Genomic DNA, 72,089 nt, shown 5'->3' with positions numbered 1-72,089 from the left:
TAGTTGGAAGACATAATGAAGTACAAAGACAGAGAGACAGAGACATGTTCTATTCACTGGTTCAATCCACAAATACCTGGAATAACCTGGGCAAAGTTACACAGAAGTCGGGAGACAAGATCTCTACCCTTGACTCCCATAAGGATGGCAGGTGACCAAATACTTGGGCCATCAGCTGTTATCTTCCCAGGTGCAGTACTGGAGAGCTGCATCAGAAGTGGAGTAGCTAGGGTTTAAATCAGCACACCGGCTAATTTAGGATGAGGTGTCCCAAGCCACAGCTTAAGCGACTATGTCACAATGCCTGTTTCTTTAGAGGTGTCTCATATAGAAGAAATTTTATAATATCAAGTATAGCCAATTGATGATTACAGAGAATCTTTAAAGTACTCAATGATGTTCAAATCCAAGGCCTGAATTCTGCAAGGGAGGAGCAATGGGTTTGAGGGAGTTTGAAGGGTTGAGAGGATCAGAGTAGAGGAACTATTGTCCTCCATCCTGGGCAAGGCCAGGGGTGGAAGGAAGACTCGAGGGTTCTCTGCAACTTCTGGTAGCAGGGAGGTCTTTAACATGAACTGTGTGATGAAGGTAGTCATATTTGAAGAAGCTTTGTGCAAGTCCAACTTGACTCAGAAGGTGTAGAAGCAGCAAATAATCCTTAAGCATAGTGTATGCGGACACAGTGCTGGGTTGTGAAAAGCAACAACATGGTGTCTATAACCCAGAGTGGTGCATGAGAACACTTCGTGATGCACTTTAGAAAGATGTTGAGGAAAACCAAGGACATTCGGTAATCTTAAAGTGGACTGTGGCGTGAACCCATGTAGATCAACATTCCACAAACAGGATGAGGAATCAGATGCCATGTAAAATAGATGAGTGAGCATCAGAACTTCTGTGTCTCCGGCTCCTGTGTACTTTCTCCTTCTACTGTTCCCTATTTAGCAGTTAAATGGAAATCTGTTAAGTTAATATTAATTTATTAATTATTTAGTTTTTATCAGTTGGTAAAATAGGATCTTATTGAAGAAATTAAGTTCTGTTGCACCAAAAAAAAAATTAAAACAAAAAACATCTTAAGTTATTAGTTCTGAGCATTTGCTTATGTGGCCTATAGTTAGGACTATCTTCCATGGCAAAGCATGCTGTTTATCTGTGGCAGAGAACTTGGCTGCTAGTGACTGTAGCCCAACCATTTATGAAATCATCCCTTACTGCTCATCTTTTGATTGGTTCAAGGATTCTTGCTCATGCCAAATGAATGGTCAAGTCTCTTATAAAAATAGTGCAATGTACACTGTTTTGAATACTTTACACTATCTCGAGATTAATTGTAATCTCTAATACAATGTGTTATATAAATAGCTATTATGTTGTATTTTTTAGGGAATCATGACAAGAAAAAAATCTGTACTGATTCAGTGTAGAAACGGGTGTTTGAATATTTGCAATAAGCATTTGAATATTTTCAATTGGCCTCCTTGAACTTGTGGATGAGAAACCAGGAGGCAGAGTGTATTTACCATTTGAGAGGAAACATGTGTTCACTCCTCTGCCTCTCACATCTGGCAGCCCCATCCCAGCTCACATTGAAAGACTGCAGGACTCACTTTGCCCATATCTTCCAGCTACAGTCAAGAGTGTGATGTATCAGCGGAGGTCCAGAAAGCTACAGCCATATTCTTGGTGGCTTCTGACACCAGGATGCCCTAAAGGCAGTCCCAATTGAGCCTTGCTTTTGGAGTCAATCAAAGAGCAGTTATACAAATGGGAAACACTTTAATTAGAGGGTGGGGAGTAGGAAAACTGCTGGTAAAACCAATTTAAATATAGTTCTCTTTCTAATACCACCTTCCTAATAAAAGGCTTCTTTAATACCGCATTGATATGATCAAACTAAGAAATTAACATAATGTACAAAATATTTTATCTTTCTTGATTCATTCATTTAGAACTTGAACTTAGCCAGTGGAAAAGAGTAACACTTGACCTTTAAATTGTAAATTCATACACTGTGCAAGAGCTTGACTATGAAAGTTGGCTTATAGGTCATTGAATAGGCCTGGTGGTTTTGCTTCAAAATCCCATTATACACCTGCAGGGAACAAAGTGCTTTGTGCAATGTGAAAATTGGTTTGCAGTATGGGTGTACACTTCATCAGAAGAATCAGAAATATTGGCCACTTTCCTTTAAGCTCCATAAGGAATTAAAGCTAAAATGTATTACAACAAAAACATCATTTAGTTGTATAATTCTAAAGTCATTTTTATTCCAGTCAGCTGTTTATTTGTAGCATGCTTTACAGCCAGTCTTTTAGCAGTGATTTCCCAAGATTTATTCTCTTAAAATTAGTTTTTAATTATATTGCTTAGGTTCAAAGAAATAATAATTTGACTTAAGTATGAAATTAGGAGAACTTTATGTACCTTTCCCCAGTTTGATGCCTACTTCTGATAAATAGACAAAATGATAAGAAATTTAAAGATGTGGTATAAGGCATTAAATCATAAACAAAAAATTCTTAGGGGTAAGTCAACTTCAAATTCATGTTCTGGTATCAATTTAACCACAATCTTGAAAATAATTTAGTTTTAGTAAGATGTAAGAAAGCAATCCAGATGACTTGCCTTTGAATTCTAACAGTGTTGTGACCACAATGTACTCAACTGCTATCTCACTGCTGTGACGTAGGTTTTTTGGCAGTCAAGATAATATTTTTCCATATTCAAGTCAGCAGCATTCCAAAGGGTCACTAAAGGTGTGCCAACAGGCCTGAGCATGTTCATAAGTCCTGGAGTAGGCCATGCATGGCCTCATGCATGGTTGTAGTTTGCAATATATTCCTAAGAACACACAGCTCTTATGTGGATATTGTCAAATTATTGCATTTTTCTTGATTATGAAAATAACATTTGATCACTGTGGGTAACTTGAAAAGGTACAATGAGTTTGTCTATTATTCTACAATCCACTGCTACCCACTGACATTGCACTGTTTTCAGGCAGTTCTCTGTCATTTCCTTCCACTGTATATACACATGACTTACTTATTTCAAAGTCAGGGAACGATACAGAGAGGGGTGAAACAGGCAGAGAGGGAAGGAGAAAGAGAGAGAGAGAGATTGATTCTGATTCTAATCACTGATTCTCTCTCTGAGTAGCTGCAGCATCCAGGTTTGGGTTAGGCTAAAGTATGGCGCCAAAGCACTCTATCCCCGTCTCCCTCAGGTGTGGTGTGGCAGGCCCTTCTTCATTACTTTCTCAGGCAAATTAGCAGAAAGCTGGATCAGAAGGAGAGTAGCTAAGTTTTGAATGGGCACTCTGATAAAAGATACTAGTGTCACGAGTGGTGGCTGAAAACGCTGTGCCATTACACCAGTACCTGCATATATATGTGTGTGTCTGCAGAACAGGATATAACATATACTCTATTCTAATACTAACAATATAATTATTATAATAAAATAAAAATATACAAAATCCTTTGAGATTATGGACATATTTAATTCCTATGATGTACTCTATGGGAATTTACAGTTCCATATGCATTCTTGACTAAAGATCTAGAAAATCTGGAACTTTTCAGTGTTTCATCTTGCAAAGAGGTTAACCATAAGTTAAGTAGATACTGATAACTGGTTCAGTGCCTATTAAAGGAAAACAAATGGTCAAAATGTAAGAACATAAAAAGTTCCAGGTATGGGTGAAGACTAAATAGAAAAATAATAAATAAACACAGTGGACTACAAGGCAACAAATACTTTTCTACAGAACAGTTACTTTTCATGACAATTCGAAGAAGTGATTACTGTCTCTATTTTATAAAAAGAAAAGAGGAGGGAAACAGAGACTGCAAGGAGTAAGGAATTTCTCCAAAATCTCACAGAAAATATGCATACAAACTCAGGCAAACAGCACCCAGCACTCGCATGCTTGACATTTCTGCTTCTGATGTGTGAAAAACAACTTCAATATGTTTTTTGTAATTGAAATTTGTAATTGTTTTATGTGCAATTATGTTCATATCTGTAAATATCTGTGTGCACTTATAACTTTTATATGCATTTATACTCCTAGTTCCATACATGTATAGATGCTTTAAATGCTTGATAATTATGCATATAAATAGTAATAATTATTTTATTTTATAAAACTTTCCAGAAACATGTGTAGTACCACAGACAGGATGAGGCATTGCTTTAACTAAACATATAATCAGTGAGACTGGTATTGTGGTGTAGTGGGTAAAACTGCTCTCTGAGATGCAAAAATCCCACATGATCACCATCTTGAGTCCCATCTACTCCATTTCTGGTCCAAGTCCTTGCTAATGTGCCTAGGAAAGCAGCAGAACATGGCCCAAATTTTTGGGCCCTTGCACCATGTGGGAGTCCCATAATTTTGGGTTTCTGGCTTTGGCCTGACAGATCCTGAGCCATTATAGCCATTTGGGGAGTAAACCTATTGATGGAAGATCATCTCTCTCTCTCTCACACACACATACACACACTCTCTCTCTCTCTCTCTCCCTCTCTGTTTGAAATTGTGACATTCAAATAAATAAATAATCTTAAAACAAGACTATTGTCAGTTCAACAATCCTTTCCGAATGTTCATTGCATTTGCATATACGTGCTTTTGAGGTCCACTTTCCCTTTAGGAAGAGGATTCTAATCTTATTTTGGAGTGCCACTTCATTCCCAGCTTTAGTTCTTTTGTTGCAGTGAGACTAACCTTCCTTTCACACCATATTCCAGAAGTAGTAAAGTGACTCATATCTGGACAGTCATCACATTCCAACTCACTGGTCACATGGTTGGTTCACGGATGGGGCACCATTGTAAGTCAACGAATGAGATGCAGACTGGTAGCTATAAACTTACAGATTGATCATTTAAAATGTTAGGGTCAAGGAAAAAATTCAGAGAGGAGAGGTAAGCTAGGAGAGAAAGGATTCATTTCTATGAATGTTTTTCAAGAGTTTGGAGAAGTAATGCACAAAACTAAACTTAATATTTGAGTAATGTTTATGTTTTTTAAACCAATAGCCAAATTTGTGTTTTTAAACTAATAAAGTAATAGTTATTAGGTTTTTTTTTTTAAAAAAACTAATAGCCAAATGCTTGGATAAAATATTTCATTCACTTATAAGTAATTCTAAATTCAGATATGATTGATTGCTTCCTGCAGGACCTGATTCTGTGTAAATAGGCATCTTATTGATTTTTTTTTTCAAAAGAAACAAGATAGGTGATCTCATTAATTTCTTTTTCACATCAAAGGTTTACTTTTAGGCATTTTTTCACCATTCAAGAAAATACTCAATGAGTCAGAGTGTCAGTCTGTTTCGCTCTAGTAAATCCCGTGTTCTTATTATAGAGATGTTTTTCAGTGTGGTAGTAATTGTCTGGCTGATTGGTGGGGATTTATTTTTATTCATGTATTCATTCCCAACTGTTTGTCAGGCATCAGACACACATCAAGCAATTGTCAGAGGAAATGAGATTCAAAGGTGGCCCCCAACCTAGAACGCAAACCAGGGCTGTAAGAAGCTTCTGACTCAGCGCTTGGTGTATAACAAGTGTTCCACGAGTGACCGCATTATCAGAACACCACACCTATGAATGTAGGATTTTTTTCTGGAACTATGGTTGTTCGTGCCAGCCCATGCTTGATCATCAATAGTACCTATGATTTTCACGAGAGTCAAGGGCTGGGGCATTTGTGCCTCTGTCCCACTGGGCAGCTACTGCTTATGCCCAAGTAAGGATATTTAATAACATCATTAATTATACTTGGTGCTAGTGCAATATTGAATAGCAGTGCTGGAAGAACAATCCGATACCACAGTGAACAATGATGCTCGTCTGTATTAATTTATTAACTGGGGTTGGTTAAATACTGCCTGCCTGTCCTCTTTCCCCACCAAATGTCTGTCTCCCTGAAGCCTGTGGAGGTGACCTTGTTTGGAGAAGGGGGTTTTGCAGATGTCATTGAATTAGGAATCTTGAGATGTGACTGTGCTGGATTCCCTGGAGGTCCTAAACCCAACGGCAGGAGTTTTTAGAATAAGCCAAAGGGAAAAGAGTACACACACATAGGAGAAAGCCTCTGAATGACGGAGGCAGAGATGGGCATCATGCAGACTCCAGCCCAGGACTCCCCGGGAGAAGCAAGGCAGGGTCTTCTCCTAGAGACATGGGAGGGACAACAGACTCGGGGCTACCGTGATGTTGGAGGTCTGGCCTGTACAGAGGGAGGTAGTAAAACTCTGTTGTCTTGAAAACCATGTTTGTGGGAACTTGTAGAACCCCTAGATAAATGTGGATAAATTGAGTATTCTTTCTGTAGTGTTTTGTTTCGTAATAATCAGGGGAAGCCAGTATGTCTATCACAACTCTCATCTTTATCCCATAGAGATATGTGTCTGGTTTTTTTTTTTTTAGGTTTGTTGAAAACCCAAAGGGTTACATTCCTGGCTACTTGTTTGCTTCACTCTAAGATGCCAATGGAAGCCTTTTTCTTTTCTTCTTCTTCTTCTTCTTCTTTTTTTTTTTTTTTTTTTGAAAGACAAATATACACAGACAAGGAGACACAAAGAGAAAGATCTTCCTTCCTGGTTCACTTCCCAAGTGGCCACAAAGGCTGGAGCTGCGCTGATCTGAAGCCAGGAGCCAGGAATTTCTTCCAGATCTCTCACTCGAGTTGCAGGGTCCCAAGGCTTTGGGCCATCCTCCACTGCTTTCCCAGGCCACAAGCAGGGAGCCGGATGGGAAGTAGAACAGCTGGGATTAGAACTGGCACCCACATGGTATCCTTGCACGTTTAAGGTGAGGATTTTAGCCACTAGGTTACTGTGCCAAGGCCTTAAAGTTTGTTTAGTGTGCAAGTAGGACACATTTTTTAAAAGTGGCTTTGAGAAATGGTTTAGAGACCCAAATATTCTTTAGAAGGTGTCACTGGTCCTTGAAGTTTATTCCTAGCTTCAGGAAGTCTCATCTGGTTCTCCCAGGGGCTCAGCTTCCTATCTGTAACAGTGAGGGCCCAGGCATCTAGGAGGACTTGTTTCTGAGTCTACTCTGGCCACTTAACTTGCTCTGTGTGGCTGTTTGCTTTTTCTATGAAACCAGTGTTCGGACGCCTTGAAAAAATAACCATCTATCAGATCTGGAATATGACCACTTCCCTTTATTCTTTCACCCTTGCCATGTGAAATTCCCATGTATCACCCAGTATGGCAGGTATTTGTATGAGTTCCTGCTTATGTGTCAGTTCTCTGACCCCTAACTCAAGGTCAACGGACACAGGAACTGCACCTAACATATTGTCTAGTACAAAGTGATCCTCAACTGAAACGCATGAAATAAACAGAGTGAATATTTTGAGTGGAGAGTAAGAACATGTGTTTTTTAATCTTAGGCTTGGTCAAATTAGACAGTCAAGGACAGATTTTTACATACGTGTTTTTTTCTTTTTAACTTGTTATGTGGAAGAGCACTACATTTCTGGAGTGCAAGATGAGTGGTCACTCAGTGCAGTCCCTTATGGTCACTTAGTGCAGTCTCTTATCCCCACCCTCTCCCCATATCCACAAATACCCTCTTTGACCCTCCTGACATGCTCAAGACGCTGGCTTGGTGTGTCCCGGTAACAGGAAACTTAGTACTTCTCCAGTTCTAATTTTTTCCATTTAGCTCCTGGTTCAGGTTCCCATTCCTCCCAATCTTTCCTATCTTTATTGCAGCCTTTTCTACAGCTGCTGCAACAGAGGTCTGCAAGTCCGCGGGTGGGAAGGCCAGGGGAACACCCCCAGGACAAGCTCAAGTCTCAGGGAGGCCAGCTCAGGGTGGGCGGCTAGAGCTGAGCGCTGGGAACTCGCCGCCTTCCTGAGGGCCCCTCACCCGCGGCCTCGTGCAGCACCCGCCCCACCGCCGCTGTCGTCCCGGGTCACCTGCGCGGCCACCCCCGCCGTCCAGGGTAGGCGGTCCCCGCCCCGGGGCCGCTGCGGAGGGCGTGGGGCCCGCGGTCAGCAGTAACGCGGGTCCCGCCTCCTCCCCACCGCAGCCACCCCTGCTCAGCCCCTCCTCTCTGCTGGTGTCTTGCGCTCTCTTGAGAGCTTCCCAGCACTGTCGACGAGGAGTTTGGAGCGGTCCAGCTGCACAGCTCGCGGCAGGCCAAGCGCGAGGGAGCCAGCAAAGGAGCAGCGCAGGTGCCAGCTAGCCGGGGCAAGCGCCATCTCCGCTTTCCACTGGGGTTGTACTCCGGGATCCAGTGGGGTAGGCTTTCCTCATCTGTGCTCCTTACCTCTACCTCTTCTCCTTAGGGGCAACTCGGGAGCAGAGTGCTGTGATGCGTACAGCTGGCGGAGAACCCGCGGGCCAGGTGGGGGGACCACCAGCATCCTAGCGAAATCGCCAGGGTAGAGAAGCCCGGCCCTGCCGGCGGTCGTGTGGGGTGGGCGCGGGATGACGCTTGGGATGAGCTAGGAGATGGGGCGCCCTATGCGCGCACCTGCCGGGAGACGGTGGAAAGAAAGTCCTAACCTGACAACTTCTTTTCCAGATCTCCTGCCAACTCTGGAAGTGAAGGGTCTGACGTGAGCCAGTAAGTCGTGGGGAACCCCAAGGGAGGATGTGTTGGTCTGAATGGCAAAAGAAAAATATAATTGTACGGTAGGGATTGTGTAGACTCCAGCTTCCGTTTCCCACTCATTCTCCCTTCCTGCGAGCCATTGCGAAACTAGAAACACCCCTATAACACAAACAAACTCTGCCTCCTCCCACTCCAGTCACCACAACAGCGCTTATGTGTATCTTTGGGAGACAGAAAGAGCCCCAGAGCAGAAGCCGTTTTCGAAACTCCACGTATGATGATGCGGTCTGCGAAAACTGGTTACTGTGGCTGTGGCTCTGAAAGTTGTGAGATGGCCTTCCTATGCCCCAGAGAGTGGTACCTTCTGAGGACTGCCTGCAGCGGCCTCCTCTGCTAAAACCTAATGGAACAGGTACTCTGAGAGCTTAGGAGTTGAAATCAGAATATCTGAATTTTGGTTCCATATCTCGTTTATCCGCTGTGATACTCTTATCAGCTTATCCTGTGGGCCTCAGTTTCCTCACGTTTTAAATTAGAGGGTTGGGCTAAGATAATCTCTGAGGGCCTTTTAATATTGTCCAAGGTATGTCTCATGCCAAAAATATGTAATTCTTTAATTCTTTTGCCTATTATATTGTTAGCGTCATAGTTTGATGAAATCAAGGGAAAAAAAGCATAGCTATATTGATCTTGGCACTGACTTATACCGTCAGGATTTGTTGTAGAGGAAAGCATTTATAAAACTCAGGAACACGTGTGCTATATATGTGAGTATCTAGTATCACCCTTGAGAATAATTTAGAATCACATTTTTCATTAGGTTACTATTTGTAACATTACAAAAATTAAGTGGAATTAGCATAGCACATATTCAGTTTCAGAATTAACACCTCTGGAGGAAATGGAAATTATTTTGGAGGAAAAGAAAAATTGTTTCCTAACAATGAGTGCTCTTGAACAGTGTTTGGTGCTTTTTAGCACAAAGTTGCGTGCAGGACATTGTCTAAGTGGTTTCGGAGCCTCTCTGAAATGAAGTCCAACAGCGGTGATGCTGGCTAGAGACATGCATTTAATTGTCTTGGAATGGATCCCGGAAAACAGCAGAGGTTAGTGTAAAGAGGCAAGCCAGAAATTAGGAGTTGACATCCACTCAGAAGCTATAGCAGGAGTGGGGACTATCAAGTGTCAGCACAGCTTTTGTCTTTTTTGATAAAAACCTGTTTGCTTGTTTACACAGGAAATGTTAGAACAGCTTTTGTCACTACTTGTAATGTTTCACAAATAGGATTTTTGAAATTATTTGAGAATTAGTCATGACTGGAGGACTTGGAAGTGCTTCTGGTTCTCTGGTGCCTTTTGCATAAAGTAATAAAGTCATTTATTCTCGCCCACATATACATCGTGTGCGGTTTGGGAGAGTGAAGTGGGTTTGAAGTACTCTAATGAACACACTGAATTTGTACAGGATGCACGTTTGACTTTGGGTTGGAAACTTGGTGAACCATTCAGACATGTTCACCTCGCCCTCAAGTACTTCATCTCCTTTAAAGCAGATGCTCAGTCAGTTAAGTAAGTTGCTTGTTGATTCAATCAGGAGTAGTATTGCTGAAACATCCTAGCTGCTGGCTGTTTGCAAAACAACGGGATGGTGGATAGATCAGGCCGCTTACGGCCCAGGGCCAACTCATTCATGGTTTCGGAGTGATATTGTGGTTGGCAGAGGCTCTGTTCCTCTTTCGTAATGTGTGGCCTTACTCTCTCACGGATTTATCGAGGAAAAACAGTCATCTTTTCACGCTTAGATCATTACTAATAGACCAAATGGTCTGTGTTTGTGAAATACCGTGTTTCTGGGAGGTCTAGAAAATAAAACCTAAAAATATTCACACCAAAATGGAACCCTCTTGGCAGATCCTCTACCCTGACTGCAGTTTTTTCATGCTGAGAGCCAAACACATATACTCCTGGGGAGTTAAAAATGAAGAAAAAGGCTTATAGTCTGTCTTAATTCTTAAGATTTTATGTGATTTACAAATTCCGACTGTAATTAAATTAGAAAGGCATAAGTGTTTACCTACTGGACAAACTTAGTACATACACACTTTTGAAGTTTCTATTCAAAATTGATCTGCTTATAACTTGGAATATCCTCCTCGTGCCTTTTTGGTGATGGCATTGATGTTATCTGTTGTGCTTTCACACACAGGATGTTACTCATCTTTACATTTTTGAACACTTTGAACTTTTACTTGTCTATATTGATGGATATGGAGAAGTTAATCTAAGGAATACACTAGCTAACAAAATAATACATTATAATTGACAATTGCAAAGCTAATTCTCCATTTTTCACTCACTACCCAAGAAAGAGAGCAGAACAGATACCCACAAGTTTCCTCACCACAAGCCCAATTTTACCTTTGGAAAAAAAAAAAACCATTGTATAGATGTTCTTTCATAGATTTACTTGTCCCCAACGACATCACCTGATACTCACATGTCAGAGCTCATCCTTCATCTGTTGGTAGCATTGTCACAGTTGTCACTCTCTACTGTTTGGGACACCATGCGATCTTGATCCTCCTTTCTGGGCCTCTCCTTTCTATCTCCTTACTGCCTCTCCTCACGGTTCAGCTGTAGCTCTTCTGTCCTTACACTGACAGCTACCTGCAGTCTCCCTGTGTGTGGAACTGACCCTGACTCCTGCAGAAGTGACAGCTCCAGTCTTGAGTCCTCCTGAACCTGTGACTTGTGTTTCCAGCTATTTACTCAACATTTTTTTTGTGTGTGGACATCTAGTGAACACCTCCATTTCAACATGCACCAATTGAAATCTTCATCCTGCCCAAATCTTTACTATCTAGAACCTTCCCTTTCTTTACAATTCAAGGCCCCAAATCTTGGAGTCATCTTTTATTCCTTCCATTTTCTCGTAGCACATATGTAATGTGCTGGGGGATTTCTCTCTGCTCTATCTTCAAAATAAATCGCAAATGTAATTATCATGTAGTTATAATTTTAAGATCTTTTTATATTTTCCTTTATCTTCTTTTCCACTCTTTTCTCCATAAAATATATACATTATTCAAAACACAGTATGGCTTCTTTTTTAAAAAGTAGTTGTTTATTTGAAAGATGGAGTTACACAGGGAGAGAGAATCTAAAAGAAAGTGAGAGAGATCTTCCGTCCACTGATTCACTACCCAAATGGCCACCCAAATGGTGGACTAGGCTAAATCCAGTAACCTGGAAATGTGTCCAGGTCTTCCATGTAGCTGCAGGGGCTCAGTTACCTCGACCATCTTTTAATTACTTTCTAGGTGCATTAGCAGGAAGTGTGTTGGAAACGGGACAGCTGGAACTTGAGCTGGCACTCACATGGGCTGCAGGCGTTGCAGATGGATGCTTAACACACTGTGCTACAATGCCATGCCTTGCAATTTTTAGTTATAATTTTTTCCCTTGTGCCATTTCCACTAGAATGTAAACTCTATTACATTTTTTTTTCTTCATTCATTTTTGCATCCCTAGTGTGAAGTAGGGCCGAGCACGTAGGAGGTGTTCAGTAATTTCTGTTGATTGAATGCTACAGCTTGTTTGATTATGTTACTGAGTTTATTCTATTTTATGAATAATACATTCATTTAAAATTGATTCTGATTATGAATTCTCCCTCCCTCTTTTTCTTCTTTTTGTTGCTACTGTAAATGAAGCTACTATGACTCATCATGCAGAGGTAGTAGTTCCTGTAGAAGATGCTACCTGCCATCAAATATGCTTTATTTTTATGAATACTGATGTAACCAGGTGCTTTCCCCCTTCCAATTATTATTGAAATTAACTATGTGAATTTTTTTAAAAAAAGATTTATTTATGGGACCAGTGCAATGACTCTACTGGCTAATCCTCCATCTTGAAGTGTGGCATTCTGCTCTTTGCTTGTGGCATGGGAGAGAAGTGGAGAATGACTGAAGTCCCTGAGAGTCTGCACCTGCGAGAGGAAGCTGCTGGCTTCTGCTTTTGGTTTGGCTCAGCTCTGGCCATTGTGGCCATTTGAGTAGTGAAGCAGCAGATAGGAGGTCTTTCTCGTTGTAAATCTGTCTTTCCACTAAAAATAAATAAATCTTTAAAAAGGTTTGTTTTAATTTGAAATGAAGATTATACAGAGATAGAAAAGTTCTTTTATGCATGGATTCACTTCCTAAACAGCAGCAGCAGCCAGAGCTGAGCTGATCTGGCTAGGAGCTAGGAGCTTCTTCCAGGTCTCCCATATGGGTGCAGGGGCTCAGGAACTTGGGCCATCTCTGCTACTTTTCCATGAGTAAAATGAGAGATTTTTTTTGGGAGTGGAGCAGTGCCATTATAGGATACTGGCATCATAAGTGGAGGATTAACTTGCTGCACCACTGGGTCAGCCCCATATTGATTTTTAAAGAGTTAAACCAAAATTATGTTAGGGTAAGTTATAGCCATATTAAATGTCTATTTTTGTGTGTGTTACATAATTTCATTTACTGATCTTACTAAAAATTAAAGATAATTATGTGAGATGCCCTGCACTTTTCCTTAGACACATTGTTCTTGTGTTTTGCATTAAGGTTGTGTTAACTATAAATGTGGATTGGCAAATGTTCATCTTATTCCAGTCTCTGTACTTTAAGTATTTTGTAAAAATACCTGATTTTTGTGCATTGAATTTCCTCCTTGTTAATAGGAACATTTGGATTTATTTTTTTATTTTCAAAATCGACTTGGTTTTAGTAAATTATGTTTTCTAGGAATTCATCCATTTCCCATAATACCCAAAATTTATTGATATAAACTTGAGTCTTAATAATTCTGTATTTATAGCTTTTTTCATTCTTGATATTGGTTATTTGCATCGCTGTTCACATTTCATCAGTTTTATTTGTCCTTTCAAAACATCAATTTTATAATTGTTGACTTTAAATCTTATGTGTATTTTATTAATTTTGTGTCTTTATTATTTCTTTATTTTTCAAAATTCAACTTTCACTGCTATAATAGCTTAAATGAATGTTGTATCAAATACTTCATTATAATACCATATAAGGGATAATAGTACATTCATTTTTCTGCCCTTTTCCATTTTCTTAAACATTTATTTTAAAGGTAGAATGCTAGAGAAAGAGGAACAGAGAAACAGAAAGGGAGAGAAAGAGAGATCTTCTATCACTGGCTCATGCTCCAGATGATCACTGCAGCCAGCACTGAGCCATCAGTTGCTGCCACATACAGTGGATATTATGGGAAGCTAGAACTGGAAGTGAACTGGGACTTGAACCCAGGCACTCTCGTATGTGATTCAGACTTCCCAACCAGCATCCTAACCACTCTGCCGGACTCCTGACCCAAGAGCACTTAGTTATTAAGATATTATAACTTCGATGTCTTTTCATTAGATAATTTCTTCAATTTACATATAAAAACTAATGATGTATTTAGACTTGTGTTTACAGTCCTGTCATTATCTTATTTTTAGTAAGTTCTCTATTTGAAGTAATTTTTGTCACTCCAAATTTTGCTTCACTGTTTTAAAAGTCAGTAACTCTATTTCTATCAATGATTATTGTAGAAGTTACCCTTTGGATACCTTTTAATAGTATGAATCAACTTTTAATGGTAATGAATTCAAGAATATACTTGAGCTCTATTTAATATCCCCTTGGCATACATTTGAATATCTTAAATTTCATTTACTCATTTAACAAATATTTTTGAGAACCAAACATGTGGACATCTTTGTTTTTGTAAAATGTAAGAGGATAAACAATTACCAAATGAAGTCAGTAAAACCTTAGAAAAGTGATAAATGTTATGGGAAGAAAGCAAAACTATAAACAAAAGGATTAGAAGTATTGAAGGGGTGAGGGAGAAAAGTAGATTGAGAGGAATGAGAATGAATAAGAAAATGAGAGCTCATGAGTGAAAGTTAAATAGTGTGGGAATATGCCTACACCTGGACCAATAATTTGTTTTAATCTTGTGTGAACATACAAGTGTTTCTTTTTTCTTTCTGTTTGTACTAGATGCTGGTTAAAGGTTTGAGCCAAGTAGAGATTCACAGGAACTTCCATAATGATATTATAATTGGTTTTAAAAATGTAAACTCACGTGTAGGAACAGCTGGTACTTAATATCTGTTTTGCAAAGGCATAGGACAAGTTGGTTTTATATTTTCTCATTTTTGCTTTAACCAGCAGCTGTTATTTGGATGTCTAAACTTATGAACATCTAGAAATCATAAATATGATATAATCAACCAATTAGATTTCTGTGTGCAATCACATAAGTTCTGAACAAAACCTATCAGTTTATAGGAAATAAAAGAATTAATCATGTAATACATAAATACACAGATATGTTCACACACGTAGAGTATGCTTATGTTTATAATGGAGAGAAAACACATTGGCACACACATTAACAACCAAAGTTGTTGCTGTTGCTGCTCTGTTAGTAAAATAGTATTTCTTTGAGTTATGGCATGTTGATCATATTATACTTGCCAAAGAGGCAGCTGAGAATTTCTGTAGTCAATAAAAAGTAGTCATTTTCTTGTAGGATGGCTGTGGCCAGGTTGTTCTCTCTGATGCAAGAAAGTATTTGAGGGTGAACTATAGGTGAAGTTGATAGAGGTATGGGTTTGTTGCTGCCAGAGTGAAAGTTTGCACTCGGAGAGGCAGTGTGTGCATGCGTGACAATGAGCTGTGTAAAATGAAATTGTGGGTTGTTCCTTTATGTCCCAGAGGAGCTGAATATTCATATGGAGTGACTTTTAGGGCAGGGTTTAACTAAATATTCATAGGGGGAACTGTATGAGGAGTTATTTGGATTCTTATAAGTTTGTTGTCTTTTGGGGGAATCTGGAGGTATCATGGCAGGCCACTCATGACAATTTTATTATAATGCCATTATAGTAATTGTTAACAGATTATTACAGGAATGCAGTCAGAAACCAATTGCATATTTTCAACTGGTTCTAGGTGATATTTTTTCAGAAAAAGTTCTCTTCAACATAAAGCAGGGGCTGGAAGGTAGTGGTTTGGGTGGAGGGTTATGGGCAAAGAGCGTTGGGCGAAGGCTGATAACACCTCTCAGCTCTCTTTGCTAGCTTCCTGGTGACATCTTCTTGTCAACCTCAGAGATTTTTCATTCCTTAATTTCTATGAAGGATTAAAGAAAGTGACTCTTAATGTAGGTGTGCAACCACATAATTTCTGAGCCAAACTTGCCAGTGTTTAGGAAATGAAAGAAAAAAATTAATCATGTACTACATAAATTTACAGATTGTTTCACACACATAGAATGTACTTATGTTTATATTGGAGAGAAAACATATTGACACACACATTAGTTTCCTAACTGTAATTTCATACTGTGTAAGGGGATTGCCTGCCTAGCTAGTGAGAGCAAATTCTTTGCTAATTATCTAAAGGCTCCACTGGGGTAACTGGAGGTTTCTCACCGAATTTTGGTAGTGTTTGGAGTTCCTGTTGATAATCATTTTGACATGAAACTCTTGAAACTATTGGACTCTGAAAGAGACAAATTTGACAACTGATAGAAAATGGAGCAAGAGTAAAACCACATCAGCACATCAGAAAAGGGGGAGCACTTTTATTTTTTAAGTTCCCGTATGGTGCAAGCTGTAAGATTTTCTTTCTGAAATCTGTGGGGCCGCTTGGTTTGATGACAACTTCTTTTGATATCTTCTTCTGCAAGCTCACTATTGTCAATATGAATTCAGCAGGTTTTGTTAATTGCTGTGCCCACATACTCTGTTGTATTTTAACAGTGAGTATTTCAGAGCTGGTTTGTTGTCCCTGAGTTAGGGAATCTAAAGAATCTTGTAGTTACCCTAGAGCCTGCTCAGTAGTCTGGTTTATGAAGATTTTATTCCTTTTGCTATTGTGGTAGAGAGTTTACCATGGAGTTTCTTTGCCCATGGAATTTCTCCAGGAAGACAGGAGAAGTAGAAAAAGCATGTCAATTGAAAAATGTAATAGCCTTAGTGCCTTTCTCTTTAGAAATAAGTTTATGGCAAAAGCAAAATAATTTGCATATATTTTAGCTTTTAAAGTTATACCTGTGTCCCTCAATTGGCTCAGAATAGTATGCAGTTATCCCCCTGGGTGTGCCGATGTAGAGTCAAGGGACAGAAGACTCATTACCAACGGATATACACAGCTAGAAATTCCTTTGAATATAGCTATGATAGGAGTGCCACGTAGCATCAGACAGTGTCCTTTCTGTTGAGGCTGTAGTTGGTTTGCAGGGTCCCAAGCTTTGAACAAAACCAGATCTTCTGCAGATATTGGTCATTTATAATTTTTGGAATCTGGCTCTGGAACAATCTTGTTCCCATATTTTGTCTGGGACTTCTCTACCTTGCTGGTTGTATGGTTTATTTGATCTGGGTGTCTGAATCAAATAGGAAGTTGAAGATGAGGAAGGTTCTCCCATATTACATTCTTTTTTTTTAAGATGTATTTTTTATTGGAAAGTCTACTAGAGATCACCTGCTCCAGCATTTCTACAGAAGAATGAATCCACTTTTCAGTATCTAAATTGCAGAAGAGTAGCTGCCCTAGAAGTTGATGTGCTTTGAGAAAGCCTGGTATTTAGTAAGGTTTTCCTTTTCGCTGTTGATTTCTTTTAATCACTATGACTCCTTGTACTTCCTGTGGAATTTGAACTTGATGATTTCCTTGATCAAACGTGGAGTATTAGTAACTTCTCTCAAGTATTCTGGCTGTTGACAGCCCACTGAGTCCAACTACTTAAAGGAGTAGAATATTAGTCATGGAAGTGGAACCAATTTTGGGCTGAGTATACATGGGGCTATTCCTTATATTTTATCTGAAAAAAGCAAAAAGAGCTTATTTAAATTAGGAATTCCCAGGGTTAGCATTGTGTAATGGATTAAGCATCCACCTACGATGCTGACATGCCTTATGTGCACCAGTTAGAGTCCTAGCTGCTCCACTTCCAATTCAGTTCCTTGCTAATGTGTCTGGGAAAACAGCAGAGAATCATCCAAATCCTTAGGCTTCTGAACCCATGTTTGAGACAGATGAGACCCCTGGCTCTTTGGCCTGGCACATCCTGACTGTTTCAGGATTTGGGAAGTCAATGAGCTTGAGTAGGTATCCCTTTCTCTTTCACTCACTTTCTTTCTATAACTCTACCTTTCAAATAAAATAAAATAAATAAAATAAATAAAATAAAATGAATATTTGAAAAAAAAATTAGGAGTCTATAGTGCAGGGTCTATTATCAACAGACTCATAAGCTTTCAAAAATCCTCATGGTATTTTCCTAATAGTTCCTCTGTAACTTTTTAAATTAATTTGTGGCAAAAGAACAGTTATATCGAGAGTTAAAATACTTGAAATTGTGTTTTCAAAGTGACCCATGCTTATGACTGTTACTTGATTTAAGTTATATAACCAGTCTTCATCCTTACAAAATGATAGAAGTAAGCATTTTCAAAATGACAAGTTACTACAAACATATGGTTGTATTTATTTTATTAAATTTTTGACACTTAGCATCTTTCGTTTCTGCAACAGAAAGAAAATGCAAAAATCAATGGCAGAAAGATGTCATTGAGCTTGTTCATCAAAGCCACAAAACTATCAGATTTTCTCTCTTTTTTTAAACTTTCCAACTTTTTAAACTGAGCACACATGCTCATATAATACTCTGCATAAGCGTACTTGTTATTGATATACAAGGAATAGACTTCATGTAGTTCATGAATAAAATTCTCAGAGTATAATGATATTTTCTCCACCTCTCCATCCCTCCTTACTTTTCTTTTTCCTGTCTTCTTTCCTTTCTCCTTTCAAGTTGAGAAGAATTCATGGGAAATCTTGTCTTTCTAGTGATTCTTAATGTTTTCATTTACTTTTAGTAAGCTTCCAGGCTTCCCATGAATTACTCTGATAACTTTTCAATGTAAATATATATACCAGTTCTGTTGCTCATCTGCAGTATAACAATAGGTTTCCAAAATAATTTTGGAAAAATTTCTTCCTTTGTTGGGAGCAAATATGCCACTATTACTTATGCTAAACTATTTATAGTATTACAATTAAAATAAAAACTTAAAAAAAATGAGGGAAAGTAAAGCAATTAGCATGAAAAAATGAAGATAGAGATACTAACTGTTGGACTAACTGTTCCATTTAATCAGAATTATGAGTACTTAAAATTATTAGACTATATGTAGTTTAAATATATACTGCATATAATATGTATCAGTAAATAAATTATAACATAATTCCAGGTAGGATGTTTTTCTGACACTGATCCAGACTATTGCAAAAGATCAAATTATAGATTTTCTTGTGATTATTTTCTTTTAATGTTTTTTTATAATGTGTATATCTTTTTTGTGTGTGCATACATGTTCTTAATTTACTGTTGTTTTTCAGGGCACATCTATGAAGTAAGATGATTTGTCGAAAACTCTGTGTGTTTTTTTTGCAGTGGGGTAAGTTTGGTATCTTAATTCAGTTACGTAAAGCAGATATTTTGCCTTTGGAGAGCTATTTCATTTGTTGATTCACATTTTCTAGCAAAGAGTTTTTGTATTCTCATAATTATAACATAAACCAGTAATATATAAATGTGAAAGTGAAAATCTTCCACATCTCCTGAAAATAAACTGCTGGTGTATCTTTTGGGAATATTAACATACACACTTTTCTTTCTGCCATCTTTCTCCATCTATAATTGCTAAAATAGAACTGGTGCCTATATTTTGTTCTGTATGTTTCATTTCCTATGTAGCGGGCTTTCAATTTATCCTAGCAGTTTTTTTTTTTTTTATCATCTTTTACCAATATACTTGTTAATTTAATGGTCACATGACAATACTGTATATGAATGTGTCTTAATTTATTTGGCTGATTTAAGATCAATAGGATTTTTTTTCTGTAGTAAATGATTGTACATTCAAAGCTAGGTCCTCGTTTATCTGAAATCATGATTCTGTACATTAATTACTGAAGAGGAATTTACGCGATGACTACTATACACATTTTGAAATTCTGTATCATTGCTCTCTCCTCCTTAGAGCATTGTATCATTTGCTTTCTGAAAATGAATATTAGTATCTAAGAGTGTTCTTTTGTGCATTTCTGCCAAATGAGCATAGTGTCATTCCTTAATATTTTTTTCTTTTAAGAAAAGCAAAATACAGCATCTTATTTAAATTTTATTTATTCAATTATTTATGATATTGAGCATTTCTTGACCATTTGTATTTCTGATATGATTTTTAAAATTTCGTATACTTTGATCATTTTTGTTGTTTTATTTATTTCAGTTGAGATCTAGAAATTTCTAAACTGTAATAAATATTTAGCCCAGTACAAAGAACTAATAAAATGTATATATGAAGAGATTTATTAGAAACAATTAAGTCATACAATTATGAAAGATACACAATCCCAAGATCTATAGTCAACAGGTGGAGACATAGGAGAGCCAATGGTGCAGTTCCAGTGCAAATTGAGAGCTGAAAGCTAGAAGAGCTGATAATCTAGATTCTGTCTGAACAAGAGGCCAGACAGAGCTCATGTTTCAGTTCTACCAAAGGCAGCTGAAGGCAGTCAGGCAAAGGCACCCCCGGTTAACTTCGTGTTACTGAATTTGTGATATCCATGCGGAATCATCCTCACAGTTTGAAGCTGGAATGACATTTGATTATATATCTCATATTCCATGGGTTTAGTCAAGTTGATGCATGCATAATATGAACCATAATGAGCCTCAACTATTTTTATTGGGCATTGTTTGATTTTTTAACTTTATTTTATTTTTACAATACTGAAATTTATGTACATTCAACAACATTAATCTGATATACGCACTTAAAACTGCTATCTGTTAACATTTAAATACTTTAATTTCTTTTAGCAAATGTGGCATTACTCAGTTACAGCCATTCTGTATTAACTGCTGATCAAATGTATAAGAGGTCTTCCAAAATTCATGGAAAATGTGTGTTATGAAACAAATTGAGTAGACTTCACATGGTTGTTTCAAACTAAAGTAAACTGATAGTAATTTGTTTAAACAGGATCTAATTTAAGGCCCTGAGAAGGATAAGAAATCAATTTGGAACGAGCCAAACTGACTTCTGTTATAATTGAGTTAGAGCAAGCTCCAGCTCTTGGTGAGGTTTGGGTAGAAAAATGTTGAAATCAATTATAGTTTCCAATAATCCAGAGAAACTTGATAAAAAAAAAAAAAGAGTGAGCGAGCGAATTCGTTTTTAGAAGGGACAAGACAAAATTGAAGGGTCCCATAGTGGCAGACCACCTAAATCAACTTGTGTGGAAAAATTTAGTGTTGTTTGTATCGTATTTGAAGAAGACTGATAATTAGCAGAAGAAATGATAATCAGCAGCATAGGTCTAAGAACGGTTCAGCTTATACGGTACTTATCAACATGTTAAAGTCAAGTGGACTTTAGGCCTGAATCAGCTGGGGACAGCTTTTGGGATGCTTTTGGAGATGTCAGGGATCTAATTTTCATCAGTGTTGGCACAATAACGTAAGTCATTCTTGGCTTAGCTTTTGTATCTACACACACCAATGCATATCTATATGTTTATGTTTACACAAATAGATGCATTCTTAATAATAATTTCCTATTTGCTATTTTAATATTTCTACATGTATGACTTTCATAATTGGTAAGTATATGAATTTTTTAAACTTCTGCTTTTTTACATTTTTAAATATAATTTTTTTTTCACATTCTCTTTTTCCTTCCTGTATCTGGGGCAAGGTGGGAAATAAAGGGAGAAGCTACACCCAGCCTCTCAACCATCTCAGGGTTACCACTGTGGGGCCTGCTTCGATGTTTCTGCTCAAGTGGTTTTGATAGTTCAACAGGTCTGAGTTGCTGCCAATCTCACTACTACAAACACAATGAAATCTTTCCAGAATCCACTGGCTGACATAGTCTACCTTAAAATCTCTGTTTGCCTAAATTTTCACTGCCAACACATGGCTGGGGTAGTTGATCAATTTGTTCTGTCCTCTGTCCTCTGTTCTCTGTTATGGTACCAGGTATCCTCTGCAAGTTCTAATGTACCATCATATTCTCCATGTGCTACGCTGTCCAATGTTTTGTCTTAGTCACTGAGGAGGCTCAGCTCTGACAAAAGTACTCCACAGTTAGACCATGGACCCTGCAATTCTCGCCATGGCTGGAGTTCTGAGTCCAGTGATTTAGTTGGGGGATCCCCAAAGAAACCTCAGCTGAGGTGATCACAGGCCTGATTCTTGTGTGTGCTTGCCAGTACAGGCTCCAGCACAGTCTGTCACCCCAAACAATTTACACTCACACTGGTGGTTGCAATTGCTGAGTTAGTTCTGTCTCTACCCTTGTCCTCTACGCAAATCAATGGGTTTTGTAGCCCAGCTCGATCCTGGCCACCAAACATTTGGCCACGTCAACCAGTGGAAGCTGCAGCCTAGTCGGGGCAACCCACAATAACCTCCATCATTCCCATCCCTACCCTGGTTCCCATGCTTGTCAATATGTACAGTAGACTGGTCCAGTCTATCCCACATCCCATTCAACTCTAATGCATGTCAGTGGACACTGATGCCTTGTGCAACCCAATCAGCCCCACTGTCCAGCCCACACATCTGTGAGTGGGTGCCACTCTGTCTAGCCATGCCTGCCACTAGTTCTAGTTTCAATGCTCACCACTGGGAGTGACAACCCAAAAGGGAGGTGCCCACATTTTGCTAATGTGCTCATTCCCACTCTAGGATCTTGCACTCTCCAGGTGGATCTGCAGTTTAACTTGATAGAATATGCTCCCCATTCCAGCATCTGCCAACTGATGCTGTGGTAAAGCCTAACCAGCCCACATCCACTCTGACTTATGCATGCACCAGTAGGAACAGTCAACCCAGCCTAGTTTTCCCCTGATCCTGCTCATAAGAGGCCAACAGGTGTTGTGACCCTGCCCAGCCTGATCTGTCCCCAATCCCAGCTTTCACGTTTACCAGTGGGAAAGATGGTCCAGCAGGGGAGCCGCATGCAGCCCCCCCTAATGTGTTTACTGCCTGCCCCCCAGGTTTCGTGTGCTGTTGAGTGTTGTGGCCCATTCTGGCATGGCCTGCCTCACCTTGGCATTTGCCAGTGGGTGCTGTAGCCTGGCCCAGTCCGATGTTGCCTCCAGTTCCAGCTCATGCTGGTGTGGGCTACAGCCTCATCCAGCTCAGCATAGCCCAGGCAGCTCCCAGTCCCATCCCTAACCTAAACTGGCTAGTATTGCAGCCTGACCCCGCCTTACCCGCACACCATTCTAGTTCTTGGATTTTTCAGTGAGTAAGTAATATTCCATTGTCTGGATATACCACAATCTGTGTCGTCATTCACCTAGTGAAGAGCATCTTGATAGCTTCTATCTTCTTACATTTTTACATTTACCCTAATTCTTCAAAATTCTCATTCCATACAAATCCATGCAAACTTCTCAGAATTCCGATTGCTCATAAGTCTGTATATATATGTGGCAATACTGTTGGTTATTTGTGTAATTTGAAAAGGGTATTATGAGAACTAATTATTATTTTATTTTCAAATAACTTGCATATTTAACTTTTGAGCATTCTGGAGAGTGAAGAATTATGAGAGTATTCCTAATTTTTATGTGTTTAAAAGTGATAATTTGATCAACACTATTCCTATAAGAGACATGTTGCACATCACTGCGTAGAGAGTGCCTTAATTAAGAGAGTATCTTATAGGATGTCTTCTATATGGAGGAACATCTAGCCATTCTCACATTGATGACAGATTCTTTGTAAGGAGTCAGTGAAAGTAAACATTTTGATGTTACTCGTTGTAATAAATGCAAAAGAATATTTTATTGTTTAGTTAGCTAATTGTACACACAGATATTTATCATTTGGCAGGATGGTAGAATTACATTAATTTGCAAAAGGAAAATAATGTAAATATCTTTTTGTTAGAATAGAAAGATAGCATGCTAGACTACTGAGGAAAACTAAAACCCGTATTTCCAAAAGGAGATGCCAGGGAGTGGAGGTACTTCAATAACTAAGTGAACATACTTAACTATTGATCATTGAAGAATAAAAGTTACTCATTAGGCAATGATTGAGCACTTAGAATATTTAGTAATCATTACTGAGTACTACATGGTCTAATGTCACATACTTCCTCTTTAAGTCTTCATCAAAATGATTTCTTGTTTTTTTTTTTGTGTGTCTTTTTAATGTTCTAACAGAGTTTGTTTGCGTGATAACTGGATTTAACTTGGCATATCCAATTACTCCCTGGAGATTTAAGTTGTCTTGCATGCCAGCAAATGCAACCCATGACTCCTTCCTCTTGCCTGCTGGACTCTCTAAGAACACTTCAAATTTGAATGGACTTTATGGAGCAGTTGTTGAAGGTGAATTTAATTCCAGTGGTACATATTTTTCTAACTTATCTCAAGCAACTTTCCACTGTTGCTTTTGGAGTGAGCAAGACACCAACTGCACTGTGCATACAGACAACACAGAAGGGAAGACAGTTGTTTCAACTGTAAATTCCTTGATTTTTCAGCAACTAGGTAAGTAGTGTAATGTTCCAAGCACTAGCTTTTTAAAAATTACATTGAACAAAATGTTTTAATTCTCTGGAATCTTGTGAAATATGTAACTTATGAATGTGACTTTAACATATTAATAAATTTGCTTTAAAGCAGAAAAAACACATCTTTATTTTGTGAAATAGATATATCAAATGATGAATAATACTATAGAATCTGTTGAATATTGAAATGTTTATGAATAATTACATTTTTTTAGACAGGGAAAATATGAAACAATATACATTTTGGAACAAGGGATTTTGCTGTTTGAAGTATAATGCATACTGAATTTTAACAAGGGTAGTTTGTCATTCATCTGGAAATAAAAGCAGCAAATTTATTTGTTTTCTGGAAAGGATAAATATAACAGTTAATTGAGTCAGCCATATTAAGAAATCTACAGAATGAAAAATCACTGCAATGTAAATTGAACAGAGATTCTCATTGATACTATTAAGTTTTGAGCCAAGTAGTTCTTACTTATAGGGAATTGTCCCATGCTATGGGATGGTGAGGAACAGCCCTGGGCTTTAACCACAGAACCAGGAACCTTTCCTGCTTGGTTATTAAGGTCTAAAGAAGGAATTCACCTAGGGCTGAGCACTGTTAAGTGGATAAAATTTTCCAGGGTGTTGAATAAAGCTAAGCATAAATACGAAGTAAACTTTTCAAAACAAGTTGGTAGTTATAGCTCCCAGTTTTGATCCATGTGTATTATGTGGAATCTATGCATGGACTTCAAATTTTTTTCTGGTTTAAAATAAGTTTCCACCTTTTTTAAAAAAATTTTTTTATATACTAAGAATGAGCCTAAATAGTTGGGTTGCTAGTGATGAGTCATGAAATAATAAAGAGTTAAAATGAAATTTAAAAAAAAACCCCAAAAAACAAAAAAAGAAATAATAAAGAGTTATCAGTGATGAAGGTGAATTATTACTGTGCTGTAGTTTTTAGTTTCACATGACAAATGAAGGTTAGCAACTAGTAATTTTTTAAATGGGTTTACATTTTGAAAGCTGAAAGAACCAGGTTAACTCAGATTGAGGATTTCATTGCATTTTTTGGCCAAGTAGGTTGCGTACTTCATAGGACTCGAAAGGGTTGCACAATTTTTCCAGCTTTAACTCCTTCTGGTTTGGGAAAATAAGCATATATCAACGTTGTCTTAAGCCAGTCTTAATGTCATAATGATTTTTACTAGTTTCCATTCTTGCTTTTTAAATTACAAATCAGTGATTGTTCATCTTCATTATTATCAGGTGAAAGTTTCAGTGTGCAGTGAAATCTCTCATCAGTTATATTTAGGCCCGTAACATTTCAGTGATGGTCATTAAGTATGAAGGCGAATCACTGTACCTGCATTTACAAAAGCAGACACATAAACATGACTCTCAAGTTGCTTGTACTTTGGTGGTGTTCCTTTTTCCTGTAAGAAAGTGAGAATAAGCTGACATATAAGTGTTTATGGATATTTTACCCTCCTTTATTGGCTTGAGATTAAGCAAATGTTTGAGAAGCAATAATTGAATTGAATTTTCGTGACATGAAAGGAAACTGAAGACCAAAGAGACTAAATGACTTGGGCGTGTACATACCGCTAGTTTAAGCCTGCTCTTTCTCTTGTAGATTGGGCAGTGGATGTCGTATCAGAACATTGCTAAATTTAATTTAGCTTTTCTGTTTCACTGAGTTGTTCAGAATGTTTTTCAGATTTATTATAGTTTATTTTTAATTTAGGTGCAAACTGGAACATACAGTGCCAGATGAAGGGGGACTTGAAATTATTCATCTGTTATATGGAGTCATTACTTAGGAATCCTTTCAAGAATTATGACCTTAAGGTTCATCTTTTATATGTTCTGTAAGTACCAAATAAATAAACTAGGACATTGTTATTGCCACAATTCTTTTAAAGGTAAGGGCTTCTATATATAGAAGTAAATGATGAAACCTCTATATTTCCTTTTATATCTCTGTCCATTTAAGGAGAGCAGTTTGTATGTTTTTTTCATACAGCATTCATTTTATTGGATTCCTGTTGACTCAGGTTGCAAGATAAAGCAGATATGGGTGAGCATATGGTCTGAAGGAGTGTGAACTCAAGTTAGGGAACATACATATATGAGTGGAAAAGGGGGAAAAGACTTTAATATTTTTACTAACTTAAAAATATTAGCATTTAATATTTACTTATCCTTGGTACAGAGCTAAGACACTGATTTTATTTATCAACTTTCAAATGGTTTGATGATTTTTATTGCATTGGAAAGAGACAGAAAGAGACAGAAATCCTACATCGTTTGGTTCACTCCCTAAAATGCCTTCAAATACCAGGGCTGGGCCAGGTTGGAACTCAGTCTGTGTCTCTATTGTCTGTAGTAAGAACCCAAATACTTGAGGCATCCCCTGCTGCCTCCTGGGGTGCATGTTAGCAGGAAGCTGGATTGGAAGTCCAGGGGCCAGGGCTGAAACCAGGCATTTTGATACAAGTTGTAGATGTTTCAAGCAGTGTCATAGCTTCTAAGCCAAACACCTGCCCCCAAGCTGGTAATTTTAGACACCCACATACCATTTGTCTTCCTATAGCTCCAGCAATAATATACACCATTTCTATGTGAATTTTAGCTTTTAAAAATTGTTTCCTTTTAAAATATTATTTATTTTTCTGAAACAGTTAAAGAGAGAGGGAAAACAGAGCCTGTAAGATCTTCCGTCTATTAATTGACTCCACCTTGATGGCAAGGGGTGAGCCTGGCCAAAGCCAGGAGCCAGAAGCTTCCTGTAGGTCTTCCACATGGGTACAGAGTGCAGACACTTGGTTCATCTTATACTGTTTTTCCCAGTCCAGTAGCAGGGAGCTGGAATAGAAGTGGAGCAGCCGAATCACAAGCTGGTGCCTCAATGGGATGTTGGTATTGCAGAAGGCAGTTTTACCTGATATACCAGCACCTAAAATTATTTTTATTTGTTCTTTAATTTGATATTTAAAAAGAAAAAGATTTACCTCTTTGAGTTGTACAGTTGTACACATAGTTTAGATACTGTGTTGTTAAAGAAGAATAAACAGAAAGTGGTGTAGTGGTTAACAGGGACTGCAGGTTGGATAGAGGAGAGTTATTGCTTAGTGGAATTGAGTTATGGAAGTTGAAGGAAAATTCTGATGTTGGATGGTGATGACAGTTGTACAGCAATGTGAATGTACCTGATGCTGATAAATCCCTACTCTTAGAAAGGTAATTTTTATGTTATGTATATCTTACTACAGTAAAAATTTAAAAAGAAAAAGCATGTTAGAATGCCACATGGCACCCTATAAATATCTAAAGTTCTTCTGTTTGTTAAATCTTTTTTGTATTCTATTTTATCTTATTTTAAAAAGATTAATTGATTTTATGATACAGTTCCATATCCTCTGGGATTTCCTCTCACCTTCTCCCTGAATCACCTCCAGCTACTGATTTTTCCTATTTTATTACAATCATAAAGTCCTTCATAAATAGTTTTAAGTCCATCATTCTGCTATTTAAATGAATCCTGACATTGTAGGCATGGACAATGGCAAAGAGTCCAGCGTCCTATTGTCAAGATAAACTTAACACTTTTATCAGGAGTTCATCTTTGACTTGGAAGTAGAGATGCATACTGCATTGTATTTTCACATCTTGATATGATAGTCTCCATTTTACAGTTCCTCTAGATGACTATTTGTACATGGATGTTTACCTGTACATCTATTCAGCTTGTGCTTTGCATGAAGGTTGCCTTCTATCAGAGAGAACATATAACAGTTGCTCAATTGTGAGTGGATTCTGTGTGCTCCAGTATACTGTGGTCCAGTATAAGCTGGACCCTTTCTTGTGTGTTCTGTTGTTTCTCAAGGACTTTGTTATTGTCATCATCCTGTCTTGCCTACAACATTAAGTTTTCTTTGCAACTAAGAGACAATGCTATAATAATTCACATTAAAAAATAAATCTTGATCAAACATTTCCATCAAGTAATCACTCAATTTCAACAATTTCTCCTTTTTTGAAGAAAACAGTTTAAACAGTGTGAGTACATAACCTCCTTAAGAAGTCAGTAAAAGTGGTCCTGGCAATCAGGAAATAAAATGGTCTTGGATTACTTCCCTAAACAGCTAGACAAGTGTGGGAAGTAATTATTTTTACACATAGAGCAAAGACAAAACCACGGTTTCTGAGAAGGAAACAAATTGAGCCCCATCATTACTGAGTCTTTCTAGACTGCAGGCAGGAGCATGCACGGGGCTGGGAGCATGCACGGGGCTGGGGGCATGCACGGGGCTGGGGGCATGCACGGGGCTGGAGGCATCAGCCAGCCCCAGCAGTCTGCACTGAGGAGACAGGGGTCTAAGTTCAGATAGTGCTAAGAGGCTGCAATCCTGGAGGGCAGAGTGCTTGGAAGAAAGAGCACACAGGAATTTTCAGTGGGAATGCTTTTACTTTTGAGCTGAACACTAATCTGGTCATGAGACTGACGTAAGGTCTAGGAAATGGACAGTTACTAGGGAGCTGCAAGTATATTTATTATTTAAGTCATTCAAGGCTCTGATTCATACAAGTTCTTATAAAGCATATTAGGTAGAACTTGTTGAGTATCAATGACATTTTGGAAACAAAACAAAACAAAACAAAACAAAACAACCCCCCCCACACCCAAATCTGTAATAGCTGCAGTTTCTAAGTGGATCCAAATTATCTCTAAAGAGAAGGCTTTTCCAACATCTTCCCCGAAAGCTTATAAGGCTTTAAGGACTCACAATAGTGCCTAAGTAACTTAATTGATTGCTGAAACAATCCAACACTCTTTAAAGCAAAATAGTATAATAACATACTCAAAAAGTGTAAAATTTACAGTGTCCGCCATGTAGTAAAAATAGTACTGGATAAATGAAAAGGAAAGTGTGACTTAACCAGGAGACCAGGCACAGAAATGACAGAGGTGAGGGAATTAGCTGCACACATTCCTAATACACAGGAAAGCGTGGCAATAGTGAAGAAGGAAAAAGAAGATACAAAAGGTCAAGTGAAATTTTCAGACAAAAACATATTCTATGACAAGGAAGAGCCTGTTATTCCTTAGGAGCATAGACAAAGGCTCTAAACAATAACTAAACTGCAGGATGTTAAATCTTGATTCTAGCAATTAAATTTCTTGCACTCTGTGTATTATCACAGATCAGGGAAAAGCCATGAATTTGCCTTTTGGGGGCTGGCTTATTTCATTTAGCATAGCGGTGTCCAGTTGGGTCAATTTAGTTGCAAAGACAAGATTTCAAAGAAATTTTTTTAATGACTGAGTAGTATTGCTCATTTTACCGAGCTGTCTCTCAGCGTTATAGGTATGTGTATATACACGTATACACACACACACACACATATATACCTTCTGATTATTTATATATCTATACTTTTTTTCTGTTCATACACATGTGAAGAAAATGAATTTATTCATATAAATGTGTCTCATTCAAGTCCGAAATCATGTGGTTCAACTAGACTTTTGTTTCCCTTCTCCCCTTTCTCTGTTCCCTTCTTTAGCAATGAGAAATGTGGAACCTTTCCCCACATTAGATTATTTATTTACTCAGTCCTAGAATTGACGTGAGATAGTTTTGGAGTTGGAACTGATAACCCATGCCACTGTGAAAAGCAAAACCACACTAACTAGATTTCAGCAGAGTACTGTTTACACTCATTTGTTTTTACTAAGGCAAGGGTTATGTCACCAAAATATTATGTTCCAAAGTAAATTGGAATAAGTCTTGTCTCTCCTTTATGTGATTATGTCATTCATTTGCTGGATGTCAAGGTCTTTTTTTTTTCATGCTTTCTTTTCTTTTTCTTTTGTCTTCCCCCACCCCCCATTTTCTCTTGTCTCATCGTTACTGATTTTAAATTTGTTGGTGGTATCTTACATCTGAAGAATATTTTCAACTTTACAGAATGTTTCTCTTGTCTTGATAGGGTTTATGTAAGTCAGTGCTTTTCACGTGGGCCTGATTCAGTAGGCTTGCAAGCAGACCAAGACTGTTCATTGAAAACAGAACTGACAGCCTTGGGCCTACTACATTTCTGGGGATAACAGTCTAGTTTAGCAGTGCTCCAGGTAATTCTTCTGATGCAATTAGTCTGGGACACTAACTCAGTCAATAAATGATTTGAGATGGAAAGATATATTTTTGGGGTAACATTTCTACATTTCTATGTATGACCTGAGGTTTAAAATAGTGACTTGATTAAATGTGATTTGCAAAGCTAAAGCTCTTTTTTGAATTTTTCTTTTTGATTTGTCAACTAAATTTGGTAATTGGTTAGGTAACAGGAACTCAGGTGGCATCCATTTGATATTGTTCTTATAAAATGTAGGGTAGTTATATAAAGTAAATGTTAACTGTGTTACAAACCTCACACTTTTGTTTTAACTATTTAGTAAATATTTTTCTTTTTACTTACATTTCGTTCTTTGTATGAAACCAGATTTTTGAATGTCTGATTTTAATTTTTCTTAAAGAAAGCCATTTTGTAACAGAAAAGAGACCAATTCACCAACTGGTAATTCCTTTAACATTTTTAAGTAATGCAGGATTCATGGCATAGTACCTTTTTTTTTAATTTTGGGATGTCTGAAAAAAGTCTTCATTTCATCTTTAGCTTGAAGGTCTTTTCACTGGACGCAGGGTTTTAGGTTTGCAGCATTTTTTCCTTTTTAACACATCACTGTGATGTTGTCCACACCTTGTTTATGTAATTTCTGATGATAAACTTGCTGTAATACTTTTTTTTTTTCTGATATGTTCTCTTACCCACCATGGCTCTAGTCCCGCCGCCGCCTGTCATCCCAATATTCTGTAAGTCTGGTGTCGGTAAAGTTGACTTCAGTTTGGACATAGTGTCTTCAGTATGAAACCTACCTAAGACTTTTACTGCTGTGTTAATATTAGTTCTTCTTTTTAAATACAGGCCTGAAGTGTTGGAAGATTTTTTTCTGGTCCCCCAGAAAGGCAGTTTTACGAAGGTTCAGTGCAACTGCAATGTTCACGAATGCTGTGAGTGTCATGTGCCTGTGCCAGCAGCCAAGCTCAACTATACTCTCCTTGCATATTTCAAAGTTACATCCGGTGGAATGTTTTTCCGGTCCCCGCTAATGTCAGTTCAGCCAATAAATGTCGGTGAGTTGAATGTGCGGTGGTAACACTTAAACACCTGCCATCCAAACAGCTTAAACATTGTTTTCAAGACTTTTCTCGAGCCTATTTCACATGGACATATTGTGAACAGTAGTTAAGTGTGGTACCAGGGCATGCTATGAGTAACTTCTGTGATTTAACGTCCCTGAAATGTCACCTAAATTCTTTTTTTTTTGAGAGCATGTTTTCTGTCTTCTTTCTTTCTCTTTTGTTACTCTCTACCTGCCTTCCTCCCACTCTCCCTCCCCCTCTCTTTTCCTTCCTTCATCCCTCTTTCTGGTGACAATGCCAGGATCTGTTGGCATTGCATGGGCTTATTTGTGTTGGGGGTTATTTCAACAGATGTGTCTTGAGTGTTGAAGTCAATGGAGAATGCTAAATTTTAATGGTTTTATATATTTTACAAATAATGTCCTTGTACCTTATAACTTACTAAAGCAAATGAAGTGGTGAGGTTGGAGGGAAACTTCAAATTAGCTTAAGAAAAACGGGTAGTTTTTTTTTTAATAGCAGGAAACCACATTTATTGAATTAATTCTGCCTGCATTTTATTCAGATGTGATTATCCTGAAAATCACTTGACTTACAGTTACTCTTTTCCCCTTAAGTGAAACCTGATCCACCCTTGGGATTGCATATGGAAATTACAGACAGGGGCAATTTAAAGATTTCTTGGTCCAGCCCAACCCAGGTACCATTTCCACTTCAGTATCAGGTGAAATATTCAGAGAATTCTACAATTATGAGACAGGTAAGTATATTTTAGTAAACATAATGATATATGAATGGTAACTGAAGAATTCTCAAGTCCTGTAGAAATTATGTTCTGCGTACCGAGTATTGGTACTCAGCAGAATGAATTTTAACTGAATGTTATGTTTTGTAGATAACCTATGTAAAGATACTTTTAAAAGTTCATGGAAAATGGAAGTAAAAGATTTACTTTTTGCCAAAAATTTTGCAAAAATTTTGGTTTTGAGAACGTTGTAGTGTGTGTTTATATAAACCTAGTTGGCATAACAGTTTTTGTAAAATTTATTTTATTTATTTTTAAGAGTATTTGAGAGAAAGTGAGACCTATGGCCTAAGTCTTAGTGTTGCCACTTGATGTAGTCAAGAGGCCTGGGAAACTCAGATGTGTGAGAGTGCATGATTTTTTTATCATATGAAATAATGAAAGTATTATAGTGTAAAAGGTATAAAATCTGTAATTCAGTCATTAATTGTTTGTTAAATATTGTCCACAATTGTATGTGATGGAAATGTCACTGCAGACCTATAATACTTTGCCTATTATGTCGCCAGGTAATAGGAAGTTTTCAGCTCTGTTATAATGTCATACATGCTGACTGTAGTTGACCAAAATTTCATTATGTAGCACGTGTGTGTGTGTGTGTGTGTGTGTGTGTGCGCATGCAGTTACAGAGTCTTGAATTAATGACTGATTTTTAAAATCTAAACATCACTGGTATTGCATTTCATTCTTATTTCTGAAAATAGTAAGATTTTCTGTTCATTAGCATCCAGTTAAAATTTCTTCTAGTTGCCATAATTTTTCTTGGCTCCATGGACATTTTATCGATTAATGCATACACATTTGCTATTTTGGTTACTGGCTTGTTTAATTCCACCGTGGCTAGGTAACTACTGTGTAAGCCTTCTATGCTGAGACTTGTGTATGATTAATCTTGTTACTTCATGCCCCAATAATTTTAAATAATTTTTAACAGGCTAATGAGACTGTCGTAGCTACGTTCCTGTTGGTGGATGGTGTGCTCCCAGGGTCTACATATGAGGTTCAGGTGAGGGGCAGGAGACTGGATGGGCCAGGCATGTGGAGCGACTGGAGCACTCCTCAGACCTTTACCACTCAAGGTATGGTATCCACTTACTGAATTTGTCTTTGATATATTATAAGCATCTTAAACCTTATGATGCTAAAGCAAAAAGGGATACAATATTAACTTTGTAGTAAAGTTTTGCACAAGCTGATTTGGACATTAAAATTATATCTGATCTAGGTTTGTGTACATATAGTAATACCGGAATTTTTTTGGTATCACATGAAAGATTAATATAAAATTTCTAATTTGATATTTGTAAAAACCACTTGTATTGATTTCCATAAATTTTATGTGAAAGCCTTGTGTAACTTGTATTTATCTGACATTCATTTCAAATTTTAAGACTTTGTATTAAAATTGAGTATTTTCTAAAAATTAATGTTTGGTCACCAATGCTTTATTTTGAGAGTTTTCAATGTTTCTTTGTCATATATTTGAAGTTACTTTTAACATTATAAGAACCTCCTCCTTATGCAGATGAGGTTTAGTGTTTTAATGAGAAGTTCAGGAGCCTTGGAATTGTGCTGAGTTGTGACTATGGAGAAATCTGCTCCTCTTGAGCTTGTCAGTGTGACAGACTTTTATTTATTCAAACTCCTTAATTACAGAAATATGGAGACAGCAAGTATCAAGTGAAGCAGGGAGCAAATATTTAACCCACTTGACCCAATAAGTTTATTTATTTTTTACTTACTGCTTATTACTTGTGGCTTAGCAGCCCTAATTTGGAGTCTAATGGAAATTTTTACAAGTCCTGGTCTCTCCACTTATTTGCAAAGTTTCTTAACCTTTCTGTATTGATCTATTTTCTATTGTTGTAACAGACTAGTTGAACTATGGGCTTGATAAAAAAAAAAAAAGATTATTTAGCACATGGTATTAAAGGCTGACAGTCCCAGATTAGGCAGTCATGTAAATTGTACCTCTTGTAGGGTTGTCACAACAATGGTAGAAAAGTAGAAAAAGAACTGGGTGCATAGAGAAGAGATCAAATATATGGGGTGACATCATTCATAACAACCCACTCTTGTGAGAACTCTCCCAGTTGGTCTTCAAGACTAGCATTAATCCCTTCAGAGTGCAGTTCTTTCATGATTTCGCTGCCCTCCGGTAGGTCCCATATCCAGAAGCAAGGTTACAACACATGCACCTTTGGGGGCAAGCCATGTTTAGATGGTAGCATTTACCACACTTTGATATTCTCATAGGTGAAATAAATATTTTTATATGGATAAAATAAAATAATGTACATAAAGGTGCATAGTAGGCACTCAATAAATACTAAATGTTGTTAATTCATACTTCATGTATTCTAAATTTCATAATGTACTAACAGATGTACAATTGATTGCTTAGCACCAAGCAATATTGTGAGAATAACTTAAAAAGTAATGGGAGCAATGGGAGAGCTAGGGATCTTGGGTTACTAAGTTTAATTTTTTACCTTTATTCCTCAAATCATTTACATCTGTTTTCCTCAAGTCATTATTGACTATGACAAATGTATGTATCTTGATGCTGAAAATTAAGCTTTTGAGACTGTTCTGAGGAAGGCTAAATCTACTTTTCTTAACTTTTTATAATTGACTAATAGAATTGGCAATAAAAAGGAATGAATTAGCAATATCGTATTTTGAAAATGTCCCAAGTAGAGGTTTGTAAATACTTGAAGTGGGTGGGGCGAGAGGACTTTTACCAGAGCAGTAGAAGGCCTTAGCCCCGACCTCTGCTGAGGGAACCGTGCCCTCCCATCTTTCTGTAACTGTCTACAGAAGTGATTACGTCTACAACGGAATGACATCATTCCTTATCACTCCGTTTCTTTTGTTTGAACTGGAAGCCTATTTTCCATGACTAAGAAATTCTGAAAAGACACTGTTGGTTTTCAAAATTTTCTATGATTCAAATTATATATTAAGGTTTCTTACCAATAATAATTCTTTTGACTGGTGCTTTGTACAGTGTGCTAATCCTCCACCTGCAGTGCCAGCATGCCATATGGGCGCCAGTTCGTTTCCCAGCTTCTTCACTTCCAATCCAGTTCCTTGCTTATGGATTGGGAAAGTAACAGAGGATGGCTCATGTCCTGGACCCTGTACTCATGTGGGAGACCTGGCGAAAGTTAATGGCTCCTGATTTTGGATCTGTTCATCTTTAGCTGTTTTGACCATTTGAGGAGTGAGCTAGGGGATGAAACACCTCTCTGTCTCCCTTTCTCTCTCTTTCTGCAAAATCTGTCTCTCAAATAAAAATAAATGCATCTAGGTCTTGGCACCATAGCTTAGATCCTAAAGTCCTCACCTTGTATGCACTAGGATCACATTTGGGCACCTGTTCATAACCCGGCTGCACTGCTTCCCATCCAGCTCCCTGCTTGTAGCCTAGGAGGCCAGTCGAGGATGACCCAAAACCTTGGGAACCTGTGCCTGCGTGGCAGACCCAGAAGAGGCTCTGGGCTCCTGGCTTCCAGTCAGCTCAGCTCTGGCTGTTGTGGCCATCTGAAGAGTGAATCAGTGGACAAAAGATCTTCCTGTCTGTCTCACCTCCTCTCTGTGTTTCTGACTTTTCAATAAAAATAAATAAATATATATATATATATATAGTTTTTAAAGATACATCTATACACTAAGCAATATTGTATCTTATAAAGATACATCTATAGATATATCTTTAAAAACTAGGAAAGAATTATAATTCTTAGCAGTATAATGTATGTAGTTGGATTAAGGTGAGAAATTCAATCCTAGATAATATAACGGATTTTGTGTTATATTTAGCTGAGATAGAAAGAGCGATTTACATAGAGCCTCTATCTACAGGTTTACTCCCAAAATGACTGCACACTTAAGGCTTAACCTAGAGCAGTGATTTTGAGGTTGTTTCTATACATCACAACTCTTTTTTTTTGAAAGATTTATTTTTGTTATTGGGAAGGCGGATATACAGAGAGGAGAGACAGAGAGGAAGATCTTCCATCCGATGATTCACTCCCCAAGTAAGCGCAACGGCCGATGCTATGCCGGTCCGAAGCCAGGAGCCTCTTCCGGGTCTCCCACGCGGGTGCAGGGTCCCAAGGCTTTGGGCCGTCCTCAACTGCTTTCCTGGGCCACAGACAGGGAGCTGGAAGGGAAGCGGGGCTGCTGGGATAGAACCAGCGCCCATATGGGATCCAGGGCGTGCAAGGTGAGGACCTTAACCACTTGCGCCACTGTGCCGGGCCCAGCTCCAGCTTCATTTTAAATATGCTGAACTTCTGTGTTACTTTTTACTATTTAGGAGTGACCTTCAAAGGGCCCCACATCACAACTCTTAAACCACAATTGAACTTTTGTACCTGGATGATGTATAACAGAAATGATGTTTCTCCAACTTGTGAACTTCCCAAACATATAGGGATTTGAATTTAGATATTTGATATCATTGTATAATGCCGACTACCAGAAAGAAGCAATATGTAATGTTGAGTCATTCTTTTGAGTGGATTCATGTATTTGCCTTATTGTTTCCAAATACTGACTGCCTTTCATTTTATGGAACTTTTGGTGGGAGTTGGGGGAGAATAGATGTTTCCTGACATATTGCTGCCATTGGAAGCAATATAAATTATCAGTACCTTTATAGTTGCAACTTTATAGTGATATAATTTTACTCACCTGGAACACAGTTAATAAAATATTAACTATGTCTAATTAAGAAATTCTTGTGAATTCTGTTGAGATTAATTGACTAGATTGTGACTATGGGGTTTTGGGTGTTTAGAGGAAAATCTAGGAGTTTTGCCAGAACTTACAAAACTCACAAATACTAGATTTAGATTGTGCCAAATACTAAAACCTTAGAAATACTGAATTTTTGTAATTTGTCATTAACCACGTTTTTGTTGCTACCAGAGAAGCGAAAAGACTGATTTTAGACAATTGTTATATTTCTTTTTGACAACTCTTATAACGGGTCAGAGAAAATATTTTCCTCTTAGAAAAGAACAGGTGCATCTGCTCCAAGAATAAACGAAGTGTGTTTTCTGGAGCTATCATGAATACATTTAAAAATAACCTATCCAAAATGTTTTGATTCATAAATAATATTTTGGGGAAATTCAAACATATTTGCCAATTGAATATTACTTTAACAGGATTTGTTTTGTAGATTTTATAAGAGGATTGTTAATGGGTCATAAGAATAAGATCAGGGCCTGGCGCAGTGGCGCAAGTGGTTAAGGTCCTCGCCTTGCACGCCCAGGATCCAGTATATGGGCGCCGGTTCTATCCTGGCAGTCCCGCTTCCCTTCCAGCTCCCTGCCTGTGGCCCGGGAAAGCAGCAGAGGACGGCCCAAGGCTTTGGGACCCTGCACTGGTGTGGGAGACCCAGAAGAGGCTCCTGGCTTCGGATCGGCATAGCATCGGCCATTGCACTCACTTGGGGAGTGAATCATTGGATGGAAGATCTTCCTCTCTGTCTCTCCTCTCTGTATATCTGTCTTTCCAATAAAAAAAAAATAATAAAAATAAATCTTTAAAAAAAAATAAGATCATTTTTGTTTTATTACTGCACAAATACTGCATAGTATTTCATTTGAGGATGGAATTTATATTATTTTATCAATTAATTATTTAACATTTGCTTTTTGTCAGTCTCAATGCATTTTTAATTTAAGTTTCATCAATTGTCAGGTTTACATTAACATGCTTAAAAAATCTAGCTAATATTTAATCATGCCTAACTACCATGGTTTTAGGCTTATTGCTCAAGTAAATTTTATTGTTTGATTTGATGTTGAAGTGAATATGTTGAAGTTTTGCCCTGTCATCTGTAGGACAAAAAGCTTCAACTTAATTTGTAAAAACTGATTTATTCTGCGTCCTTTGTGTCAGTTCAGTAATGAGGGTGTGGAGCGTACTGGAGTGGATGAATACACCCCCTGGTCTTCAGTAAGGAGTGACCAAGTGATGCTGACAGCCGTCCTGGCTTAGTTGTCCTCACCCTGGCTCCTGTGCTTAATGTAACTTCATGAGGCAGGGTTTTTCTTTTTTTCCAGTTTCTTTTTGACTACAAATACATGAAACCCAAAAGTCTTATACAATGTAAGTATAAAGCTGTTGGAACTTAGCAGGTGTCACAGAGTAAATGTGGGCAATAAAAGCAATAGGTTTTTCAAAAAATATTTTTCGGTTTGTTTTGAAGCATAATCCAAGATAGGTATAAAATCAGTTTTCACATTTTATCAGAAAAAAAAATGGATTGTTATAAATCATGTTGATGAATGCACTGTGACAGAAAAATTTTTGTCATTTAATCTTGTTCCTCATTGAAAATAATAAGCAAATTAAATAATAACACTGGAAACATAGGAAATAGTATATGACCATAAAAATTATGTTTTATATTGGTTTCTCTTAATTGACAGGATATTGGTTAACTCAAATGAGAGTTAACAGGATATTGAATAACTCAAATGAGACTCTAAACAAATAGTTTTACCTTTCCAAATTTCTTGTATTGGTGAGTCATTCATGTTACTTTTCCTAGCCAATTTTCTTATTTATACATCACTTTTCTACTTTACCTGTTCATTAAAATAGTAATGTATACAATTAAAGTGATAGCAAAAATTATTATTCAGGATTTTGTCTCATGGTGTTTTGTCTTAAGAATTCATTCTAGGTTTTACAGATTCTTCAGACAGGGTTTGATGGGGAAGCATTTATTGTGGAATTAAACTATATTTCATTTTCACCCATTTTCTACCTATCAGTTACAGGTAACAAATATTGACAAGCATTTTATGATGAATAAGCCTTTGCATTTAGATAACAGTGGAGATGTTCGTGGAATAAGTATCAGTTATAGAAAAACTAAACAATTGTACAAGAACCAGGAATCAGAGTTGTCTAGTTTCTTAGTGTGATTGTCTTATTTTTGGCTCTGGAATGTGCTGTGAATATAAATATATGTGTATATATTTATATATATTTAATATGTACATACATATATGCATTTTAGTTATACAGTGCTACAAGTTGCTCAGCGATCTTTTCTATCTGATAACCTGCTTTTCTTCCCTCTTTAGATGTCATTTACTTTCCACCTAAAATTCTGACAACTGTGGGGTCTAACGTTTCTTTTCACTGCATCTATAAAAATGAGAAGATTTTGTCCTCAAAAAAGATTATTTGGTGGATGAATTTAGCTGAGAAAATTCCTCGAAGCCAATATACTGTCGTGAATGACCATGTTAGCAAAGTCACTTTTCCCAGTGTGAATGCAACCAAGCCTCGAGGGAAGTTTACCTACGACGCAGTGTACTGCTGCAGTGAGCAGGAATGCCATCACCGCTACGCGGAATTATACGTGGTCGGTAAGAACTCAGAGGTTCCGTTTGCTTTGCTTTTCATGAGGTAGTTTTCATGTGGACCCTCTTTTAGAGTCCTATTGAAGATGTAAGAAAGGTTTTTTTTTTCATTACAATTTTTTGGTGTTTTTGCTTTGTATTAATATTTTAATGTGTTTTAAATAGATGTCAATATCAATATATCATGTGAAACTGATGGGTACTTAACTAAAATGACTTGCAGATGGTCACCCAATACAAGCCAATCACTTGCAGGAAATACATTGCAGTTGAGGTATCATAGGTATGTATTATCTTTGTTGTTTTATATTTCTTTGGGTTTGATGAGCTAAAAACGTAACTTTTTAAAGATATATTTATTTATCTGGAAGGCAGAGTTAAAAAAAAAAAGGAAAAGAGTAAGGTGAGTGACAGGTTCACTCCCCAGATTGTAGCACTGGCGAGGATGGCGCCAAAGCCTAGAGGCAGGAGCTTCATTTGGATATCTGTGTGGGTGCCGGTGCCCAACGCTTGGGCCATTTCCCCGCTACTTTCCCAGGAGCATTGCAAGGAGCTGGATCAGAAATGAGGCAGCTGAAATTCAAACTGGCACATATATGGCATGCTGGTGCTTCAGGTGTTGGCTTAACCCACTGAATTACAACAGCAGCCCTGAGCTAACAATTTTCTATACAGCTACCCCTGTGCCAGTGGTAGTCTTGTGAGTTTTCTTTCTGAAAAAGAAAGGTTGAATATGGCAAATTCAGAAGTTTCTGAGGGATTCAATTAGTAATTCTTGAGAACATTCACAACTGAAGTAAGACAATTATAATTATATAATTATAATATAAAAATATAATTATAATTATGATGTCTGTTCTGATAACCTATTGTTCATAATTGCATTTTAACTCTAATATAAGCAAAGTTAGTTTATAAGCACATTAAGTTAGTTTATATACATTTTAATTTTATGTACAGAATTTTCAAAAAGAGAATGTGGAAGATTTTAAGAGTTTAATATCATTTGGGTAAGAATCAGTGTTACAGAAAAAAAGAGATAAAAAGATTATGAGACATAAATGCCTGGTTTTAATAACTAGATGAGGTAACTTAGGAAACAAACACTAGTAGTTCTTAAAAAATAATGTGTTATGATAAATTAAAACATGAGTTTCATTTGGAGAAAGAGCTAGAGGGAAAGGGACACACACACACACACACACACACACACACACACACACAGAATTTCTTCTGTTGGATCACTCCCCAAATGCCCACAACAATCAAGGCTGGGCCAGACTGCAGCCTGGAGCCAACAACTCCAACCACTTTTGCCCCGTGAGTGACAGAGGTTCAACTTTAACTACTGGAGCCATCATTTGCTGCTTTCTAACATTAGCAAGAAGTTGTGCTTAGGCAAGGACCTGGGACTGGGCACGTGGCCTTCTGTGACAGCGCATTAACTGCCAGGACAAATGCCTGTCTGGGGCTTATTTTTACCCATTTTATTCTAAAAACAAATAAAGGCATTTTTTTTACAGTGTTTTCTTCCTTACTATAAAATATTCTGTTTGAAATGCCATCCTTAATTAGGAGAAAGGCATATTTATATTTCAAATATTCCATAGTAATTTTCAACTCTGTACTGTTCTTAAACACTATGGCTTAATCTTTAAAGAAAATTATGCTGGAAGTATACAATTGGTACATCATTTTCATTTTTTAAAAAGACTTATTAATTTATTTGGAAGTCAGAGTTACAGAAGGAAAGGGGTTGGGAGGGAGAGAGATTTTCTATCCATTGGTTCATTCCTTAAATGATGACAACAGCCTGGTCTGGTCCGAAGCTGGGAGCCAGGAACTTGTTCCGCATCTCCCAAGCACCTGGGCTGTTTTCTCTGTTCCGAACAGGTCAGTGTTAGCAGGGAAGTGGATCAAAAGTGGAACACACAGGACTCAAACTGGTGTACATGTAGGAAGGTGGTGTCACAGGCGGTCACATGCTATAACATTGCCTTCTTAATTTATTCTTAATTTTCAACTTGAAAGACAAATCATCCCCCAGTCTTATAAAATTCTGGGATTTGAAGTCCATCCCTAACACTACAGTCTATTCTCATGAAGTACTAGAAAAACCGAAATAAACTCTGCTTGTCTCAAACAGCAATAGCCGTTTCTCAGCCTAGTGGATATTTTTTTTTAACCGAGGGCAAATTCCTGGTATGCTACTTTGCTTGTAAAATCCGTCTTCAGGGTTTTCTCAGGGGTTCTTCCATGCGAAAATGTGTCAATATAGGACGATTACCTAAGTCCCTTGTCTTATTTGTTTTACTGACATGTACAGAAGTAGCCTCTCTGAAATTTGACCTAATAGGACTTGCAGGGTTTCTGTGAGAATTGAATATGCTTCATTTAATGGAAAGAAATGGTGCCATTTTTCTTCGTAAGCATTTGTACGTGTCAGGCTGTCCTGACCATAGTGGTGCCGACTTTTTCTACTCAAGAAGTTCCCTCATCCCTCTTTTTTCTCCCTCTCACTTCCACTTTCACACTTGCATGCCTGCAATTATGATTGTAATTTTGAGAACATAACCAAAAAAGTGTTATAAAATTGAAAAATGGAACATGAAGACAGATTATTTTTCCCCTCTCGCTCTTCTCTCCTTGCTCCTGTTCCCAGAGGAAGAGTATCTGCTACATTACCCATTTCAATGTCAGATTCAGGGCAGATAGTGACAGAAGAGCTTTTTAAGAGAGAAGAAGTCCTTGTATGTCCTGCGGTGGAGTGTTGATTTCGATTCATTTATAAAACTAAAAAAAAAAGTCTTACTAGATTTGGTTGTATGATTCATACACCTATCAAGGATTGGGATTATTTCAGTTACATTAATTAAGTAGAAAATAGTTGTCCATTGTCAGTTGAGCTATAACTACTGTAGGTTATGTTCTCAACGTGTGTTAAAAATGTAAGTTCTCATTTACAGTGTGAAGAATCCACCTTTCTTCCACTCCAGGAATGTGTCATTACTTTTGATCTACACATTTCAGATTGTATCATTAATGTATAATGAAAGTATAGCTTTAAAGCTATTATACGTTCTATTTTAATTAATTCATCATCTTCTTCATAGAACATTTATTTCACTTACATCCCTACTTAGTATCTAACCAAATGTTTAATAAGAGCTATTGTCTGTTTCTGTGTAAAGATATAAATTGGGACACAGCTGGGAATTCAAGAGTGCCATTCTGTCAGATCATTTGTTTTTAGATGTAGCAAAACATTTCTACTTTAATGAGCAAAAGTATTATTCAAAATTTTCTGCCTATGTTGTAAATTAATCAACTATTTTTGTTTTTCTTAAGGAGCACCCTTTATTGCTCTGATATTCCATATATTCATCCCAAATCTGAACCCAAAGAATGCCATTTGCAGAAGGATGGTTTCTATGAGTGCGTTTTCCAGCCAATCTTTCTATTATCTGGCTACACAATGTGGATTAGGGTCAACCACTCTTTAGGTTTACTGGAGTCTCCTCCAACATGCTTCCTTCCTGATTCTGTGGGTACGTGAAACTATGTTGTGTCTTTATTTTTTTCAACAAATTTGGATGCAAATAGATTCATGATTCATATATTTTGCTAGTTTTTTTTTTATCACAACAGATTTTGAAAAAAAAAGAAATATTTCTGTTTACAGTGGAAATGACAATAATTAACCTGGAAAGTTTGAGAAGGTTTTATAGTTTTGTGTCAACTTTTAATTATCTGTAATGTACCTTTTTCAGTGATAGGAGTATATTTATCATGCTGTTTAGTGTTTTAACATGAAATACTGTGAACAAAATTTAACATTTTCATAAATAAGGTACTCTTCCTTGTATTTTTTGTTTCTGGTGGACACAGGTAAAACATATGGTATTTTCAAAAGTCATCTGGCAACACCCCCAAATCTGAATTGGACATTATTTTTTTTAAAAGATTTATTTATTTGGAAGTCAGATTGAAAGAGAGGGAGAGGGAAGATAGAGAATCTTCCATCTGTCGGTTCACTCCACGGATGGATCCAATGGCCAGGGCTGGACCAGGTGAAGCTAGAAGCAGGTGAACTTCATCAGAATTTCTTTTGTAGGTGTAAAGGACACAACCACTTGGGTTATTTTCTGTTATTTTTTCAGGCCATTAGTAGGAGCTGGATTGAAAGTGGGGCAACTGGGACAGGAACCAATGTCTACACAGGACTCAGAGCAGACAATCTGAACTTGATCATGGAATTCAGTGCTGTGACACTGACACTTGGCGTCAGAATGAGCTTCAGAGCTCCAGCTTCATTTTTTTAAAAGATTTATTTTTATTATTATTATTTTTTTTATTGGAAAGGCGGATATACAGAGAGGAGAGACAGAGAGGAAGATCTTCTGTCCAATGATTCACTCCCCAAGTGAGCGCAACGGGCCGATACTATGCCGGTCCGAAGCCAGGAGCCTCTTCCGGGTCTCCCACACTGGTGCAGGGTCCCACAGCTTTGGGCCGTCCTCGACTGCTTTCCTGGGCCACAGGCAGGGAGCTGGAAGGGAAGCGGGGCCGCCGGGATTAGAACCAGCGCCCATATGGGATCCGGGGCGTGCAAGGGGAGGACCTTAACCACTTTGCGCCACCGCGCCGGGCCCAGCTCCAGCTTCATTTTAAATATGCTGAACTTCTGTGTTACTTTTTACTATTTAGGAGTGACCTTCAAAGTAAAAAATTTAAGATTAAGGATGGTTTGTGCAGTGGACATAAACCTAAACTAATGTTTTGACTTAGATTTGAGATCAATAACATCAAAAAGGGTTAGCAAAGAAGAAAGATGACTTTTTTCTTTGTATCTTGATTTTTCCATTATGCTTTTAAGTGTCTTGCCTGTTTGTGTGCATATATAATTATGTGTGTATATATGTATATATACTTACTTTTAACAAAATTACTTGCAGTTCGAATAATTTTTGCCTCTGTAGCTGCCCACTCAAAGCTTCTTCTCCCAATTATAGAAAAACAAAGGTTTATACTGAGACTGTATCTTTGATTTTGTAAATGTGCTACAGAAGCAAGCAGGTATCTTTGATTTTGATTGATCAGAAATACCCAATGATAGCAAAAGTTTGAAACTCATGCATGTGGAATTTAATGTATTTGCTTTTTTGTCTTTAATTACAGCTCTATAGAAAACATTTCCTATTTATATATATTGGGTATTTAATATATCAGCATTTGCATGTGAGAGTCAAGGGTCAATTTCCAGTCAGGAATGACTGGAAATTTGCAAAATGACATGGATAGTGTACTGATTATCTTCAATCATCATGTTTATTTGCAAAATAGATAGCCTTTTTCTTATATAGGACAGAAAATTGTAGGAGGTAAAATGAGAAAGTGAATGAGAAAGATTTGAAAAGAGATATTGCTTTATAAATAACAAGTTAAAAATGAAGCAATGTATCTAAGTATTGTTCTTGTTATATGTAATAATGTCTTTCAAATTTCTAGTGAAACCATTGCCACCGTCCAGTGTCAAAGCAGAGATCACTGTAAACGTTGGCCTATTGAAGTTATCTTGGGAAAAGCCAATCTTCCCAGAGAACAACCTTCAGTTCCAGATTCGCTATGGCTTACATGGAAAAGAAACACAATGGAAGGTACTTCCTACTTTGTGATTTCTTCAACTTGCTTCACAAAATGTGATTTTTTTATGTTTAAGAGTTTTACTGAATATTGTTACAAGGACATCCTCCTGTTTGTGTAGCTATTTTCACTAAGTAGTTTAACTCAAGTTGAACCTTTTTAAGGCACACAAATGTCACTTCCCGAAATGTATGTCCTAAAACATTGCTCCGATAAAAAGTTCCTTGAAATAAAAAGCAAATGACTGAATAACTTTAGTAAATTGTATTACTAACTGTATCGTCTAGTATAGTATCACAGAGTATTAAATATTAAATGTTGGAAAGTGTCCACATTAAAGAAATTTTTGCAACTTTATTTTACCCAAATTTTCTAAATTTTTCCAAGGAAATTTTCTTCCTCTAATGTTTTTAATAAGCATCAGTACACAAAAACTCAGTGAGATGCATTTTGGAAGAAGCTCCTTTTGTTAAATATCTGGAATCAGAATCATAATAGCTGGTGTGCATATGCTGGCTGTATGACAGCAGCCTGCAAAGACTTGGAAATGTCAAGAACCCTAACCATGCCATTAGACCACAGTGATTGTAGTTGAAATGCTTGCAGTGATGTCCCTGCTTTTGGAGGGAGACACTGCATATCAGAGATGCTCACATAGCTTCTGTGTAACTAGTAATTTAAAATTCCTAAAAGTAGATGAAGATAAGTAGTAGGGTCAGAGAATGTTAGAGAATGAGGCTGTAAGTGAACTAGTCTGAAATCTTTGTGCCATCACGAACGCAAAGACACAAGGAGTAAGAAAATGGCTGACTTGAAGGTGCTCACAGTCATAGTCTGATACGTGACTATTTCTGAACCTTCATGTGGGGAGGTATTAAGGTTTAAGATTAAATGCTTCTTGGAGTCCTTGGGAAGCATATGTGTTTAATACTTTCTTCAGTTTAAGGCTTTGACTTATTTTCCAGGTGCATGAGGTACGTGATGCAAAATCCAAATCTGCCAGTCTCTCAGTGCCAGACCTGTGTGCAGTGTACAGTGCTCAGGTGCGCTGTAAGAGGCTAGATGGACTGGGATACTGGAGTGATTGGAGCAAGCCAGCCTACACGGTTGTCACGGATGTAAAAGGTTTGTAGAGATTTCCAGAACATGTCTTCATAGTGCTTACAGATATGTTTTCTGTTTGACTGGAGAATACTCCTTCTAAATGACATTGGCAATTGCACCTCTTGTCATTTTTGCAGCTCCTGTGAGAGGACCTGAATTTTGGAGAATAATTGATGGAGACATTACTAAAAAAGAGAAAAATATCACCTTACTGTGGAAGGTATTCTTACTTCTTATATTTTCATTAATTTATTCTTTATATTCTTAAATGATAATCTCGTCATTGTTCATCTCCAGAATGTTCCACAACCACACGTTTTTCGATTCATTTTTGAAATGTCTTTGCAGAGAGCTAAAATGAGTCATTGGAGCTTTGGCTTGGAATTAGGAGGCAATGATTTCTTCTCAACATGCTACAGTTATATCAACTGGTACTATTTTGGCAAAATCATTTGAATCCTTGAGTCTCCGTTTTCTCATGCTATCCAGTATTGCTTTAGTTCAAAATGTGATTCATATTTAATACTGAACATATAAACATGACCTTCCTCATATACTTTGAGGACATCTAAAACATAAACATATAAATAAACATATAAATGAAAATAACTAAATATTTAAATGGGAATAAGTGAATGGCTTAATATAAATGTTGTTGTGTGTTTCTTTTTAGACGAGGAAATTCTACCTCCATCATTTTTTTTCCCGTTTTTTAGAGTAAAACTTTTTAGTAGAAAAATGTCCCAAATGCATTCTCTCTTATTATATTAAAATGATTTATTATCTGGTTCTTTTAAAATTTTTTCAATTTTTAAAAATTTCTTAAAAATTTTATTTATTTTTTATTGGAAAGGCAACTTTACAGAGAGAAGGAGAGACAGAGAAAGATCTTTCATCCACTGGTTCACCCCCGCAAATGGCTGTAAATGGCTGTAGCTGAGCCGATCTGAAGCCAAGAGCCAAAATTCTCTTCTAATTTTTCCACGTGGATGCAGGATTCCAAGCTTTTGCTCTATCCTCTACTGCTTTCCCAGGCCACAAGCAGGGTATTGAATGGAAAGTGGAGCAGCTGAGACATGAACTGGTACTTGTATGTGGTCCCGGTGATTACAAGGTGAGGATTTAGCCACTAGGTCATCACATCGGTCCCCATTGTCTGGTTCTTAAGAAAAAAAATCTGAAACAGGGAACATAAGTTTTGTTTAGTAACTGCCCAGACATTTTTGCCGAGACCATGCTCAGAGCCAGCTTCCATCGGTTGTACCTCCCCAAACTGAGAGCCTTGTACAGGCCTTGTCCTACCTGCAAAACCTCTTTACAAGAATGCTAACCTCAGTTCTCTGAGTTCTTTCGATTAAATAGCACAATGCTCCTGAAACTAATTCATTTTTCTGCTTACTTCAGCCCCTGAAGAAAAATGATTCATTGTGCAGTGTGAGCAGATATGTGATAAATCATTACACTTCCCACAATGGAACATGGTCAGAGGATGTGGGAAATCACACCCAGTTCACTTTCGTCTGGACAGAGCAAGTGCATATGGTTACAGTTGTGGCCATCAATTCAATTGGTGCCTCTTCTTCCAATTTTAATCTAACGTTTTCGTGGCCAATTAGCAAAGGTAAGAAGAGAAGAATTCATTGCCTCTTACTTGGATACAGAGATACAGAGCAGAAACCCACTGCCTGCCCTATTGCTCATGCTTTGGATACTGCTCCCGCTCCGAAGGATCCCCCTAAAATGACCTGGTTCTGTGTCTTTCACCCCTTGTTGTCTCTGCCTGAAAAATAACAAATGCATCCTACACTGCTTATGTAACGCAGACCTCAGGTTTCCCCATGGAAGAATGTTGTTGAAATAGTATTATAGTAAATGAAAACATTGCACATCTAACACTTAAACCTTTGAACATTGTAGGTCAGTGTTTCGCTCTCTGTTTCTCATATATATATATGAATGCACACACAAGCATGTGAGTAAGTATTTAAGAATAAATTCATATGTATAGTGTTATATATGAAGACACTTAGAAAAGTTCATAAAAATGTGCATAAAAATTGCACAAAAATTAATTTATCCTTTGTTTATATTTTCCTCTAAGTTTTTTAAGTTTCCTCATAGGTATGTACAATACTAACACAGTATGTTAAATAGATGCTGATTAATTGCTGACACTTGAACATTACTGTGGGCTTTATTTAATGTGATTAGAGTGTGCAGTGTGGGGGCAGGTTAAGTTTTCCTCCTCTGGTGGTGGAATTGATGCACATGGTCAGGTTAAAGAGGACATGGGAAAGCCCTGCACCGGTGGTCTAGTGGCTAAAGTCCTCACCTTGCAAGTAATGGGATCCCATGTGGGTGCCAGTTCTAATCCCTGCAGCCCCACTTCCCATCCAGTTCCCTGTTTGTGGCCTGGGAACCTGGATTAAGCTCCTGACTCCTGGCTGTAGATCAGCTCAGCTCCAGCCATTGCAGCCATTTGGGGAGTGAATCAACAGATGGAAGATCTTCTTCTCTCTCCTCTTCTCTGTATATCTAATTTTACAATAATAAATAAATGTTTTTAAAATTTATTTATATATTGCTCACTGAGTATTTACTGAGTGTTATTCCAAGCACTGGAGATTGAAGAGTAAATTCATGCCTCTCCCATAAAGGAACGAAAACTTCTGTGTCCTAATGAGAGTGATGGGCAGCAAATAAATTAATACCAGTTGGTGTCAGATAGAAACAAAAATCACAATAAGTAAAAGTAAAGTGAAGGTGACCATAAATGGTCTTTCAGTTGTGGTAATATCTGTGCCAAGTCTGGTTTACGTGGTATAGAAAATGACATGGTGTTGGTATGAAGAAATGAGAAAAGTGGAGAGGAAGGTTGATAGTTGGCCCTTGGTTCCTCATGGGAAAGACAGGTATCTTACCTGCCAGTGTGGAAGTCTGCTGGAGGCTCTTAGCTGAATCTCTCTGCGGGGGATGTGGAACAGGTTTGTCCTTTGAAAGCATCCCTCCCTCAGGAGAGAGGAATTTAGAGTGAATGACTAAGCGTGGCTAACAGACTTGTGACACCTGCTGAGAACACTTTCTGGATGATACACAATTTCTTTCTTTAGATTTTTGGGTTGCCTCATTTTTCTCCCCAATGTTGTACGATCCCAGATCTCTCTGCTTATGTAACTCTCATAAAGGAGAGATGATTTCTAGGTGTTATATTTACTGGTATGCATTATTTCTTTTCTCTTACTTTTCTCCTCCCTCAGTAGACAGTATATTTCTGAGAACAGTAGGTTTTTATTCATTTTGAATTTAAAAATAAATTTCCTTCTTTCCCCTTCAGTGAATGCCGTGCAGTCACTCAGCGCTTATCCTTTAAACAGCAGTTGTGTGTTTTTGTCATGGATACCATTGCCCAGTGACTACAACCTGATGTATTATATTATTGAGTGGAAAAATCTTAATGAAGATGATGGAATCAAATGGCTTAGAATCCCCTCACATATTAAGAAGTATTTTATCCATGGTGAGTTTATTCTGACTTAATATGTTACTTTCATGGGTTAAAATAATATTCATGGCAGCACAATCTACAACATGGAAACAACCCAGATGTCCATCCAAAGAGGAGTGGTTGAAGAAACAGTAGTACATCTATTCCATGGAATATTATTCAGCAATTAAAAAGAATGAAATTATGCAATTTGCAAGTAGATGGTTCCCAACTAGAGACCATCACGCTCAGTGAAAAAATCAATAAAAAAACCAGAAATACCATATGTTCTCTAATATAAGGAATCCGTCATGCAAATTGGAATGTATAGTGGTGGAGTAATGAAACTACCATATTCAGAAGTGAAGACACAATACAACATGCATCTCTGCTTCCAAAGGCTGGACTCCCAGTGAAAGTGTTGGATATATCTAGACAATGGGATGATGGACTGTCTGACGTTGTCTGTACCAGTATTGTCAGGGCACACTTAAATAGCAGACTATATTTCCACAACTTTTTTTGACTTTGAAGCACTCTAGCATGGTACAGCCATACTGCATCTCCAAGTCTGAGTAAGAATTAGAAGTAACTTAAGTAGGAAGCTCATGATTGCCATGATCTTATTACTTAACATGTTGCAAGAACTTCTGCTTCTACTTCATTCCAGACACCTAGAGGTTATCAGGATACGTTTGTTTACAAATTACCATGGAGAGCTTAATCATTGTCATTGCTGTTTAGGTGGTGACTCTCTGCTTTTTCTTAAGCCATGGGGATAGAGAATGTTAGCTTCAATGAGACCTGTCTGTTACATATTATTAGTATGTATAAAACTCATCACTTGATTCATGTTGAGCTCTGCTACAGGGATGATGATTTTCTACAAATCCAAAATATCTACATTCAAAGGCGTGTCTCATCTCCACTTACATCTCTACTGCATATGACTTCACCAGCGTGTAGACTCCAAGTTGTGTTCAATAGGGGCACTAGGCAAGCTATATTTTCCATGAAAAGGAAATATTGCCTGCTTTGGAAATAAGGGAGAGAAGATACAGCATATTGTCCTAGAAAAGAAAATGACAAAAGAAACAGCTTTTACTCCCTGAACCTGACCTCAGGAAATTACAATTGTGTGAAAGATTTCACAAGAAGTGTTTGGAAAATCATTGCTATTGCTAGACAATTTAAAGTGCTTAAATTAATTTTAAAACTACTCAAGTCATCAATTCAATCCATAAACAACAGCTGATTTATGTGTTTGGAAATACAGGATAGTCACTTTCATTTTTCTTTTTTTTTTTTTAAATATAGGTTTACTCATTTATATTAATTTAGTATAAATAAATCTTTCCTGTGTTTTTCTCCTCAGATAATTTCATCCCTTTTGAGAAATATCAGTTCAATCTTTACCCAGTATTTATGGAAGGAGTGGCAAAACCTAAAATAATTACAAGTTTCACCCCAGGTAAAACTTTTGCTTTAAGTTTCTCTTCACATCAGTGCACATTTCCCAGTTTCTGGAGGGAATGTTATCCTCAGATGATTCTTTTCTGATGGAATTACTGAGCAGTTTAGATTCTTATCTAGATGTTTTATGTGATATTAAATGGAGACATTTTTCCTCTCAAAGTAAAATCAGACACAGAAATAAATACACTAGGCATCTTGCATTTCTGATTCATCTTACCACATCTGAAGTGTCAATATCTGATTGCATTATTTCCAAAAATTTTCTTTAAATTCAAGAAAACAGCAATGAAGTTTTAAGATAGGAATGTTTTATCTTATTTGAGAATAGAAATAATTTTAAAAACTTATTTGTAGGGCCCGGCGCGGTGGCCTAGTGGCTAAAGTCCTCGCCTTGCAAGTGCCGGGATCCCATGTGGGTGCTGGTTCTAATCCCGGCAGCCCCATTTCCCATCCAACTCCCTGTTTGTAGCTTGAGAAGGCAGTCAAGGGTGGCCCAAAGCCTTGGGACCCTGCACCCACATGGGAGACCTGGATGAAGCTCTTGGCTCCTGGCTGCGGATCAGCTCAGCTCTAGCCATTGCGGCCACTTGGGGAGTGAATCAGCGGATGGAAGATCTTCCTCTCTCTCTCTCCTCCTCTCTGTATATTTGATTTTCCAACAATAAATAAATAAATATTTTTTAAGCTCATTTATATATTGCTCACTGAGTATTTACTGAGTGCTATTCCAAGCACTGGAGATTGAAGAGTAAATTCATGCCTCTCCCATAAAGGAACGAAAACTTCTGTGTTCTAGTGGGAGTGATGGGCAACAATTTAATACCAGGGGCTCGGTGACCACAAATGGTCTTTCAGTTGTGGTAATATCTGAGTCAGGTCCAGCAGTACAAAGGGGTAGAGGGTCTCGAGTTGAGGCTTGCGGTGCGCAGAGGCCCTGAAGAGTGAGCAACTTTGGTGCTTAAAGCAACGGCAGTGAGGTCTGTGTGCGTGAACACCACAGTTGTCAGGAGTGCCCCAGCAGCACATGCTGAGGCAGCCTCATCACAACTCAGAACAATCCAATGGAAAACACTGACAAAGCAACAATTTTGGGGAAAAAAATGCAACCTTCAAATGAAAAGCAATGAACATAGACATGATGTACATTTATTCTCAGAGATGAACTGTACAATGGAGACTAGCATTGCAGTATGCATCTCTACTCCTGAATGAAAGGACTCCCAGGAAAACAGTGGCATACACCTTGACAATTTGATACCAGATTTTTTTTTAACATTGCCTACAATGCCACGATACACTTACATGACAGAATGTTAACCTTGTAATTGTTATTAAAGTCCTATACTATTGCAGTGATGTGGGGGAAATGGTGGGAGGGTAAAATTGAGAGGGAGGAAAGGGGGGAATCCCTATACCTACAAAAGTGTATCATGAAAAATAATGACTAACAATAAAAATGAGTTTGTCAGCTAACCATACTTTTATCTTCCTTTTTATTTTTAGTGTTGAAGTTGATACAATTTATTATGAAATAAAAAAACCTTCTGTAGTTTTTGGTGCAGAAATAAATTAACACTGTATTTAGCCTCTGAGCTGTGTAAATTATATTTATTTTTTCAGATAATGTTGAGAAACTCCGAAATGATGCTGGTCTATATGTAATTGTGCCAATAATTATTTCCTCTTCTATCTTATTGCTTGGAACATTGTTAATATCACATCAAAGGTACTGTATTTAATGTTCAGAATCTTAGTGGCAGAAACTCTTAAGAATCTTTAAAGCTGTAATTGAAATCATGAATATTAAAGTATTCTAAATATTCTGTGTATATTCAGCATACAATTAAGATGGCATAAAAAGGAAAGACCTGCTTTCAGAAAGAAATATTTTATATTGCTCTGACACACTAAAAATTGTAGGAAAAAATCCAATTTTAAGTTCAGGAAATAACAGGCTTATAGTGGGAAATTCTGACAAGTATTGTGCTTTAAGGTGACAGAAATGGCTTTCAGAGTTCTGCAATTTGGGCTGAGAACTTTTAGTGGAGAAATGGACTTTCAAAGTGGACTTTTAGTGTGACCTGGAACCATCAGTGCATTTATGGTCAGCAGGCACTGTGTCTGTTTATACACCAGCGGCATGGCCCCGCTCTGCTTGTCAGCAAGGAACATTAGATTTCCTGGCTAATTCTGTGAGTGCATCATTACTCTTGCTAAGGAGTCCATATCAGTTGGATTATCTCACACATGCCATTTGTCTTTAAGCAAAAAAAAAAAAAAAAAGTCAAGTGAACTGATTGGAGTCATATCAAGTAGAATTATTTCTGACAACTACTTAAAGGTCATTTATAATATTTTTGTGAGAGGACTTATGCAAAGTGTCTAGTACCATACTGGACACAGTATTTTCAGTGATATTGTCTATCTCTATGATTATAATGACTGTAAATTTTGGTCTAGATAGAAGTTTGGTGGAAACATTTATGGAATAGAATGTAAAAATGAATCGGACTTGATTTCTATTCTGTTTTTCATTACCTCTTAATGTTTTCAGTATGAATGTTTTTCTGTAATTCTGATTTCATGTTTATTCTTTGTAGAATGAAAAAGCTGTTTTGGGAAGATGTTCCAAATCCAAAGAATTGTTCCTGGGCCCAAGGACTTAATTTTCAGAAGGTCACTTTTTAAGTTTTCTAAACCCAGAATGCATAATACAGCAATGTAGATATACTATGAATTCTTGAGCTGTAAACATTTTTAAATTTTAAAAGATCCAATTTTTTCCAAATTTTATGATCAAGATTGAAGATATATAATTTATTACATCCATGCAAAAAATAACAATATAGGAATTTGAAAGCAAGAGGCAACAAAATTCAGTTGATAGATTATCGTATGAGAATTGACATGTCTTGTGTATTACAGTACATGATAAGTAAATACTAGAATATTAAGGGTCAACTCTAATGGATATTTGAATAAACTTTATATTTAGGAAAAAGTCTGGACTCAATATATTTTTCAAGCATATTTTTATTTATTTGAGAATCATGGTGGGGAGGCAGAACAGTTGGCACTCCCATCCTCTGGTTTACTCCCTGAACTCCTGCTATGAGAAGGCCTTGATGAGTCAGAGCTTGCAGCTCTTCCGCAGGAGGCAGGAACCCAGTTGCTTGAGCTAATGTTACTGCATCCCAGGGTCTGCATTACTAGAAAGTAGAGTCTGAAGATGTGGGCGTCTTCACAGCCAGGCTAAATGTCTGTTCCATGGGATCAATAGTATTAACCCTTATAGTTACCTCAGTCAATGCAAACTTGCATAACCTTATCCTCAAATGTTACGATCTCAAAAAAAAAATGCAACTATCATGAAAAATTTGTGAAGGTACTCAAGCAAAACTACTTTATGAGATCAGTTAGTCAAAAATAGAGATTTCTGCATACTTCTTTAACTGAGACATTAGGGAGTGTTTTGCTAATTCTCCTGAATTCTCTTCAAGCAAGCTGGCTTTCCACACGTAGAATTAGGAAAAACAAAAAAACCAAGCTAAATTTGTATGTCAAATACACAGTTTTTAAGCTATGAGTACTTGGGGTTAGCTTGACATTAATCACTTGTTAAGAAGTCTTCAGTTGTTTCCTTTTGTCCCCTTAAGCTAGTGTCAAACTTCCTCTCAGTATGCTGCTTTCCTGCTCATGCAGTTGCTTCTGGCTCTGTTTGTAGGTTTACTAATCCTTTCCAGAAGCACAGAATCTTCCTCATCAACAAAGATCTTGTCCTTGGCTCTTCTGTCCTTGAAATTTCTGCCCCATTTGAGTTTCTGCAGCATTTTATATTTGATTTATTGTGCGGAAGACTGAGTTCTTGGATCATATTTGGTCTTATACAAATATTTCTTAAACTATTCCAGTTACAGGCAAGATACTGAAGTACTGATCCATTAAATAGTTACTAGAAATTTTAAGATTGTCCATTTATCTATGTGAAAGTTATTGCAATTCATTCTCAGAATGTTTTATTCACCTCTTAGCGTTTGTTTCCTCTCCTGCAAAATGAGTTGAATAATGTTATTTTATTGAATCGTTTTAGAGATAAAAATGAATGGTACTTGTGATATAATAAGGATTCTATAAATATTATTATTTTGCTTATTTAAGTTCTGTAAATACATTTTATGTAAATGCTTGTTGTATTCTCTTGTTTATGCTTGAGATAAGAATTGCTATCTCCATTTTGTGGAAGAAAAAACTGCACTAACTGTGGCTAGGAAATCTATTAGAGCTGGGATTAGTTTGCCATTTGGCTGATTTTGGACTCTGTTCTCTAACACAGTAGCATCAATTTTTTAATATAAGTGACTGATTGTGAGAAAGGCATTTAATGTCCCAACCTAGTACATGCATTGGTATGGATTTGCAAAACTAAAGCAAAAATGTGAATAGACTTTCTTTGCTACTTATTTAATATAATGAATAGAATGTTTTAAAAATTCTACTTCATTTAAAGATTTTGCTTGCAACCCACTGCATTGATTTCATGGCATTTAAATGGCCTATGTTTTGTAGTTAGAACTCTGATATTTGCTTATCTCAAAAAATTTTGTAGTATATAAATCTATATTAATTAAGGGGAAGATTGTCTCTCTCTTAAAAAATATTTATTTTATTTATTTGAAAGGCAGAGTAATAAGAGAGAATTTGTTACAGAAAGAAATGTTTCATCTATTTGTTCATTTCCCCAAATAGACACATGGTCAGGGTTGGGCCAGAAAAAGTCTCTGAACTCTTATATTGGACCAATCATGAAAATGATTTCTGTGTGTATACCAGGACAAGACGAAGGAATGGTGAGGCCCAGGCCTGCAATATACATATATAGGCTTAGTAGGTATGCTAGAAATAAATAAATAAATGTATTGGGAACATTTAAATGGTGAGGAAGAATATAATAATAAGAATATAACAATTTTTATTCACAAAAATTCTTCTAAAGAAAAAACTTTTTTTTCCTGTTTTCCTGTTCTGCCTTTAGTTTTTAAAGAAAAATAATACAGTCTAAACTCCCTGCATATTACTAGAAAAGACAATTTGTTTTATGCCTTTATGCCCTTTCTGTGTTATTTCATTTTTTTGCTGTTTGCCCAAAATTAAAGACGAACTTGAGACTCAGAGTAGTTCAATACCCTGATAAAAAGAAAGACCTTCCATACACTGGTACACAATGGCTGGAGCTTAGCCCAACTGAGCTTAGCCAGGAACCTCCTCCAGGTCTGCCACATGGGAGGCTTTGGGCCATACTCTGTTGCTTTCCAAGGGCGGAAGCAGGGAGTTGGATGGAAAGTGGAGCAGCCAGGACACAAACCAGTTCCCATATGGGATGCTGGTGGTTGGAGGTGGAGGATTAGACAGTTGAGCCAAAACATCGCACCGAACAGTAGTTTTTTTTACTGTAATTTTATGTATAGAGAATATTTACTTTTTCTCCAAATTCAGATTTTTTAGACATTTATTTTTATGCAAATGCTGTGTAACTCTAGTTCTTAAATGTCCAATATGATTTATAAAGTGTTCCCCAAACTAATTTCTTACATATTTAAAAAAATGTTTAATTTACTTACAAGGCAGATTTATAGATAGAGCATGCATGAGAAATGTCTTCCCTATGCTGGAAACCTTGTGCATTTAGGCAGAGTCCTTGCTAGCACCAGCTGAAGAACTGTGTGCTCTGAGATATCTCATAGCTGTCCCTTGCCTCCTCAGAGTTCCTTTGTTTCTTTTGAGACCAAATTCTTAGTTGGAGCCTGGAGACTTTGCTTACACAAAGGCACAGTAGGAGAGCCCTACTCCATTCCACCACAGGTCTCCTGTCTTGCTGGATTTTCTTTAACCATTTCTGCTCTCTGTCTCCACTGCATTCAGAAGGCGTAGCTGGCTCTTCAGCTGCAGCCCACCTTCAGCTGTCATTGCCTACTTACTTTATTATAAACTTTTTCTGAAGTTTTCTTTTAGAGATTAGCTAAAATCCCTTGTGTCAGATCCTATTTTTGATGGTCTCTATTCGGTTTATTCAAACAGGTTTATACTAACAAATTCGAACCTCACACAATAAAAGACTATTATCTTTCTTAATTTGTTACCTTTTATCTTTAGCATTCTGTGGGTTTTTCCTTCTGTATGTGAGCATCTGACTTTTTCTGGTTATTGAAGTCTTTTGTGGTTCACTTTTCATTCATTCCCTTTCATTCATTTTCTTTATTTTCCTTACAGTATTTTATTTTTCATCCTCTATGATATGTTGTTGTTCAAACCTGCTCTTTTGTATACATCTATATCTATTTTCACAAATGTGTATTCCACTTTACTGATTTTAGGTAGGCTAAAGTTGAAATCAAGTCAGTTTTTCCTTGGGACCTGAAGACTAGCCTAGGTTCCACACGCTGCTAGGTCTCCAGAGAAGCAGCTTGATAACCTGTGGATTCCCAAAACATCCTACTTACAGACTAAGCCAGCAGCAGCCCTGTGATTGTTAGTGCAGATCCATACATGCCTGGAAGACTTGGCACATGTTAGAATTAGAAATTCTGTTTAGAAGTAGCCATACATCTTATGCCCAGAGTGCATGTTATTGAGCCTACAAGTGTGTATTTCCTGCCATTAAAATGTGACTTCAGTTTTTAGTTGTTTTTCTTGTTCTTTGTACCCCTTAGCTTTTAAACAATCAGAAAGAAATATGAATTAACCATTTCAACTCTGTCATAGCAAGTAGAACAAGCAAAACAAAGAACATGTTCTTCCTTTTTTCCATTTTCCACTGTGTTATGGGAAGATTGTTGGATTAGAAAAAAAATAGGACTAAATCACAGGGTCCTCCCACTATGTAATTAGGGGTGTAACTTGATGCTAATAATCTCATGGGGGCTTTCTTGTTTTGTTTGAAAAGGGGAGAGATTGAAATTTTGACCAGTTGAACTCTTGTGTTGCTTTTTTTTCTGTACTAAAAGATTTTGTGATAATGGTCCTGTGATTCTGTCTTTTGCCGTTTCAATTCTTCTCTTTCTTTTTTTCCTTTTCATTGCTACACCCTCTAATAGCCCTCTGGTTTCCTTCCTCCTCTCATTTTTTTTTTAGCTCTTCCTGCAATCCAGTCTATGTTTGCCTATTTTATTATTCATCTGTCTATTTCCTGTTTCTGAAGTAATCAAAACTACTCTTAGAGTGTCATGTTAAGCTATCTATTTGAAAAATGGGAGACACTACTTTAATTAAAATGGTGCCCTTCCCTAAAGGGATGTGTTACTATCATACAACATAACCATCTACAGTCAAGAGCTCATGCCTGACAGAAAATGTTTTGATATCTTTTATCTTTGGCTTTCTGAATGATTTTTTATTTTGCTTTCTTATTTATTTTATCTAAACAGAGAACGGACATTCTTTGAAGTTAAGCATGATCACTGCAGATGAACCCATTGTACCAACTTCTCAACAGTCTGTAGAGTATTAGAAGATTTTTACATTATGAAGAAGGGGAGCAAATCTAAAACAATTTCGATTGAACTGTTGAGAACTAACATATGGTGGATAATGTTGACTTAGAACTTAAAATAGATGTGTAAGTTTTGGGTCAAGATACAGGTTTAAGTCCAATTAATTTTGGATGTATGATTACCTTTTAGGTCATCTGAAGTTTGAAAGTATTATACATGATATCTGGTGTTTGCTTTATAATTTTCCTAGTCATGACAAACTTTAAAAAGTTATACCTGTTGTTGTCACTTTGTACCTGTTAGATGCCATCAAATCTATGGTAGTCAGTAATGTGACTAGGTAAACTTTAAACTTACAATTTCTTTCACAGAAGTTTGCAAATGTAATCATTGTAAGTACAGAATGCAGTGGAAATGTTTAGTTTTTATTTTTAACGTCCATTTTTAAATCTTTGCTTCCTTTGTAGAAGCTTTGGTCTGTGAATTGACTCACTCAATATTCTTTTGATTGTCTAAAAACTTTTATGTCTAATTTTGGCCAACCTGAGAATTTTAGCTTTCAATAACCTTGAAATGTCTTGTCCTCAACTTCTATTTTAGCTCAAAGCAAGCCAGAAGTTGTGGTCTGTGCTTGTCACAGGACAGTTAAAGTTATAGTTCCTATTAGTTTGACTCAACATCTTCAGGTCAGATTGCCCTGTTCTGAAAAGAACATTAGGTCTGGTCCAGCCTCTTGCAGAAGGTCTTACCTGAATCTAATTTATTTTCATTGAACTACCTAAGACTTCTGGCAGGCAGGGAAGTAGGCAAGGATACAAGAAAAAGAGGACCCTTTGGCACTTTTATGAAGAGTTCATAATAATAACAGGACTTTTTCTACTGAAAAAGGACCACCTGCTAGTACAGTGTATTTAGGATACTAAAGATGGTGTTCTGCTCACATTCAGACTAAGTCAAAGCCTCTATTTGAGGAACCTATGACACTTAAATTTAAAAAATGCATGTGTAAATCATTATATTTAAATGTTATTCAAAGTTTTATTTGAATATCAAAAAAACTAGAAAATGGAAAGAATGTGTCTTTTTCCCTTCACTGATTATTAATAAATATCACTGGAAAATATAAGTGTGGAATTGTGAAAAGAAGTCACATAAATCCTACCAGATGAATACTTTTTAATATGTGCCCAGATTGCTGTAAAATCTCCAAAAAATTAAATGCATAGAGTGAAATATGAAAATAGATGTAAGAAGTTTTGCTCTTCATATTCTATTCTCATAGAAAAACAGAAACATTTGTGGTAACACAATATTTGTTATTACACAGTATTTCAATATCTACATAAGTGCATTCTATGGTTCAGTGTTTGATATATTTATTCTTTTATGGGGTAGTCACTAATATAATTCACTTAAAAGTTTAAATGTATGCTAAAGAAATTGTAGCTTTATATGGAATATACATGCTTTATCAAGAACAGTTGAATATCCTATTATTTCAGGCAATATACCTGAATTTATTCTATTAGTTTAAAGTTATTGAATTCAAAAGTTGAATTATACACATGACATGTAGGCTGAAAAAACTTTCTGTATCACTTAAGTTAGCTCTGTTAATTTTCCAGTATGATGTATTTACACAGTTTCTTATTTTGCATGTATTTTTTTCAGTGTGTTTACATTGTATGAATCGAGCTTTGGCACAGACTCTTGATTTGTAGATGCCTCACAGGACTTTTGTTGTGATGTAACCATTGTTTCTATAAAAGCATGATGTGCATTTGTCTTGTGTATTTGTCTTCATTTCATGTGTCCTACAATATATACTATTACATGAAGTTATTCATAAAGACAGTCTGATCATGTCTTTCAGCACCATTGTTTCTAATGGAAGGTATTATTCTTTGTCTCAAGAATAACATTAGCTTTATGTTCTTAGTACTGGCTTTTTTTTAATCATCACACTATATTTTATAACATAAGAAATTATTATAACCATCTTTGAAACCGTTGCTTTGCTTTTCTCTCTTTGGTTTGATGTAATTTTTTTCTATTTAGAGGCTTACATTTTTACTTTGTGGAAATGTAACTTGTTACAAAATATTCTAAATTCCTCACAGGGCAATATTTTCCAATATTATAGTAGGTAACCTTTATTGAGAACTTAGTATTCACAGCCACTACTTCTTTTATTTCTAGCCACAACACCATGAAGGAAGTGTTTAAAACATTTTAAAAGATGAATAAACTGAGAGAGGTTTATGTACTTATTCACAGTCATAGAATTAGAACCCAAGCCTAAGTCTTTCTTACCCCTTTTTGAAATGTTGCTTTGATGATCTTTTCCCTGTAATCTTTTGTAATAATCTGTGTGTAGTCTGCAATGAGAAATAAGTGGTTGACTTCTGTTCTTTAGTATTAACCTTACACACTTCCATTTTTCAGGCATGACACATTTGAACATGATTGAGCTTTAAAATGTGTCTTTTCTTTTAGCCAGAAACGTTTGAGCATCTTTTTACCAAGCATACAGAATCAGTGACATTTGGCCCTCTTCTTTTGGAGCCTGAAACCATTTCAGAAGACATCAGTGTTGATACATCATGGAAAGATAAAGAGGAAATGGTACCAACAACTGTGGTCCCACTACATTTGACATCTCCGGAGTTTGAACAGGATTCTGTCTGCATTGGTGACCAAGTCAACAGCGCTGACTTCTCAGAGGCTGAGAGCACCGAGGTTGTCGGTGAGGATGAAAATCAGAGACAACCCTCTGTTAAATATGCCACGCTGATCAGCAACTCAAAGTCCAGTGAAAGCAGCGAAGAGCAAGGGCTTCTCAGCAGTTCGACAAGCAAGTGCTTCTCTAACGAAAAATCTCTGCTGAAAGATTCCCTCTGCAACAACTCGTGGGAGATTGCGTCCCAAGCATTTTGTTTATTTTCGGAGCCACAGTCCAACATAATTTCACCACATCTCATGTTCTCAGAGGGATTGGACAAACTTTTGAAACTGGAGGGAGGCTTCCCTGAAGAAAATGATTGTGAGAAGTCTGTCTATTATATGGGTGTGACTTCGATCAAAAAGAAAGAGAGCGATGTGTTTCTGACTGAAGAATCAGGAGTGCTGTGTCCATTTCCAGCTCACTGTGTATTCACTGACATCAGAATCCTGCAGGACAGTTGCTCGCAATTCACAGAAAGTAATTTTGACCTAGGAACTTCCGGTAAGAAGACTTTTGTGTCTTACATGCCTCAATTTCAAACTTGTTCCACTCAAACTCAGAAGATAATGGAAAGCAAGATGTGTGACTTAACTGTGTAATTCCTCGAAAGACCTTGTGATATTGGTAGATGCCGTCAGAGTTTGAATGAGGGTGAAAAAAAGCTACATTTTAAAACACCATCCTTAATGGTGTTTGTCCTTCCTTGGAAATATAGAGAGAAGTGTGAGGAAAATTTCAGGTACCTGCTGGTGTTCATATGCTCTTCTCACTACTCTGTTCTCAAGGTCTCCTGCTATAAATCAGCCCAAGAAACACTGCCTGTTGTTAATACATTTATGTACAAAGAGCTAATCTTCTAGATTACACCAACACTGAAAGAAGGCTTCTAACTGACATTTGGGAGATGTAATTGTTTCAGGGGTTTTGGTTAGCCATCAGTTGCCTTTGTTTTGCGCATGCATATACATAAATACACACAGGTGAGTTTATGCCTAAAAAGTGTCCGTGTACATTTTTGAAAGTATGTGAAGTGTTGTATTTTGTGCTACCAGACTGTGATTTGAAGTATGTACTTCACTAAATGTTGAAGATAAAGAAGGAACGGAGCTCTTGTCTAATGAGTTCTACTTGCGAAGACTGTCCAGTAAACCAATCCTTATGTGTTAATCTAAGATGTAAGCTGTATGATGACACACCTATTACAATGATAATATCTGCAACCAGTATCTTAGTGACAACTGAAATGGAGAACTTTGGAAAACAATGTGAATTTTAACTGGTTCCTAAAAGTTTCTGAAATGATCACTTTACAATATAGTTAGAAAATGAAATCATTGTTGTATCACTCTGGAATCATTGTCTTTACCCATGATCAATTGCATATGTACTTTTTCTCCCCCTCATGTACTGAGCATTCTTTACATAAACTAACAATTGTGCTAATACTATACCTCAATTAATTATTGCAATAATTGTATGAGACATGAAATTATTATTAAATCCCTTGTAATGACAAGGAGATCGACTAATTTACCCAAGATCACAGGGTTATTGGGTGATTGAACTAGAATTAACATTTAATTATATGTTTTCATAGTAATAATCATGCTTCAAATCTCTAACATATTAAATTACAAATCCATCAAATACATTGACTTGAAATAAAATGAAGTTTCTTAAGTAGAAATACAATCTTGGATGGAAATAAGTGAGAATTAGATCTCATTCATGCCTTTGAGGACTTAAAAAGAATCCAAAAGTATATTACTCATTTCAACTTTTATTATAAAGAACCACAAAAATTACAGATTGGGTAATAAAAAAAGCACATGAATTTCCAATGGCAAGAGGAAAAAAAAGTTGAAAATTATTAGTATCCCAATATAAGTACTTTTGTGCCAAAAAAAGGTGTCCATGGATTTCTAAACAGCATTAGAAATTCATTCTTAGACAGAATTGTATTGATTTCAGTTTTACCCTAAACAAATCGCTACAGCCCATCTGTCTAGTTGTGCCATATGACCTGAGCAATTCTAAGCAACAATGCTGGTCCCAGACGCCAACGAATTTTTTTTTTATATTTTATGGTCATTTGTTACTCAATTCATTAGAATTGTTTTGTAAGTATGATAATACTTCCAGAAGTTCATGGAAAAAGTGGAAGTAAGAGATGTTTCTTTTGGTGAAAAAGTTTTGAAATCTGCATAGTTTCTCCAACTTTGCTCTGCTCTTTCTTTGTGCTTTTTGAAGCCTCTCTGTGTTTTCATCTCAGGATTTCACACACTCAGCTTATGGCTTTCGTAAAAGAAAAAGGTAGAGTGTGCAACCAGTGTGTGTGTATGTGATGTGAAAATGTTCATTCCACACAAATACAAATGGAGACCTTTTTCATTGTTGTTTTTTTTTTTTTTTTGTATCTTTAGAGATTTAAAAACAGGCAGAATACTGTGAAAATTTTGTGTGGAAATTTTGGAAATATTGTTTTGAGCTTATGCTTAATAGGTATTTAGTTCAAGGTGCAGTAGAGAAGAGACAAGATGTTAAATTTTGCCCAATTCCTCATTGTTAATTGGAGCTTAATGACGAAGTGTGACCGTTGAGGCACAGCATTCTGTAATCTGTGGCCAAGGCCAACAGGAAAGAGATGCTCCATGTTACTCGTATGCTTGAGTAAACTCAGGAGTTCCACAATCACTGCAGTGTTGCGATTCTGTGTTAAAATGTAGTGAGAACATTAACTTGTCATTATTATCATCCTGGCAGCTTCAAGTAATCCAACAATAAAAGCACGTCAGAAATATTGGAATTCCATGGCACTGGCTTCATAGTGAAGGTGAATTAGTACAGATAGCTTGAGCTGTTGGTGAATAGATTTGCATCTTATTTACCATTACTATCCTTGCTTCCCAATTTCTGCTTTGGAAGATTCTTTCATGACACATATTCCCCTATGAAGGTTAACTGATACTAAATAGTGTTTTTTTTAATATAAAATATGGAGACAATTTGGAATGTTTTATAATTTAGAAAGTCAGACATTCTACAGTTTTTCCAAGGGTTTACTTAAAAAAAAAAAGTTGATGAAGCAATGATCTGAAATAGGGAATTTGGATTTGAAAATCCTGGAAATTTTCAACTTCAAAATGAGAGATTTTTCACTGTTTGAAGAGCTTAATTTGCAAAAAATAAAGCATTAAGCAGTCTCTATAAACCTAAAATTCACAAAAAGAAACTAAGAACTTAACAATTGGAGCGATGGCTTCCAATTTAAATAAGTTGAAGTGAAATCGTTTGTGAGGATTCGCAATATTACAGATTTCCAAGCTAGAACTCTCCAAAGCAAGGATATAAAGAGTGGAGGTAACAATCACCCAGACTTAGGTTCTCCTGTTGGACTCCTTTGTCATTTTTGGAGATGAGCTATATGTTCACAAAGGGCGTAAGAACAGACACTGATTTCTTGTTAAATCTAGTGTGCAAGTACTGTAACGACATGGATGGTTTCAAACTAGATGGAGACTCTAGGTCGAGACTGTTTTTAACACTAAGCTTGATGTTTATACTTGCTTTAATTTTTTCCCCATAAAACTAAATTCCTCTTTCCAAATTTCAAACACATGTTCACATTCCTTCAGAAATATTGATACTAACTGATGAAAAGCCAAAGATTGACAAACTTTCGGCTTTAGATGTTGTTGAGGGTTATGTATACAGGACTAATATACAGAGTTGGGTAACATGCTAATGAATGAACATACATGGAACCAGAAATTTCTGTGTCACTTAGATATGGATGAAAAATAACTCTCCCTAAATTATTTTCTTTGATAATTACGATTTGTATACTTTTATTTTTTAAAAGATCACCTTAGCTTGTTAAACTCGTCTAAAGCATTCATTACTGAGAAATGCGTTCCCAATTTAAAAATAGCAAATGAACCCTAATACATCTTACTATGGTTAAAACAATTGTATTTGGGGAAACGTTTAGGCATACTTACCAAAAATTATTGAAGGATAATATATAAAACGAGGCTAACTATCTCAGTAATTTTAGTCTTTCTTTAATAATTAGTTTAAAACACTAAAACACTTCTGTACCTAATCACAATGTTTGGGGAGTAACTTAAGATACAAAAGTCCGTTAGAACTGAAATGTCATTCTCATGCATTTATATGAGCTTCAAGAAATGGTTTCCATAGGGGTTTTATATTGAATGACTTATTTTTATACAAAGTTTATTAATATTTATTTTAGAAAGCTGCTGAAAATGTCTATTTTTCAAAATTAATTATGTTTAATATATATGACACTTAGTTCAATTTTGTGAGGATTTTGGCAGGATATTTTTCATAATGTTTATTAGAAAAAAAACTGGAACTAAGAGTGAATTTGGATGATATTTAATTTTATAGTGATACTTATATTGCAGATGCTACACTTTAAAAATATGTTGTTAAATGTTTGATATGCAGTTAACACTTTCTCTTTAGTCTCAATTGGTATCTTAATAAATAAATATAAATATAAGTACCAATGTATGTATCTGTAATTGTTCTACAAAATTTAATTATTCTAATTATCTAAATTTTCTAAAGTTACAAAAAAGGCAGTCTGAATTATCTGATGTTTTCATCTTTCTGTCATTATGGATCATAAGCAATGTTACTGTTTTGAGAACTAAAAATCCAAATAGAATTACTATGAATTGATTTTAGAATCATTTTATTCATTGGCAAACTAATTGAGTAAATTTTTGGAAATATGAGGAAGTAATTCTTATAGTTTATGTAACTTTTCATTGATTGATTGTTAACCTTTAGTTGCATCTTCATGATTCCTTAAATATATATTTTTGCATTTGAAAGGGTCTGAAAGCATTTCAGAGCCAAAAACTTTGATTTACTGTACCTACTCCAAAGATCTGCCCACCTCAAAATCTTCCTGACATCACAGTAAGTCACAGTGAAAGGTCACGCTCGTCAAGCATCAAGAGTTCTTTTACTTTGCTTCCTCAGTTCTTTAAGTAACCTTGATTTAAAGTGATTTATGATATATATTTTGTCATTTAGGTTTCTAACAATGTGAGTTTTTGCCACTATGTGAGGTAGTATTCAGATCTATTGTCTCACATTGCAGTCTTAAAATGTAACTAAAATACAGCAAAAAAAAAAAAAATCTCTAATAGTACTGAGGAATATAAATAAATAAGATGTGGTACTCTCCCTCTGTGCATCATTCTATTGCTGTTCTCTACAATAACTTCCGTTGCTGTTATTCCATGAATCCTTTCAGAAATTTGTATACTTGGGATAGTATTCTGCTCGCTGTTAGGCACCCTTTCCCTGCATCAGGAGTACCATGGTGATGTTTTTATCGGTTAAAAACTGCCTGTGTCATTATTTTCAATGGTTACATAGTATTTCCTTGTACAAAAATTTCATTGTGATTGATTTAAGTATTCACAGATGGTTAGTATTTTTTAAATGTATTATTATGAGCAGTGTAAAAGTGAGCATTCTCATATATAATTATGCCATGTCATATGTTCACAAAACTACTTGTTAGGACTAATGGGTGCAAAGGTGAAAACACATTAGTGGATCTTTTTTTGATGCTTTAGTATGGTAAATGTAGTTGAATATTAAGTTGAATTTCTTAAGTTAAAGCCATTGTTTTTTCTACTTTTGTATTCCTTGCTTAATTTTCTGACTATTAGAATTCTATTGCTTTACTAGAGTATTTTTTTTACAATTTTGATCTGAGCTTTTGAGATACATACATGTACTGTAAGGTACAAACCTTCAGTATAAAGCCTAATGAAGCTTTACACATTTCCTTCTTGATAAATACCAAGTAGTAAAATTGCTGCCTCATTAAATAGGTTCTTTTACTCTCTTTTGTTCCAATGTCTAATTCTGATAATTTGTTTTTAAAATCTGTATTTGACATTGCTGGTTATGTCTGTGGCATGTGCTGCTGAATGTAGTAAAAACCACTCAATGAGTCCTATCCTTATAACAATTTTTAATGGATTTTAACTGTATCTTCAAATGTCATGTTTTCTTGTACTTTATCCATGTTTTCCTTTAGTTTCAAGCTTATTATAGTCATTTCCAACAGTTTTGCATCTATACTTCAACATGTAAAGAATTTCTGATTCTCTTCACTGTTTTATCTCTATTTCCCCTCACATAATGGAATAATTTTTGTTTGATTACTATGGATAATATGTTGTAAAGACTCTGGACTTGTGATCTTTTTTTAAAGAATAGTAGTTTTGTTCTTCTACAGAGTTAAACGATTGACTGATCACTTTGATCCTACTAGATTTTTTCAGGCTATTTCAAGGAGGTTCTATTTCAGGGAGGTTCTATTTCAGTCTTAGGTATTCTAAGGCATACAGAGTCTTTATGGCCCCATGGCATTCCTTTTTTGGGCTGGCAGCTAAGTTTTCCCTATATTCTCAAATGTTTTCCATCCTGGCTGAAGTGAAACTGTAAAACTTTCCTAACATTATGCTCTTATCAATAATCTGCTTTGAATTTACAAGTAGCTCATTTCTAAAAATGGATGCTGGACTTTTACTGAAAGTTTAGGATTTGGCTCATAGCCCAGGGGACTCTTACATGGATTCTTGCAGTTTCTTGTCTATCATCAGCTCATTTAGAGAATGTTGCCTACAAATCGAAATCTCTGCCAATTAAAACTTTCAATGAGACTGCTTCTGCTCCCTTTGGCCCTGGTTTCCTGTATTTAAAGAATAATTTTAGGGAGAATGTCATGGTAAATTTGGGATTATTTTTTGTGCTTTCTTCACTCATCTTTCTGTACTATCATTTTCTAATGCCAGAAAGAAACTGCATTCAATACTCTTTCAGTAGTTGTTTTTGGAAAGTAAAACACAATTACTCTGCCATGGACACTAAGTGGAGTGTTCAAGAACCCTTTATCAGAATCTATTCATTTTATGTCATATATTTAAATCTTACAGTTTTTCAGTTATATTTTGACTTTGTAATATTATTGCTTTTTATGTATTTTACCTTCTTACATTGTTAAATTTTCTACTTTTTTATTTCTTCTAAGTTTTGCATTCTATTTAGAAGAGATTATAAAATCATAAAAATAAATAGCGGATTTTCTGGTGTTTTATGCTATGATCTTGGAGTTTCTAATTTTGATTTGTATGGAATGTATGTTATTGTATAGGTGGAATAAGGCTCTAGATTTAATTTTTTTCAAGTAGCTAGTGAGTTTTCCCATCATATCTGCTTATGGGAAAATAGTAGGTGATCAAGTTCTCACTTAAAAATCACAATTTACTATTTAGCTCTTTCTAATTGTATTTGTTTTTTCTGAGCTATGTTCTTTTTCACTGATTATTCAATCTATTTTTCTCCAGTACTTAGTGTGCCAAACACCACGTCTGCTCAATAAATTTTATTATCTGAGGACTAGACTCTTTGCTCACTATACCTAATTTATATTCTTACCAGGGTAATTTTGGATTAATTAAATTTATGAAAAAATTCTGTTGATATTTTAATTGGAGTTAAAAGTGTTGAAAAAGTCATGATTGCAATATTCTGTAAGGTTATATGTTGATTAAAAACTATTTTGGGTGAAGTTATTACTTGTATCTAGATAATGATGGAAACAAAGAAATTATATAATCTATATAATATTAAATCCCTCCCAGAACCCACCTTTGATATTACAGAATAGGAATTTTGGCATCTGCTTGTCTAAATACAGACCACTATGACAAAGTCCCATGGACAAATATTTCTTTCTCATGGATCTGGGAGCTGGAAACTCAAGAACAGGGTGCCAGCATGTTGCCATCTGGTGAAAACCAAAAATGCTAGAGTAAACATTTTGGGATTGGTATAGTCTCAAATTCTTCAACTCTTAGATGTGCTCCCCATTTAGATAGCTAAATACTCAATTATGGTAATCCTAACTATAAGGAATTAGTCCTAGTAATATTGTTACCATTGCTTCCATCGCTTACATTCTAGACATGGAGCACTTGGAAATCATAGTGTGCTTTATGGGACGGCAACATACTGATACACTTCTGTCTTACTACATCAGGATAACTGCATAGTGGCAAATGGCTGTTGTTGTGGACATGCATCTGCTTCTTAAAAGTCAGATAAAAGTCTTCTTTATCCAGCAATGTAGAAATCTCTCCCTAAATGGCATAACAACACTAAATTTAAAATAATTATTTTAATGTATGGCTGCTTGAGCAGAAATTAAGGAGAATCCAGAGGAGAATGCAACATTGGAGTCAGCTACCCTCTATGACCTGTAGTCTAGCTGTGAATGGAAACGGAATAGATGATGAATCAACAACCTCAGTAGTAAATGGGATAAAACTGTGCCCAGTAGGGGAAGGCAGTAAGGCACATGTACCTGCTGTACTCATTGCTCTGGGTTGAGCTGAAAAAGTAAAAGTGTTGTAGGAATATGTATTGATTTTATTTCAAGGTTTGTCCCTACAGAGGTAAGAATTTGAGGCAGAGGCATGAGTACAGGTGTACAGGTGAGAGTTGCACAGCTTCAAAAGTCAGAGAGGGAATATATGTTCATATATGAGTATGAACAACGCTAAATGGAGAAATACCTGCTGTGAGTGGACTGGAGTTTCCTCCAAGGATAGAGTGTGGGAGGAGGCCAGAGAAAGTGCCAGGAATTCAGAAGGAAAAAAGGAACACTTCCAAGGATAACAACCCCCTTTGTGTGTTTGGGAGTGGGATTTCAATAGAATATACAAGTAGGGTAGAATTTGGGTTTAGCGCTCATGAGGCTCTCTGGTCATTTCATGGCACCAGCATGTGGAATTCAAATTTCTACATGGCTTTAATAGTAACTTCTCATTCCTGGTCTTGGATGAGATGCCAATTCATTATGGGAACGTGGACATACTGGATTGACACTGAAGTGATAAGGATAGAATTGCAACACATAACCAGAGGTAGAAAGCGGAAAACCTTACAGCTCATGTGCTCCTACCTCATCTACCTAGTTAACGTATATCAGAAGGAAAAGTAAAGCTGCTCTGAAAATTCCAACTCTCAGGTTCGCATCCACTTAGATTTTTTATCCTCAGATTTTCATGCACATCGGTTTGACATTGGAGTTCATAACTACCAATATAGTTGGGTCAAATTTAAAAAATGAAATTAAAAAATGAGATAGTCTAAATGTTAAAGTTTAGAAGTTCTAGACTGGCTGATCCTTTAAGATATATTACACAAATAAATGTAAATGGCGTTTTGGGGAATCCACCTTTTAGCCAGACTCTGATGTCTTCCAAGTTCCAAGGAACAAAGGTCATTAGAAAAATCCTTTAATGTACAAGGATGTGTTCAATTAAGTGAGAGTTAGCAGGAACAGTAGATGTCAGTGTCAGAACCACAAAGACTGCAAAACCAAGCTGAGAAAGCTGGAGGGAAAAAGAAAAGATGTGGTCTTAATGAGAGCATTGAACAGCTGAGTTTGCCTCGTGACTTCCTTCTTCTGAACGCCTGAAAGAGAAATTGTGTTTTGTCTGTATATTAAGCCGTTTTTATCCCAGGATCCTACTGATACCTGAGAGCACCTCAACTAATAGAAAGTTATTGATTTGGGGGTGAGATAACAGAGTTCACAAAATAGCAACACAGTGTGATTCCTTCCCAGGAGGAAGAGGGCAGCTTATTATATTTCTGGTTTGGGACAATCAATCTACTGAATTAAAAAAAGGTTGGGGGGGAACAATCATTTTCACAATGAGAGAAACATATAAACATTAACACAAAGCCTGAGCCCAGTAAAAGTAAAGAACACTTAGTATAGTTATTTTCTTTGGAAATAATGAATGCAGTTATAGACTTAAATTCCTGACAGTACACCATGCTTAAGAAAGGAATATAAAGATGAATAAGCAGCTATTAACCCCAAAGCCTAATATAGATCAAGAAAACTTTAGAAAAATTAGAAGGTCAGCTCAGATTCTCTATGAGAATTTTAGGATTTTTTGATACAGGAAGAATGTTCCAATTCTTTCTCATAATGTTGAATGCCTTTGGAATTGGTTTTATGAAAGTGCCCAGTAAATTTTCTGTAGTAAGTTAGCATGGTGGTCTGTTTAGCGCCTGTGTGATTTGGTGACCTTTGGAGACCCTTTCTCTATCTGGATTTCAATTTCATTACTGATGAGTAAGAACTTGGCTTTATTTAATTTCTCAAATATATCTTTTTAAAGTATAGTTTTAAATATATATTTTTTATATTATATGTGAAAATATATGAATATTATACAGATTATGTATACAAGATGTTTATATATAGGATGCAAACCTAGGCACTTCTCACGAGTATTCCTGTAACAATATGGGATGCAGGTATCCCAAATGCTATGTTAGTTGCTCCATCTACTGCTCATCCCTCTGAAGCAACTTTCAGACTCGGAATTTTCAGGGTAACATCTCTTTGCCAGTACTCCTCTCCACTGA

The 72,089-nt window shown here is 36.6% G+C and overlaps 1 protein-coding gene across 2 annotated transcripts; it reads left to right on the top strand.

Moving 5' to 3' along the window:
• Positions 1–19,055: 19,055 nt before the first annotated feature.
• On the top strand, positions 19,056–62,179 carry LEPR (leptin receptor). 2 transcript variants are annotated; one of them, XM_040978634.1, is made up of 18 exons: positions 19,056–19,115; positions 23,908–24,237; positions 25,996–26,119; positions 31,242–31,450; positions 32,077–32,219; positions 33,199–33,343; positions 39,380–39,667; positions 39,827–39,944; positions 43,010–43,209; positions 45,170–45,318; positions 46,270–46,429; positions 46,546–46,628; positions 47,813–48,029; positions 49,743–49,925; positions 51,268–51,363; positions 52,989–53,094; positions 53,969–54,044; positions 61,352–62,179. In XM_040978634.1, exons 1-18 carry the CDS (start codon positions 19,076–19,078, stop codon positions 62,177–62,179), a joined length of 3,495 nt encoding a protein of 1,164 aa, XP_040834568.1. In that variant the 5' UTR covers positions 19,056–19,075. The 2 variants fall into 2 exon arrangements, with proteins under 2 accessions (XP_040834568.1, XP_040834569.1); XM_040978635.1 differs by lacking the exon at positions 61,352–62,179 and adding an exon at positions 58,790–58,928.
• The last annotated feature ends 9,910 nt before the right edge of the window (positions 62,180–72,089 follow it).

The sequence above is a fragment of the Ochotona curzoniae genome, unplaced genomic scaffold (assembly GCF_017591425.1).
Source record: "Ochotona curzoniae isolate NIBS_2020 unplaced genomic scaffold, NIBS_Ocur_1.0 contig_291, whole genome shotgun sequence".
Taxonomy (NCBI): domain Eukaryota; kingdom Metazoa; phylum Chordata; class Mammalia; order Lagomorpha; family Ochotonidae; genus Ochotona; species Ochotona curzoniae.
Note: the sequence above shows the minus strand (reverse complement) of the source record. Positions and strands in the feature narration are given on the sequence as shown.

What these genes read in the sequence shown, in the direction of transcription:
- LEPR (XM_040978634.1), top strand. Translation starts at nt 19,076, where the DNA reads ATGATTTGTCGAAAACTCTGTGTGTTTTTTTTGCAGTGGG. An exon ending in ATTCTACAATTATGAGACAG is followed by an intron (nt 32,220 to 33,198) that starts GTAAGTATATTT and finishes AATTTTTAACAG; the next exon opens with GCTAATGAGACTGTCGTAGC. An exon ending in CTTCCTTCCTGATTCTGTGG is followed by an intron (nt 43,210 to 45,169) that starts GTACGTGAAACT and finishes TCAAATTTCTAG; the next exon opens with TGAAACCATTGCCACCGTCC.